This window comes from Alexandromys fortis, unplaced genomic scaffold (genome assembly GCF_014885135.2).
Source record: "Alexandromys fortis isolate MF-2015 unplaced genomic scaffold, M_Fortis_MF-2015_v1.1 scaffold_3, whole genome shotgun sequence".
NCBI classification, from domain to species: Eukaryota; Metazoa; Chordata; class Mammalia; order Rodentia; family Cricetidae; genus Alexandromys; species Alexandromys fortis.
In genome coordinates, this window is record NW_026067909.1 from 14,564,255 (window position 1) to 14,631,895 (window position 67,641).

General features: G+C 50.2%; 2 protein-coding genes across 3 annotated transcripts; both read right to left on the minus strand.

The window, feature by feature from the left end:
* Positions 1-4,410: 4,410 nt before the first annotated feature.
* On the minus strand, positions 4,411-16,124 carry Rhod (ras homolog family member D). 2 transcript variants are annotated; one of them, XM_050136966.1, is made up of 5 exons: positions 15,638-16,096; positions 8,107-8,194; positions 7,407-7,516; positions 5,389-5,523; positions 4,411-5,000 (listed from the first exon to the last, which is right to left on the minus strand). In XM_050136966.1, the coding sequence occupies exons 1-5, from the start codon at positions 16,043-16,045 to the stop codon at positions 4,833-4,835; spliced, it is 909 nt and encodes a 302-aa protein (XP_049992923.1). In that variant the 5' UTR covers positions 16,046-16,096; the 3' UTR covers positions 4,411-4,832. The 2 variants fall into 2 exon arrangements, with proteins under 2 accessions (XP_049992923.1, XP_049992924.1); XM_050136967.1 differs by lacking the exon at positions 5,389-5,523 and having other exon boundaries at positions 15,638-16,124.
* A 6,622-nt stretch (positions 16,125-22,746) lies between these two features.
* On the minus strand, positions 22,747-54,865 carry Syt12 (synaptotagmin 12). The gene is made up of 8 exons (XM_050136965.1): positions 54,172-54,865; positions 44,101-44,157; positions 36,007-36,200; positions 33,018-33,410; positions 30,102-30,317; positions 28,807-28,927; positions 26,729-26,862; positions 22,747-24,550 (listed from the first exon to the last, which is right to left on the minus strand). The coding sequence occupies exons 2-8, from the start codon at positions 44,132-44,134 to the stop codon at positions 24,377-24,379; spliced, it is 1,266 nt and encodes a 421-aa protein (XP_049992922.1). The 5' UTR covers positions 44,135-44,157; positions 54,172-54,865; the 3' UTR covers positions 22,747-24,376.
* Between the last annotated feature and the right edge of the window lie 12,776 nt (positions 54,866-67,641).

Below are 67,641 nucleotides of genomic sequence, written 5' to 3' on the forward strand. Positions count from 1 at the left end.
CTCTCCCAGAAAGCTCTCCTCTGCTTAAGCAATTTTCCAGGCACCTCCAGCGGGGGACAAATTCAAACAGCTGAGCAGTATTTGGGCCACTGATCTTGCTGCCACCCCCCTGCTCCCGAGCCTCTTGAGAACTCTGGGTAGAAAAAGGTTCCGGCTTTGTGAGCTGCATGGGGCATATTTTTATGTTTTATTTTTTTCCGAGACAGGGTTTCTCCATAGCTTTTGGTTCCTGTCCTGGAACTAGCTCTTGTAGACCAGGCTGGCCTCGAACTCACAGAGATCCGCCTGCCTCTGCCTCCCGAGAGCTGGGATTAAAGGCGTGCGCCACCACCGCCCGGCTAGACCAGGCTGTCTTTGAACTCACAGAGATTTGCTTGCCTTTGTCTCCCCAGTGGCGTGCTGAAATTAAAGGTTTGTGCCACCATGGCCTGGCTTGAGAGTTGAATTTAGAACTCAGGCATGCTATTTTCTAGGTTCCTATTTTCTGTTTTGCTCCTGTCCCAGACTTTCCAAACTGGCTAGATCTGGACCCAATCACCTGCTCTTTCCAACAGCCTTCAGAGCTGCAGTGGTGATGTCGGCGAGCGGCAGGAGGGAGGAGGCCTGACGAAGGGCTGCTCGGGGATTTTTCTCCTCTAGACACAGTAGTATAGACAGAGCTCAGGGCTGGGGTTCAGGGCCCAGGGATGGAGCTGGCAGGGCTGATGCAAATATACTAGACAATCCTGAGCTTAATCCTGGCCCAGCTCTGTCCCTCATCTGTGAGCTGGGTACAGTGTGGATTCTCTCTTATCTACCCAGGAACTTTATATGGGGTATATTGTAGAAGATGACTGTATGTGTCTGGCACATGCTAAGGCCTTAAGTAAATATGAATTCAATTTTGTTTTTTACAACTGATTCTGCAAGAAAATGCTCTCCAAACAGCACTGAGGTGCCTGCAAGGGCTGACGGGGACCTGGGGTCCAGCTGGTATGAGGTTTGAGCCCCTTACTGTCCACTTCTCTGACCCGTTGACGTGTTTGGTTTGAATGAGTGATTCTCATGCTTGAAGTCCTTCTCTGAACCAACGGTGAAACAGAAGCCAGAGCAACACCGGTCTGTTTTCTGTCCAGGTGCTCTGGCTGAAATCCGAGTTTCTTCTGTTGTAATTTGAATAAAGTCAAAGCTTTCAGTAAGCCCCATCAACTAAATCCAAGCACGTATTTCTTAACCTTGCTGAGCCCCGACAGACCCGGAACATCACATTATGTCATGAACCTGAATCTTGGGTTGATGCATGTGATACTCAGTAAGAACAAGCCACCCCCGTCCAGTTCAGCAGCTCCACTCAAAAGACCCCAGCTCGGGTGACAGGGCTGAGCCACAGCGGGTGAGTAGTTTTGGGTTCATGTGGAAAAGTCCACTGGGCTCCACTTTGGGTTTTGTTTTCTTGTTTGTTTGTTTTGAGACAGGCTTTCTCTGTGTAACAGCCCTGACTGTCCTGGAACTAGTTCTGTAGACCAGGCTGGCTTTGAACTCATAGAGGATCGCCTGCCTCTGCCTCCCGAATGCTGGAATTAAAGGCGTGCACCACTGCCCGGCTCCACTTTGGGTTTTCAGCTCAGTCTTCAGGGCTGAGACTGTAGCTCAATGATAGAGCTATGCCTCACATGTGTGATGACAAAAGTCCAGTTCTGAGCACCACACACAGAATCCTCCTCCAAAGCCCAGCGTGGGCTACGGACACAGCTCCTCCTTTCATGGCATTTCAGCCTCCCAAGTCACTGTGACCACGAGCATACGCCATCACGCCTGATGAGTTTAGCTGTAATAGAAGGGCTCTAGCTTTCCAGTGCGATGACCCGACACCGCTCTCCAGAATACACATAAAAGCAAGAGAGAATCATTTCCACCAAACTGACCTCTGACCTCCACACTTCTGCCATGGCAATATGTGTGCCCAAATACACAATACTTCCACACAATGCTAACAGTTATCTCAATTAGCATATACAGAATAAAAAATAAAAACAAAAAAAAAAAGACAGGGGATTGGAGAGATGGCTCCAGGTTAAGAGCACTGGCTTCTCCCCGAGGACCGCGGTTTGCTTCCCAGCTCCCACTGGGGTGCAGCTTGTCACCTCTGGAACTTCAGCTCTGCAGTCTGCTGCCTTCTGTGGGCATCAGGCATGCACATGGCACACAAACATACCATACAGGCAAAACACTCACACATATAGTAAAATAATTAAAATTCAAAGCCGGGCAGTCTACAAAGTGGATTCCAGAACAGTCAGAGCTACACAGAGAAACCCTGTCCCTCTGACCTGCTAAGAGCCTGCTGGGAGCTGAGCCCCTGAGCAGCAAAAAACAAACAAATTTTAATTTAAAAAGAAAATTAAAATAAAACCCAATTATCTTAGAAAGAAAGAATAGATGTGATCATATTTAAATTGGTAGACTTTGGGAGCCAGTGAGACGGCTCAGCAGAAGGCACCTGCTACCGAGCCTGACAACCTGAGTTGATCTCAGGGACCCACGTCATGAGAGAACCGACCCCCGAGGGTTACCTTTTCTCTTCCACAGGTGTGGCATGGTGCACTCCCCAGCCCCCGCAAATAAATACATGAGAAAATAAGTATAAATTGGTAGTCTTTGAATAAAGCAGGTGGCACTCAGGATGTGTGGGCTTTGTGGTTTCCTGACAAATTCTGCCTTGAGTCAGCAATCCAGAAACCCTGCCTCAGCTTCCAGCCCACAGCCCTGCAAATCCAGACTCTGGATGTCAACCCTGACTCATTTGCCTGGCAAGCATCAGCCTTGCCAGCCCAGACCCCACAGTCACACCAGCATGAGCAGGCTTCCTAAAGTATACTATGTGTGTGTAAGTGCATATGTGCACACATGCTCTACAGTACACATGTAACAGTTTTTGGGAGGCAGTCTCCTTTGTTTCTGGGCTTCCCTATATACCCCTGCTAGTGAGCTTTGAAGTTCCGAGGGATTCGGGACTTTCCTGTGTATGCCTCCCACCTTGACATAAGAGTGCTGGCATGCACACTCACATATGCAACTTACATTTTTTATTATTTATATTATTTTTATGGATTTAGGGTTTCCCTGTGTAGCCCTGGCTGTCATGTAACTCGCTTTGTACACCAGGCTAGTCTTGAACTCAGAGATCTACCTGCCTCTGCCTCCCAAGTGCTGGGATTAAAGGGGTGAGCCACCACTACCCAGCTTGATTTTATATTTTATGTTTGTTTATATTTTGCCTACTCATTTGTGCCTGGTGCCTACAGAAGCCAGAAGACAGCATTGAGTTCCCTGGAACTGGAATTACAGGTGGTTGTGATGCTGGAAACCAAACCTAGGTCCTTTGGAAGAGAAGCCAGTACTTTTTGCTTGCTTGCTCATTTATTCGTTTGTTTCTTATTTATTTTGAAGCCAGTGCTCTTGAGCCATCTCTCCAGCTTCTAGCCTTTTTTGAAGCAGGGTTTCTCTGTGTAACAGCCCTAGGTGTCCTAGAACTAGCTCTGTAGAACAGGCTGTTCTTGAACTCGCAGAGATCCTCCTGCCTCTGCCTCCTAAATGCTGGGATTGAAGGCGTGCGCCACCATCACCCAGTTCTAAAGTTTTACAGAACGTTTCAATTTTACTGTGTGTGTTTGGGTGGGCTTATACCAAGCCTTGTGCGTGGCAGTCGGAGGACAGCTTGCAGGAGTCAGTTCTCCCCTTCTATCACAGGGTCCCAAGGAGCTCGGGTCAGTCTTGGTGGCAAGTACCTTTATCTGCTGAGCCATTTCACCAGCCCCGAATGTGGCTTTTTTATACGGGTTCTGCATATTGGATTTAGACTTACATGGTTGGTACCTGTAAAACACCACGGTGTTTCTCCACACCACAGTGAGCAAACCCCAACAGGGTTTCCCTGTGTAGCGCTGGCTGTCCTGGAGCTCACTCTGTAGACCAGGCTGGTTTCAAACTCAGAGATCCTTCTGCCTCAGCCTCCCAGGGAGTAAAAATGTGTGCCATCACTGCCCAGCTGTGAGCAAATTCTTTAAAGGAAGTGTGTGTCTTTGTTTTTCTGGAAAAGCCTAATATACTAGCTAATAAGATTGTGCATCTTCAGAGCCAGTTAGCTGCTAAGCTCTCTGCATGTGTTAGTCCTCGAGATTCTCTCTCTCTCTCTCTCTCTCTCTTTTTCCGAGGCAGGGATTAAAGGCCTGCGCCACCATCGCCCTGCTGCTTGAGGCAATTTCTGATTGGTCATTTTACAGATGAGGTTTTGGCCTAGAATTTTCCCAAGGTGTGATAAAGTCAGGCTGGGATTCCTAGCAGTCCCACCCTAGGATCTAGGTGGGTGGGCTTTTCCCTACCTAGTATAGTATAGGTAAAGATACTCTGAAGCAAGAATCAGGACACAAATAACAAGTGATATCATTTTAATTGTTACACTTATCAATGGGATGAATAAAATGACCAGGGAAGGGCAGGGTAGGGTGTTGGCCCTGGCCGGATGGTCCCAAGAACCCCTAGGTCCTGTAGGTACAGCTCAGAATAGCCACAAGGTGGCGCCAGACCAGACTCCACAGACCCTACTCAGCATGCAAACCCAGGATTGGCCTTAGGGAGTCTATTAATGGTTCCAGAGCTAAGGGTCTGGGAACCTTCTTTCTCAGTTCAGGATTCTTAGGTCCAGGAGCCAGGCCTCTGTGGAGCCCATCTGTGGAGGTATGGTTCTACCGGCTCAGCCTGGGGACTAGGTCCAGCCCAGTCAACGGAGCAGGTCAGCTCCCGGGTCTTTCTCCAGCTGAGGGACATGGGAGGTAAGGTGGGTTCCAAACTAGTCAGGAGATGAGGCAAAATCTCTGGGTAATCCGCCGCCAGAAGTTACGACTCGGACTGCTGAGCGCCACATTAACTGCTTCCTGGAAGACGGCTTCCACGTTGTCATGGAGCCGAGCTGAACACTCAAGGTAGGTCACTGCTCCCACAGACCTTGCCATATCGTGGCCCTGCCAGAGAAAAATAGGAGCTACTATGAGTTGCGGGTACAGGGTGGAACTCACATTTGGTGTCCTTGCAGCCCTTCTGGCCATCCGGGAGTCTGGAGGACAACAGTGGGAAGTGGGGCTTTTCTAGGACACCCACAGTGGACAATAACCTGTGTGTTGCAGGGAAGGTTAATAACATGGACCCCAGGGGCCCCATTTGTGCTATATATATATTCTATTCATCCTTTTCCTGACAGAAGCTTCTAGAAAGTGTCCTGCTTTCTGCTTCCAAGTGCCAGCAGTTCCTGACACCCCCCAAGACCATCGAGAGTGCTACACACCTGGCACAGTGGAGCAGTATCTTGAGTTCCCTCCCCCAAGTCCTCTGGCCCAAGGGCTAGCTTCCTACCCTGTGGTAGGTCACGGGCTCCAACCCATTCTTCCGCAGCTTGTTCACCAGCACCTTGTCCTTGCGCAGATCTGTCTTGCAGCCCACGACGATGATGGGCACTCCCTTACAGAAGTGTGTCACCTCTGGGTACCACTGCGGGGGGAGAGTTACAAGTGAGCCACTCTCCATCCACCACCCTGTCCTAGGGAAGGGGCTACCGGAGGCCTCAACGACACCAGTATCAGCTCCTTTAGAGCGGTCTACACTAGACCCAGGACCTGCCCTTCTGCCCTCCTTCTGTCCCCTAGCTGCTCTGGCTCCCTGGGTGACCTCCTCAGGTCCTTTGGATGCACCCTACCTAACTGGCCAGCTCCATACTCCCCGCAGGGGACCCACAGATTCCAGTTACCATAGGCCTGTGACTCCTCCCTATCCCAGGCTGCTCCTCATCCTGGGGAAGTAGGGACTCAGTTTTCCGCTTGCTCTGGTCCAGCGTCTCTCCACCCATCAGCAAACCCTGGAGTCTACCCACTGTGGCACCGTACCATAGGCACCACTGTTCTTCCCTGTCCTCATGCCTGGAACAAAGTCGGTCCAGAGATGTGCTCAGCCCTTGACTTGTCACTTTAATAGAAAGTGATTCAATCCAGGAATGACAGTATCTTGACTCTGTATGGTTGCCATGAAGGTAAATTAACAGTGCCCATTACATGGCCAGTCTCTCTCTCTCTCAATCTCTCTCTCTCTCTTTCTGAGACAGGGTTTCTCTGTAAAACAGTCCTGGCTGTCTGAAACCAGGCTGGCCTTGAACTCACAGAGATCCACTTGCCTGTGCCTCCCAAGTGCTGGGATTAAAGGCATGCAAGTTCTTAATAAATGTTGTTGCTGCCTTTGCTAATGCTGTCACTGCCCAATGTATTGCTTCTGTGGAGGTCTTGGCAAGCAGTGGCTGAGGCGCTGTGCCATGGCTGGGCAGAGGAAAACAAAATACTGCCTCTTTGACCCTTGAGGGGAGCTGTGAGAACCCCTCTTGATCCTGGGCATCATGAGAGGCTGCTGACTATCAGCAGAGGACATGGAGTGGAGTGCCGACAGCTGCTAGAACTGGACTTTATAGTTCACGTGACCTCCAGCAGGCCCAGGCTAGGGAGGCAGCCTGAGTCGCCCAGCATTGTCAGCAGAATCAGAAGGAAAAGACCCAGTGTCTAGGCTGCACTGAGGGCAGGCAAGGAGCCACTGGAGTGAGCCAGAGGACTGGCCCTGCTACCACATTTCTATGTAACCCCAGGCAAGATGCTGCCCCGTTCTGGACCTCACATTATCTATGGATGTATCAAACCCAGCAGACTCATCAAGGGCCTGCCAAGCCTTTTTGTTTATTTTTGTTTTTAGACAGGGTTTTATTATGAACTACAAGAACTCACTATGTAGATGAAGCTAGCCTCAAACTCCTAGAGATTTGCCTGCCTCTGTTCCTGGGTGCTGAGATTAAGGACATGAGCCACCATGCCTGGCACTTGAAAATTTCTTGTTCTTTATGTGTGTGTGGATGCTTTGTCTGTATAACACATGTATGCTGTGCCTGGGGAGGCCAGAAGAGGGTATTAGATCCTCTGGAACAGGGTTTCTCTGTGTAGCTCTGGCTGTTCTAGAACTCACTCTGTAGACCAGGCTGGCCTGGAACTCACAGAGATCCACCGGCCTCTGCCTCTTGAATGCTGGGATTAAAGGCATGCGCCACCACTGCCCAGCTTTTTGTTTGTTTGTTTTTGAGACAGACTCTCACTGTGTTCCCAAATGGTCTGGAACTCACTATGTAGACCAGGCTGGCCTTACACTCAGAGATCTGCTGGCCTCTGCCTCCCTACTGCTGGGATTAATGGCATGCACCACCACTGCCCAGCTCAGTATGCCCTCTTCACCACTGAGCCATCTGTCTAGCCCCAGGCCTGCCAAACTTTGACAGCTGACAGAGCAAAGGGTGATGGGCAGTGGCCTGGGTGTTGAAGTGACACATCCCTCACTCCATCACCTACCCTGTTGGAGACATTGTCAAAGCTGTTTGGACTGGTCACATCGAAGCAGAGGAGCAAGACATTGGCATCGGGGTAGAACAAGGGTCGGAGGCGGTCATAGTCATCTTGTCCTAGGCAAAGGAGAGGAGTCACTCTCTAGTCCTCCTGCCTGCTCTCAGCACCTCCCCAACATCAGGGAGGGAATTTAGCAGACCAGGGATTTTAGGGGGTGGAGTCAAGTTTTGTGCATCATGTGGGTGGCTCTTACTTGGCTTGCCTGTGAGATGTGGCAGCCTTGGCCTGGAGAAGCCATCCCTGGAAGACCCTGTTCAAGGAGTGAGCCTGAGGCAGAGGCCAGGCTTAGGAATCCACTTTGTCCTTGCTTGTGCAGTGAGAGTGGGGACAGATGTGACCCCAACAGAGAGGTCTTAGCAGGTGGACTATCAGGGGCTGCTGGGTCTCCTTGACTTTAGTTAACCAACCCATGTATGGGCAAGGCCAGGAGTAGGAGGGCACAGACCAAGATTAGGGGGTCTGAGAGAAGCTAAATTCAGGGTACAAAGCTTGGGAACCAGGACCAGCCTATCTCTTGAAGCTGCCTTGGGTTGGAGAAGTGGGCACATACAGGTGGAGGGTTCAGGTTCCGGGGGCCCCTCCTAATGCCAGTGCCTATTCACCAGGGCTCCCCTTCTCTTTCCTGCCCCCAGAGCCCCCCACCTACCTGCTGTGTCCCAGATTTGAAGGTGCACAGGTTTACCCTGCATTTGCAGAGTGACATTATAGCGCTCAAACACTGTGGGGCTGTAGCTCTGAAGAAGAAAGACGACAGTTAGGAAGCTTTTGAGGGATTTGGAGCAAAGCAGACCCCTGGGAATGTGTAACCCCTCATTGTGCTTGTTTCTGAGAAGGTTCCCAGTGTCACAGTGACCAGCCTTCGGGGAAGGTTTAGAGCCGGTGCCAGGAAGGTCCCCATCTTCCCTGGCCTTGTTTTCCTTGATTATAAACGGGAAGATGATGCCCCTGTGGTAGGGGTAGACTATTGCCACAAGGAGTCAGTGAAATGTCCAGACAGAGTGCTCGGCTCAGTCTGCTGCAAAACCAGACCCCACACATGCTGGCTACTGGCATTACCTTTGTCCCGTGCCCACTTCTGAGCTTTTGCGTGTGCGTGCACCTCTTTCTGGGAAGATATTAACCTATACCTGCTTCTTCCCTTGTGCACCCATACGTTCATCCAGCAAACATCAGCACTTTGTCCAAGCCTAGTTCTGGGCACCAAGGAGCCTAGACTAACTAAAGAAGACTCGGTCTGGCTTGCGGAGCTCAGTCTCTCAGTTATTTGGGGTCTACTTTGATAGGCTCTCATAAAACCCAGGCTGGTTTTGAACTTCTGATTCTTCTGCTCACAGCCCCTGTTTCAGGATCAAAGGTATGCAACATCCTGCCACCCCTTGACTTGGGGTCTTCTTAGCTTAGACTGCCCCAAACTCATGGCAATCCTCTTGCCTCAGCCTCTTGAGTACTGGGATTACAAGCAAGCACCCCCAGGTTTGCTCTCTCTTCCTGCTGCCTGCGGGTCCTGATGTAGAACTCTCAGCTACTTCTCCAGCATGGTGCCTGTGCTGCCATGTTCCCTGCCATGCGGATAATGCACTAAACCTCTGCAAGCCCTAAACTAACTAAACTGCAAGCAAGCCCCCAGTTAAATGCTTTCTTTGGTAAGAGTTGCCTCGGCCATGGTGTCTCTTCACAGCAAAAGAACAGTGGCTAGGGAGGCTCCTTTTACAATTTCTATTCATTCATTCATTCATTCATTTTGAGACGGTCTCTCTACATATCCCTGGAACTCACTATGCAAATCCACCTGCCTCTGCCTCTCAAGTGCTGGAATTAACATAACCGGTTCCTTCTTTATTTTAAAAAGGGTTTTATGTGTGTGAGTGTTTTGCCTACATGAATGAATGTGCACATGTGTGCCACATGCCCATGAGGTCAGAAGAAAGCAGAAGGTCCCCTGGGACTAGAGTTACTGACAGATGTGAGCCACCATGTGGTTTGGAGTCTCAGCAAGAGCATCAGGTCCTGAGTCATCTCTCTAGCCCCCTTTTTGAGCTTTCCAGACATGGTCCCATTGTGTGACCCTAACTATAGGCCTGGAACTTGCCTATAGTTAGGGTAGATCAGGTTGGCCTTGAACTCACAGGGATTAAAGGTGAGTACCATGACGCCTGCCTCCCCCCCCCCCCCCCCCCTCTGGTTGGTTCTTTTTGAGATGGGGTCTTGCTGTGTAGCCCAGTTTCACTTAGAACCTAATGAGCCTCTGGTTTTCCTCCTGAATGCCAGAGTTGGAGACATATATCACCATGTGAGCCTCTTCTCAATTCTCAGAATCCTAACAGAGTCCTCTCACACACTCCCTGTCTCAGTTTGCCTTTCCTGACCCCCCCCTGACGTGTCCTCTCTTGAATGGGTTACCCAGGGCACAGTGTCTGTGCTGGCTAGTCTTATGTCACTTGACATACAAACTAGAGTTATCTGAGAAGAGGGAGCCTCAGTTGAGAAGATCCTCCATAAGATCCAGCCGTCAGGCATTCATTTCCTTTCCTTTCTCTCTCCTCCCGCCCCCCCCCCCCCAGGGTCTCACTGTGTAGCCTTGGCTATCCTTGAACTCATTTGATAGACCAGGCTGGCTTTGAACTCAGAGTTTGCCTGCCTCTGCCTCCCAAGTGCTGGGATCAAGGAGGTACTCCACCACTGTCCTGCAAGAGCAACATGGACTCTTAACCCCTGAGCCATCTCTAGTCCTGTTATTATTTTTCTAGGACAGAGTCTAACTTTGTATTTGAGGCTAGCCCGATGGGATTACAGGTGTACACTGCTGTGCTCAGCATAACTCTTGGGGTGTGTATGTAGGGAGGATTGGGGTTTTGTGGGGGTTTTGTTTTTTGAGGTAGGGTCTTCTATAGTCTTTAGGGTACCCTAGGCTCACTGTGTACCTGAGATGACCTTGAACTCTCCCCATGTCTACTTCCCAACTGATAGTGTTGCAGGTATGCAGTACCATACCCGGCTGTTTTGCAGCTTTGTTTCTTCTGTCTTTTTGACAATGTGTGTACACATGTCCTGGAATAGACGTCAGAGGACGATCCACAAAGGTTGATCCTGTCCTCTCACCATGTGGAAGACCTAGGGATTAATCTTGGGTCATCAGGCTCGATGGTTGGAACCTGTACCCTCTGAGCCATATCTCCAGCCCCGTGCTTTCGGAGACAAGGTCTCACTCTAGTTTAGGCTAGTCTCAAACTCAGTGTGATCCTCCTGTCTCCAGGTGGTGGCGCACACGCCTTTAATTCCAGCTCTCAGAGAGAGAGAGAGAGAGAGAGAGAGAGAGAGAGAGAGAGAGAGAGAGAGAGAGAGAGAGAGAGGCAAGCAGATCTCTGTGAGTTCGAGGTCAGCCTGGTCTCTACAGCCAGGGCTACATAGAGAAATCTTGTCTGGAAAAAACAAGGGAAGTGGGGGGGTGCTGCTTACTGACTTGCTTCCCATGGCTTGTGTGCACCACTATGCCTGGCTCCCCATGGCTCCTGCCTCCCCATGGCTTCTGCCTCCGGGTTCCTGCCCTGATTAAGTTTCTATCCTGACTTCCTTTAATGATGAGCAGTGATATGGAAGTGTAAGCTAAACCCTTTCCTCCTCGACTTGTTTTTTGGCCATGGTGTTTTGTTGCAGCCATAGAAACCCTGACTAAGACAGCCCCCTACCCCAACCCAGGCCTGTCCCTGGGCACTGGGGCTCCCCTCTCTTTCCTGCCCCTCCCAAAGCCCCAGATTTGGAGTGCACCCTCTCTACAATGGCTGAAAAGTGGACCTGACAGGTCTGATAGCTAGATGCAAAGCTAGAGGCCTGAGCCACAGGCAATGGAGTATGCCAAGCCGCTACATCTGGAGCCTTTGGCTATGAGTAGCCCTGGACCTCCTGGTCTTGTTACTGTTTTATTATTTGAACCAGGGTCTCACATAGCCTAGGAACACCTTGAACTTATAATCCTCTTGTTTTTACCTCCTGAATGCGGCAAACATAGACAGGCAGGCACCACACCTGGTTTATGTGATGGTGGGGATTGAATCCAGGACTTCATGTATGCCAGGTGGGCACACTACCAACTGAGCTCTTTGCTTGATTTTAATTACATTTATTTATTTTGGGAGGGGCACACATGCCAGAGTAGCCATGAGAAGTCGTGGGGGCTGGAGAGATGGCTCAGCTGTTAAAGGCTAGGCTCACAACCAAAAATATAAGAGAGGTCAGGGAGCAGGAATCTGTGATCTCCTGTTATGTGGGTGCTGGGGATGGAACTCAGGTTGTCAGGGTTGGTGAGCCATCTCCCCCTCCCTCCCCTCAGACAGATTCTCACTGTGTAGCCCAGGATGGCCTGGAACTTACTGCAGTTTTTCTACCTCGGCCTCTGAGTGCTAGGGTGACAGGCATGAGCCACCATTCCAGGTTTAACTTCCTATAAGGACCCCTTAAGCTTCTATCACTTGGCCAGGGCTGACTGGTAGGGTCACAGTGTGGAGATCCCTAGTCTCTTCCTTTCCCGTGTCGGGCAGGGTCTTTACCTGCCTATGACTCAGCAGGACTTCATGCCTGTCTTTCTTATGGCCAGATTGCCTGCCAGTCCTCTGAGTCAGGCCCTGGTCAGCTGGGAGGGGCAGTCACAGTGATGGGTCAGTATGTTCTCTAGGGCACCCGGGAGGCCATGCAGTAGAGGGCAATCGGCGAAGTCAGCATGGACAGTCTGCCACTTCCTATAGCAATAGAAGTGGACAGGGACAGACAAGGGCCCAAGCTGCCTTCCCATCCCCGTTTGCAGGCTTAGGGCCCTCTTCCCTTCAGCATTTTTCCTGTAGGAGGGAAAGAGAGCGAGGACAGCACTGACTTTGAGATCAGATGAGCTTGGTTTAGGACCCAGCTCTGACAACCACCAGCTGTGTGGCCTTGGGTCTGCACCATCACTGGTTAGGAGAAACAGTGTCACCTTGGGATGCAAAGGGAAGGCCTGGTCCAGCATGGATGGTCACTACTCACCTGGTTGGCAGTATCTATACCAGCCCTATCGATCCCTCTTGCTGTACCCTTTCCTGTCCCCAACTGCAGCCTCTGGCCTCTGCCCTAGAGCAAGAACCTGTCACTATGGCACCACTGACCTCTGCATCTGAGACCGCAATGTGGTCACTCACATACCAGCTGAGGGCTCTCCTGATCTGAGCGTCAGGATGGCCCCACAGGCCAGTGCTTCACAAAGTGTGAAGAAGGCCCCAGCCCACTACTCCCTAAGGCTCTTTTCTGAGACTCGGACAGACAACCTCCGTAGTCCTCAAGAGGTTCTGAGGAAAGTGACTTGCCTAGGGTCATGCACTAGGTGGGCTAGGCAGAAGCAGAGCAGGGGCTGTTGGTCTTCATGGACTACACCAGTCAGCCACCTTCCTCTTCTGAGGTCACCAGTTCTTGCTCCTGACGTCAGACAGACCAGACAAGGGCTGAAAAGGGCTCTGTCGTCTCCGTCACTGAGAAGTGTCACCGCCCCACCCCTTACTTGGGAATGTTACTTTATCTATACCTTTAGTGGTGTTCTTTGACCCCCTCCAGGCAGAAGTGCTTAATCTTATCTGTTCAGTTTTGCTCAGCCAGAGACCCAAGGCCTGGCCTAGGCTGACCCAGGGCAGAGGTGACTCAGCCCCGGGCTTGTCCTCCTGGGGTTCACAGACAGGTGACTATCACAGAAGGAGAACAGGGTTCCCCAGGTGGACCCCTATGGAGACTGGAGCAGAGTGAGAAGGACTTCCAACTTGGCTAGTTCTGCACAACGGGGTGTTTTCTCCCCACCTCCTGGCTACTAGGAATGTTTGCTTTCTCGGTGCCAACTGAGGCTTTCTGGAGATTGATGCCTCTCCCTGCCCCATAAGCTCTATTGTGCCCCTTCTGCCTTGAACTTGGGCTCCAGCCAGTGAGGGTCACAGAGGCCGCTCCACGTTTCCAGCGTGTTCTCTTCTCTGCCCTTTGCTGCAAGCGGAAAGCCTGAGAGGTGGACCCTAAGCCTCCAGGCTGCTGGCGCCCTGGCTTTTAGGGCTGCCTGAGGCAGGAGCGGCTGAAGCTGGGCCAAGAGACAGCAGTGATGGCTTCAGAGGTCACGGAGTGCCCTGGGGTGCTCAGGGCAGGGGACCTGAGCTCCATATCAGAGCCATGGTCCCCTCGAAAGGCACTACCCATAATCACAGCACTTGGGAGGTGGAGGCAAGATTAGGAGGAATAGCCTGGACTACTTGAGACCTCATCTCAAGAAACAAGCCAGCACTCAGGAGGCAGAGGCAGGTGAATCTCTGAGTTCGAGGCCAGCCTGGTCTACAGATAGAGTTCCAGGATGGCCGGGGTTACATACACAGAGAAACCCTGTCTCAGAAAAACAAAACAAAATAAAAAACAATATATAATGCTGGGATTCCACGTAAGTGGTGTTACACACCTGTAATCCCAGCACTATGACAGCAGAGGCAGGAGAATCATTGATTTGAGTTGAACCTGGGCTACACGTGGAGACTGTCTCAAAAACTAAACAAAACTAACTTGATAACTTACTAAAACTAACTAAAGGAGCCCTCTCTCAGGTCAGGGACCTCCCAGATGGAGGGAGAATAAGGACAAATGGTACACACACACACACACATACACACACACACACACACACACATACACACACACACACATACACACACACATATACACACACACACATACATGCCTACTCTGTTCTTTTGTCACTCCAAATGTGTCCTGTAAAACATACATAGTTCATGGGCTTTTAGGTGTTTCCATATGAAATTAGCATGACCCCTGCAGTCAGCGTCCATCTGGAGTGTCTGAGCCCTCTCTCTTTAGGTGCCTTCCTCTGATCCCCCGGCTGTCACAACGGCCAGGTTTCCATGGGCGGCACCTAGAGACCTGGAAACTATCTCCTCAGCTTAAAAAAAAAAAAAAAAAACTTGTGTAATTGGTCAAAGGAGGTGATGTCAGCTTTGCAATCCACAAAACCAAAGGCTCTGAGCTGGGTATAGTGGCACATACAAGTAATCCCAGCAACCCTCAGGGCAAGAGACAGGAGGCCTCAAGGCCTACACAGTGGCATCCTGTCTCAAGAATAAAACAGAAACCACTAAGGGCCCAAAACATAAAAACCAACAGCTCACTGGTGTAGAGTGCCAAGCAAGCCCTGCTGGCACCTTTGCCAGGGCAGCTTCTCAGACTCCGGCATTAGACTGCCCAGCTCTGCAGTCCCAGAGGCTGGAAGGACACAGGGACAGGAAGGGAAACGGACATGCTGCTGGAGGCAGACTCATGGAGGCACAGAACGTGGGTTCAGCCACTGTCCTGGTCACTGGACAGCCAGTGAGCTTGTCCTGCAGGAGTCACAGTGGCAAGCCCAGAGAGCCAAGCCTTACCCCGGTACCGCTGAGCTGTCCATCAGCCTTCTGCCTCACCTTCCCAACTCCCTTCCCTCCCATGACGCTGCTCTGAGAAACTGAGGCTTAGAGTCAAAGCAAGTCAGCGGGCGAACAGGGCTCTTCAGAGAAAGGTCTAGGTTTCCTATCTTCCTCTCTACCGGGAAAAGCAGGATCTGAACCACAGTGGCCGGGGTTGGAGAAGAGCTGTGTCTCCCAAGGGACATCATTTATCAACTTTCCTGAGTCCTTGCATGCAGACTGGGAGCTGAGCTCCTCACCTCTATCCACTCACTCGTCTGAACTCAGGTAGGGACTGCCAGTCCTATCGTGCAGTTAAGGAAACAGGCACAGAGAGGGTAAGGAACTTGCCTAAAGGCACACAGCTGTAAGAGGCAAAGGCTTGGTTTGACTGCAGCCAGTCTGGCTCCAAAGTCCTCACTCTCTCTTAGCCAAGTTGTGACACTGCTCTCCTAGGATTTGCTGTTTCCCCAGGTGGCCTAATTCAGTCCCTGGGACACCCCTCCCCTGGGGCACCCTTCCCCCTAAGAGCCATTAGTCTCACTTCGCCCCTACAGGCTAAATCTGAAACACTCTGCCTTCGACCCCAGGCTCTCTTGGGACATCTCCCTCTTTCTCCTCCTCACCCCACACACACTCAGGAGACTGGAGCTGGGTACTTTGAGGCAGCTCTTGGCAGACCCGCACATTGTCCCAGCGCGGGGACAGAGCAAGGCCAAGGATGAGGGCACTCACCTCTGGGAAGTTCCCGGCGGCGAAGACCATCATCAGCGACGTCTTCCCGCAGCCCCCGTCGCCCACCAGGACCACTTTGACCGAGCGCCCGCTTAGCGGCGCCTCCTCCCCCGCGGCCTGGGCCGCCTTCATCCCGAGCGGGCGGGCGGGCAGCCGTGCGCGGAGCAGCCGGTGGTGCGCGGCGGGCTGGCTGCGGCGGGCGCGGGGCTGGCCCGGCGGGACAGGAATGTGGAAGGGGCGGGGCGGCGGGAGGAAGTGGGAGCGGGGCGGCCCGGGCAGGAGGCGGCCCGGGGGGCGGGGGACACCCAGCTCAGGTGAGAGGCTCTGACCAGGATGGGGGCGCGGTAGCTGGCCAGGCGTGGAGCGCTCCCGGGGTACGGTCTCCTGACGTCCTAGCTGGCCATTCATGAAACACTTTTGGAGCACCTACTGTGGGGCGCAGTCACTGATGCCACAGGGGTGGGCGGAGACCTAAGCCTCCAGAGGGCACCCGGGGCTCCTGGGAGAAAAAAAATAAGTAGACAGGCAGTTGGAGAGGGGTTGGGGACAGGGAGGGAAGACGCACCTGGCCTGGCCCATCTGCCTGGGAGGGAGGTAGTCTTTTATGAGTGAATGAAATGAACGAATCTGAGTTTCTGTGCTTGGGGGCCTAACAATCCAGACCACCTTCAGGTGCAGGACAGATGAGAAGGGAATGGCCCGGACATGCCCTTGTGGGTTCCTGCAGGACCTCTTTGGCCAACACCAGAAATCTTCAATGAAGGCGAATCACTACCTGTCTCCCCCAGACAGGCAGGGATCTAGGGAAACTACGGAACCGTCCATCTGTAGCTCTCATAGCAGGCTCTGGCATATGGCTGACGCCATGAGTGGTTCTTAGTATAATACTTACGTTAAAATTTTATTTTTGTGTGAATGGGTTTTTATCTGAGTGTATGTCTGCATCACGGACATGCTTGGTGACCGCTGCCCTCCGAAGTCTTGGAACTCGAGTGACAGACAAATAGGAGCCACTATGTGGGGGAACATGAGTTCTCTGGCATAGCAGCCAATGCTCTTAACCTCTGGGCTATCTCTCCAGCTCCTTGGTAGAATATTTAATCAACACAAATGGTCCTTCGTTTCCAAGAATCTGGGGCCCCTGCGCTGTTCAAGTCACAACATCTACTGTGAGAAGCCTAGACTGGGAGCTGGGCAGACCACCATCAATGTAAGATCTGCCTGAGGCAGAGAGGCCAGAGAGAGAAAAGGGGACTCCTTACCTGGGGTAAACACGGAGACATTTTCACGGGAGAGGCAGTCTTGAAGAAAAAGTAACAGGTGTTTCAAAGACAACACAAAGAGGCTGGCGTAAGGTGGCCCCGCCCCTTCCCAGCTACGGGCTAGAGGGCGGGGCTTGACTGAGGCGTTGGAGGAGGCGCATTCGGGATTTCAGGAATAAATCCAATATGGAACTGAAAACTTACTGTCCTCTAAATCTCGCGTTCTTCTTTGTGGTTATATATATTTTTAATTTTTAGTGGACATAAGTAGGCTGGGAATGTAGCTTTTCTGCTAGAATGTTCAGCTAGCATGCATGAAAGCCCGAGTTCCACCCCACTATCACATAAACTGAACTTGGAGGTGCATGCTTGTGATTCCAGTACTAGTGAAGTGAAGGCAGGAGGATGGGAAATTCAGTCAGTGTCAGCTTGGCTATACAGAAAGTTTAAGACCACCCTGGGCTAGATGTTCTGTCTAAAAGAAGGGGGAGGGGGGTCTCTGTCTTCCCAGACCTTGGACTGGGTGTTTACGTGGAAGTTAAGTGGACCAAAGTCGGAAGTCTTTGGGTGTTACCTCCCACCCCACACTGGTTATGACGTCATCCCTATGGTATTCAAAGTCAGGTGAAAAGAACTGTCAGACCTATATGATCCTCATTGTGTCCCAAGAAGGCAGTTTCCAGTTCCCCTCAGGGCGGCGCCTGCCAGCTCAGCTGCACAGAGGGAACCTCCCCAGGACAGCTCTGCCCCTTCCCTGAAACTGCCACAGGGCTGGGTAGGACTTGGCATGAGGCTGGGTATGTAGCTGAGCAGGACGCCCAATCCAAGGAGTGGTAAGGAGGGGCCCTGTGTCCGTCCCTGTCCCGTGGTGCCTCTCCCTCACACCACCGTCCTGTCCCATCCCGTCCCATCCCCACTCCAGTCAGCCTAGTCATCCCTGCTTGCTGTCACCAGTCCGGGGAGGCAGGTGGAGCCAGAGCAAGGGTGGAGGAGGTTGAGACTCAGGCCGGGGAGGTTGACCTTGGTTGCTATAGGGATAATCACTGTAATGACACCCTTGACAGTCACACTTTACAGTTTCTCTACCATCAGTGGGAGCTGCTGTGCAGGGACTGTCCACCAGGAGGCAGGAATTGCTAGCTCCATTTTACAGAGGAGAAAACTGAGGCTTAGAGAAGGTAACTTCTTGTTTAAGCTCCAATGATAGTTAAGAGGCCAGTGGCACATGGACCCGGGAAGACCCTACAGCTGCTCCCAAATCTTACCTCTTGTCCTTTATTACTCTCAGCTCTCACACTATGAGGCAGGCTCTGGGGATGGTCCTACTTCTTGTTTGCAGACTTGAGGACTGAACCTCAGGGGGAGGACGCTGCTTAGATTAGGCCATTAAGACCCAGAGCCGGGACTTGTTCTTTCCCATGTCCAGCCCAGCCTCATCAACAGTCTCTGCTCAGGTTCCTGCGAGAGGCATGTCAGTCAGTCACTGACCCATGGCCATCTGCCCTGGTGATCGGGAGCTTTCCCAAATCTGACATTACTGGACTCTGGACTTCACTGTTTTCCTGAAGTTTATTTTTGGAGTGGGGAGGTGGCCCAGGCCACATAGTCGGCCTCATCAGGGTGCTGTTTGCTGTTTTTCTGTTTACTGTAGCTGCTGCTGACTTCCGGCCTGTGGGTGACTCAACCCCTCCAGGCCCCATCAATCCCAAGCCCAGAATTCTTTATGAACCCTGTGTAGCATGTGACTGCCCTGCAGACCTCAGCACCGAGGAGGGGGTGGGGCCAGCATCCGTCTGGAATGTTGTTCTTAGTGATGCAGGTCTCCAGCAGAGCCAGGGCCACCTCAAGAGCTACCCGGGGCTGACCGCAGCTGACCCATTTCTGTACCCCAGACTATCTCAGACAGGCGCCAGCTGCGGTTCCGGATATTATGTCTAATTGACAGCCTGGCTGGACAAACACGGGAAGAGAAAGAAGAGAACAGAATGAAGTAAATAGGAAAGGACAGGGAAGAAGGGAAGGGAAGAAAGAGGGCATTGAAAGAACCAAACTGACCAAACGGCTGAGCGTGGTACCACGGTGGTACACGCCTGGAACCCCAGCACTCAGCAGGAGGGCGGTTCTTTGTGAGTTCAAGGCCAGACTGGGCTACAGAGCAAGTTCCAAGCTAGACAGAGTTAAACAGTGAAACCTCAAAATAAATAAACAAGGAAATACATAAATAAATAAAGAAGAGCTGAAGCTAAATACATATAATGCGTGACCATAGGTGGGGCCATGTTCTGCAGCTTCTACTTGCTCCAAGGATAGACCCCCTAACTTTTGGCCCCACTTTTTGGTCCACCTCTGCCCTCCCTTGCAGCTGGGCATCTCAGGCTGCTCTGACTCTTTGCTGCCACCGTGTGACCACTCTGCTCTCTGCAGGTCATTCCCAGGGCTTTCCCTTGGGGCTCCTGGCATGGGGTGCTGGGTGTCTATGTAGACACGGCCTCGCCTTTGAGGGGCCTTGGCAGGGTGACCTAGGGTACAGTTCTCCAAGCCTTTGTATGTGCTCTGCATGCCCTCCCTCTTTAGTCCCAACCACCAGATTCCAGAAGTCCTTGGATTCAACCTGGACTGTGCCATTCAAAACTTTGCCCTCACATAAATCGAGCACCTACTGTGTGCCATGCACTTGGCAATGCCGTTTCATCCTGCCCTTGGAAGTACATACGATTCCTATGCATCTGTGAAATGAAGAAGCAGAGGCCCAAAGAGGAGAGAGAACTTAGACAAGGCCCAGCTGGCAGTTAAAACCTGGACACTGAGTTCCAGAGTTTGTCCATACAGAATCCTCAGAAATTAAGCCAAGTTGGTGGCCATGCCTGTAATCACAGCACTTGGGAGATAGAGTCAGTAGAAATAGGAGTTCAGTGTTATCTTTATCTACATAATGGGTTTGAGGCCAGCCCAGGATCTGTGAGGCCCAGCCCCTAAACAAAAGGCAGGCCCTACTATCACACTGATGATTTTCTCAAATATCACCATAGAATCTTTGTCTGGCGACAGATGGAGATAGAGTCAGAGACCCTCATCAGAGCAACAGACTGAGCTCCCAAGGTCCAGCTGAAGAGCAGAAGGAGGGAGAAGATGAGCAAGGCAGTCAGGACCACGAGGGGTTGGTCCACCCACTGAGGCAGTGTGCCTGTTCTAATGGGAGCTCATCAAATCCAGCTGGACCAGGACTGAATGAGCATGCCATCAAACTGGACTCTCTGAATGTGGCTGACTGAGAAGCCATTGATAAAGGCACTGGGACTTGTTTCTACTGCACGTACTGGCTTTTTGAGACCCTAGTCTATTTGGATGCAAAGCTTCCTAGGCCTGGACGTAGTGGGGAGGGCCTTGGACTTCCCACAGGGCAGGGTTACCTGCCCTCTCTTAAGGAGGGAGGAGGAGGGAGGAGGGTGAGTGGGGGAGCAGGAAGGGAATGGGAGGAGGGGAGGAAGTGTAAATTTTTTAATGGAAATAACAAACCAAAAGGCAGGGGGCAACTGGAGAGCTGACTCAGTGGTTAAGCACACTTGTTGCTCTGACAGGGGACCTGAGTTCGGGTCTCAGCACCAGATGGTGGGTCACAGCCAGTAAGTCCAGTTTCAAAGTATTCGATCCCTCTCTGACCTCTGTGGACCCTGAGCACACATACGGTACACATGCATTCGTGTAAAACACTGACTCTACATATAAAATAAACAATTTTAAATAAAAAAAATGAAGTCAGAGGTGTGAGGAGCATTTTATGGGCCAACTTGTCCAACACTCTTCATTTTTCAGTTGGAGAAACAGAGGCCCTGAGAGTAGAAGTAACTTTTCATACAGCAGAGAAGCAAGCAGACCCAGGCCTATGCACAGCAGAACCCAGAAGATGCCCCCTCCCAATCATCCTTCTATGGGAAGTCCAGCTCCCTCAACTGCATGAACCTCCTGGTTAGAATCTTGCTACTGTTGGGATTTCCCCGCTAGGAAGGGTGAGCCAGCAATTGGGTGAACTGAAGAGGGAGGGAGCTCAACGGCCCCATCTCAGGGGTCATTTAGCCCCCTAATTAACTTTCCCTGGGTATCTACAGACACAGATGGATGGGCTCAGGCAGGGGAAAGGAGGAAGAGGTAAGAGCTGCTGTCATCAGTGGGTACCAAAGAACTCATCCCCCCCCTTGCTATAGGCAGGCCAGCCTCCAGCAGGGCAACACTTTCCTCTTGGGTAAGTCCTCAGAGAGAGAGGGGCCCAGGACGCTGAAGGCAGGCCCATAGACTGGGTGCGAGGAAAAGGGGACCAGAAAGAGTGGGAAAGGATGGGTGCCCAGGGAAGGTGTCAAAGGGGGTGGAGACAGGTGAAGAGAGGCATGAAAGAAGATGGGAGCAGGACACGCCTCTGCCAGCCGCAGCCACCCTGCTTCTCTCCAGTAGCGCCTCTGAGTTTTATCTGTTTGTATTTTCGTGTGTATTAGTGTCTTGCCTGTGTGTGCATGTAAGTGAAGCACATGCATGACCTAGAGAACAAAGGGCTCTAGATCCTCTGGAAGTGGAGGAGTTGCAGACTGTTGTGAGCCTGCTCTGTGGGTACTTGAAACTGAACCTGGGTCCTCTGTTAGAGCAGCAAGTACTCTCAACCTCTGAGCCATTTCTCCAGTCATTTTGAGAACTCTTTAATGAACCCCAAACCTAGAGATAACTGAGCCACCTGCCTGCCCTGCCTGTGCCTCTCTGCCTAGAACTACGCTGCTTCCCTTCCCTTCTGGGTCCTCAACCCCAACCTGGGCCTGCTGTTGCTCAGAGCCTTTTCCAGGCTCCCTCCCGCCAGCAGAACAAGGACCTTCTACCTCACTGGGGTTGCTGGGAGGCTCCTCAGCCCATCTCCCTCAGTCTCTCAAGTCTCTGCCACGCTGTGGTTCTCCAGACAAGGGTCCCCAGTTGTGCCCTGTGGTCTACTGGGGGTGGATGCTAGGAATTTAAAATGTTCTTTATTCTTAAATTGGATGGTGATGGCAGTGATGGTAGCTTATTGCCTTTAATCCCGGTACTTGGGAGGCAGAGGCAGGCGGATCACTGAGTCTGAGGCCAGCCTGGTCTACAGAATAAGTTCAGGACAGCCAGAGCTACACAGAGAAACCCTGGGATGGGGGAAGCCACCAAAGATGTCTTTGTTCTTGAGAATGCCATACAATGTACACAAAGCATATGAGCAGGCCTGCCCCACCTACCCCTTGCTAAGACACTGGATTATTATCTAGCTCCGGAACTCCCAGGAAAAAGGAAGGAGAGGACTATGTTGGGATCCAGAAAGTTCTCAGCTGCTCTTCAGTGACTTCTGAGGAATTGGAAAAAGGGCAGTGTGTCCTCAGGTTCAAGAGCATGGGTTCTTGAACCATAATGCCCCAACTTGAATCATAACTTGGTGACTTTCTGCTGTGTGATCTTAGACCAGTTACTTAACTTCTCTGGGCTCTAGTTTCTACATCTCTACAGATGGAATGCCACAGTTGCTGCCTTTGAGGGCTGCTCGACTGCAGACTGAGAATCAGTTCTCGATGACCTTGTAAGGAAGGCCCTTTATCCCTCTATGGCCTATGCTCTGTCTCTCTGATCTTTGGTTCCCTCCCCTGAGCTAGCAAGTCAGGGGAACTCTGCCCATTGTGTCTCTACTCGAAATGCTTTTCCTGCCTTATATACTTTATGCTCAACTATGTGCCACCACTGGGAAGCCTTCCGTGATTTCCCCATGCCCACCTTTCCCTACTGGGACTGGGACTGGGGATCTCACAGTGCCCCTGTGGGGCCCAAGGTTCCCAGTGAAGACAGGGAGATGACTCTAGGCTGAGCAGGGTTCCCTGTAAGCCCCTTTCTGCTCCAGCTTTATTTTGGTTCGAGAATCATTCCAGTCAGCATTCTTGGTCAGCACCACACCCACCCAGGCACACGGTCAACGTCTCATGCAGTATAGAAGGAAGGAACAAGGAAATGGAGGTTGGGAGATGTGTTCTGCCCTGCAAAGCCACTGGCTTAGAGAAAGTCCGGGGCTTCCAGATGACAATGCCTGGCCCAGCCACCAGTATCCCTGGTCCAGTATTCACCTCTTGATACTGGCCGCAGGCTGAGAAGCCTGGCTTCAGTCAGGTCCGGTTACGGCAGGTGTCTGGCCTCCAGGCCTGTTGACGTGTGTTCCTGTTCTAGCCACCCCTCCCATTGTCATACGTGGTAACTGATTAGAGCTGGGTCTCCATGGTTCCTGTTTGGATCTGGGTATCCATGATTCCTTAGGGCCAAGGACCAGAGGCAGCCATCTGAGTCCTCATCTTATCACTTCCCATGCCCACTATCCTTTTAAATCTGCAGGTACCAGAGAGAAGCCAAAAGCCACCCCTTCTCTGGGACTGCCATTATCAAATGACATTTATGAAATCTGGGGGGGCGGTGATACCCCCGGTAACTCTGGCCAGGTGGGAGCCAATGAATGATTTTGATAGTGGTTGTACAACCTGGCCCTTGCCTTCTGAACACCATTTCCCCAGAGTTCCTACTGGCTCCAGCCTACGCTAACTATCCCTGAAGTCTGTGTTGGGAACTTGACCCAAGATGTCCACTATTCCTAGGGTTGGGTTTAGGCCTACCTGAGAGCTTTCCTTCGAGAGAGGCCTGGCCTGGAGGGACACCAGCTAGCACTGGTGGATCTGGGCCCCTGGAGACGTCTGGTTCTCTCAGGGGTGGAGGGTCATGTGGCCTACAGGCTTCTGCTGGGCCTGGTCTCCTGGCCTTTTCTTGTCCCCACTGCAGTAGGCAGAGTCTGTGTTTAGAATGGGCTAGCTTGTGTCCCGTCCCTTCTACTTTGACTGTTCACTACAGCCCACTACACCCCTTCTAAATGTGGATGCTATTTACTCCCAAACCCTCAAAGTGCAGCTTCTTTCTTGTCTGAGAGATCCTCCCTGTTCCCCCAGACCCGAGGGCTCCTTCCCAAGTCCATCTGGCTGGGCAGTCACTTGACCAGAACTGAGCTATCCACCAGGATGGGAAAGGGGCCCTCTTGACTTGGTTAACATTAGTCCTGTCAATACAGGGACTAGCCCCCCAAGACTTCTTAACAGCTTAAGAGAATCACAGAAGGGGCGTTGACCGGCTCTGAAACCCACGTGCCTCTGCAGGCTAAGGGACATACTTCATTAGGCTCCCTAGTACATACTTGGTCAGTCTGCTGGGTCCCCAGCCAGCTCCAGGTAGTCCTTAGAGGGGAAATTACCCTAGGTCCCCAGGTGAAGAGCCACACCTATTCCTCCATGACAGTCTGGACAGAGGATCCAAGATGACTGATGAGGACCCCCTAGGAGGTGAGGTGGCCCCAGTGTCTACAGCTCCAGCTGACTATAGAGAGGGCATCGCTGGGTAGAACTGAGATGGTGCCAGGCTCTGACAGCTCTGCTGCCCATTTGGCCTGCTTTGGCTGCTAGTTTCGCCGGACTGGGTGCCACATGGACACAGGCCTGCGCAGCGTGGCCAGCATCTGGTTCCAGTGTGTGGTGCCCATGCCACTGGCCGCTGGACCAATGATGACATGTCCCACGTTGTCCCCACGGCCATCACTGCTGCTCTCAGCCACGGTCACTCGGAGAGACAGGTCCTGGGGAGGAGACATGAGAGACTGGGACCAGGAGCAGCTGAAGGGCTCTCCCTGGCTCCAAGGTCCCGACTTGTGAACACCAGGCCCTGAGAGGTACAGACGGCTCTCTGCGTCTTCCCATGAGTGGTCCTAGTTACTTACAGACGGATAGTCAGCTGTGCTGTGACCTCACGAAGTGCTAAATGTGACAGCTGCAGCAGGATTTAAGAGCTATCCCTCACTTCTTTGTCCCTCAACATTTTTTTCTTTAAGATTTATTTTAAGCCAGGTGGTGGTGGTGCAGACCTTTAATCCCAGCATTTAGGAGGCAGAGGCAGAGGCAGAGACAGGCAGATCCCCTGGAATTTGGAGCTACAGGTGGTTGTTAGTCACCACGAGGGTACTGGGAGCTGAGTCTAGGTCCTCTGGAAGAGCAGCAAGTGTTTTTAAGTGCTCAGCCATCTCTCCAGCCCCTTGCTTTGTTTTCTGTTTGTTTGTTTGTTTCTGAGACAGGGTTTTCTCTGTGTAAGTGTAACAGCCTTGGCTGTCCTGGCTTTACTTTGTAGACCAGGTCTATCTCTGCCTCCCAAGTACTGGGACTAAAGGAATGTACCACCACAGCAAGCTCCCTTGCTTTTTTCTTTCTTTTTTTTTTTTTTTTAAAGACAGTCTCACTATGTAGCCTTGATCGTCTGCAGTTCACCATGCAGACCAGGCTGGCCTCAAACTTGGTCTTCCCAGTGCTAGAACTAAAGACCATTACCACCTTATTATTTATATTTATCTATAGTTCAGGCAGGCCTCAAAATCCTTTCAGAGTGGGACATGACCCTGAACTTCTGCTCCCCCACCCCCGCTTCCACCTCCTGAGTGAGTGCACCACCATGCCTGGTTTATGAGGTGTGGTGTGTGTGTGTGTGTGTGCACAAGAGTGTGTGCTTGAGTGAGTGTGTGTGTGCATGTGTGTGTGTGTGTGTGTTGGAAACCCAGGATCCTGTGTGTGCTCTAGCTTCCCGGCTTTTGGACTTGAGCCTTTGCTACCTGTTTCTTTGTCTTTAAAATATGACAACATTTCCTAACCCATAGGGCTGCTGTTGGAAGAATATTAAACATGTAGGTGGGGAGAAAACCCACAAACAGAAAAATGTGTGATCCGGTACTGGCCCATCAACAGAGCACTTACAGGCGCCTCTCCCGGCTACTGGCATAATCATGTGTGATCACAGCCGAGAGTCAGGGTTAAGTAAGAACAGGTTTGAGATGTTAGCCCAGATGTTCTTACCTAGTCTCCAGCAGCTCCGGTTTTGGAGGTTTGAGGGAAGGGGCATTGTGACAAACAGGGCAAAAGCAGGGGTCAAATGGGTAAACTATCCAATAAGGGACAAGGTTATGATCCTAGGACCAGCCAGATTCCTAGATTTGGGACACCCAGAGTGAGGCTGACATTCAGCTTTCAAATCTGCAGGGGCTGGTAGGGTAGCTCAGTGGTAAAGTGGTTGCTTAGCACACACAAAGCCTCCGGTTCATCTTCAGCACTGGAAAACAAAGAAATTCCCAAGAACATCCCTAGGAGGGGACTAGGTGAGCCCTGCAGAGTCCCCGGGCTGCAGGGCAGACTTTAGTACAAGGATGATTATTAGACATAGCTAAGGATAGAAAGAGACAATGAGAAGAGAAAGGAGAGGAAAGGAGGGAGCGAAATCCCCACTCTCTGACTGATAAGGCTTAAGCTATATTCTCTGTGGTTCATCCTACCACCCCCAGCCCGTAGTCTGTGATAGACCAGAGCACATAGCTGTTTGGAAACCTAGGATGAGAAGATCCTAGTGGGGTCTTTGCAGCAGGACCTCTGAAGGCTTAGGTTCCCGTCCCTGGGCCCTGGGGTCACCTTGAGCTCTTCAGGCCAGTGTGGTTTCTCAGAGCTCAGCTGAGCTGTCACCTCCTGCAGAAAGTCCCCCCTGAGTACTAACACTGGGGAAGCTTCCAAGGGGGTTTACAAAGTCTAGGGACTTCCCTACCCGTCCTTCGTAGGCATAAAGAAAGCAGTGTCTGGGTCCCCAATCCTCACCACCGGCTGGCACGTAGTGGTGGGTTCAATTAGTGATAGACTAAAAGGAGGTTGGCTTGAGGTCCCTCCCATGAGGCAACACCGAAGGGATGCAGTGGCCCAGAGTCCTGTGAGGCTCCGGCGCACCTCACCTGGAGCACAATGGCTGGTACTGAGAAGATCATGGCTTCGTTGAACACCGGGTTAGGGTCATCCCTCTTCACGGCCGTCTTCTTCTTGCTCATCTTCCTCCCATCCTGCAGCAGGTATACTTTGACGAAGGGGTCTACAGGCAGGTATGTGGGCAGGGTCAGTAACACGCTTGCTTGCTTGCATGGCATGGCCCTGTCTACTCTGGCTCCACCCACTGCCTCCAATTCCCTGGTTTTTGGCTATAGCCATTATCTCCAGAGGTCACCGTTTGGTATTTATATATTTATATTAAGACATGGAGCTGGGCAGGATGGTGGTGGCACACGCTAATCCCAGCACTTGGGAGGCAGAGGTAGGTGGATCTCTGAGTTCAAGATCAACCTGGTCTACAGAGTGAGTTCCGGCACAGTCAGAAACACACAGAGAAACTTGTCTCGAAAAGCAAAATTAAAGCAAAATAAAACAACAACAAACAAATAGGATCTCATTATGTGTTCCAGCTGGTTCTAAACTCCTGAGCTTAGGGATCCTCCTACCTCAGAGTCCTGAGCTGCGGAGATGAAAACTGCCAACTACAATACCTGGCTTAACAAATCACACTTTGTTGTTTACTTGTTTATTTCGGGGTTTTTCAAGATATGGTTTCATGCCACCACCACCCAGCTTATTTGTAAGATTTACTTTTATTTTGACTTATGTATTTAAATTACATACACAGAAAGTGTCTCTGTATGGGTGTGCACATGTGAGTGCAGTGCCTGCAGAGCCTAGAAAAGGGTGGCAGAGAGCTGGAGTTACAGGCAGCTGTAAATTGCCCAGTGTGGATGCTGGGAACTAAATTCCAGTCCTCCCCAAGAGCAGCAAGTGCTCTTAACCTTGGAGCAATTTCTCCAGCTCTGTTTGTTTATTTTTGAGACTGTCTTGCTAGGTAACACAGGTTGGCCTTGAATCTGTAATCCTAGTAGTCACCCCATTGCATACACCTGCTTTGCTATTGGGCATTGATTGATTGACAGATATTGAGAGACAAGATCGCATTAGGTGTTTCAGGCTGGCTCTGAATTCTTGGGCTTAGGCCTCTTCCTGCCTCAGTCTCCAAAGTAGATGGGCCTATAAGTGCATTCCACTGTACGTAGCTTGATGTTATTTTAAGGATGACCTTGAGTTTCTGATTCTCCTGCCTACACCTCCTGAGTGTAAAGATTATATATATATTTTTTTTTCCCGAGACAGGGTTTCACTGTAGCCCTGACTGTCCTGGAACTCACTGTGTAGACCAGGTTGACCTTAAACTTGCAGAGATCTGCCTACCTCAGCCTCCCGAGTGCCGGGATTAAAGGCATACCACTACAACCAGGCCCATGCTGTGTTTTCTGCAGCGTGATTACTGAACCCAAGGCTTCATGCATGCTAGACGAGCACTCCTTCAACTGACCTATACCCCAGATCCCCAGACCCTTGATATTATTTAAAATCCACTTCCCAGTTGAAAAACCCAAGGCTCTCATGGCCAATCAAGAGAGGGCAGCCGACTGCAAATTTCTCTCCCACATACTCCCTGGAAGGAGGCAGATCAGATGCTTCTCTTCCTGTTAGTGCCTGAGTGCAGACCGCAGACCTGAGTGACTGAATGCCAACACAGTGGGGCCTGACAGTGTGCAGCTCTGAGATAGCAAGTCTTCCTACTGCCTGGGGCCCTTGGCAGACAAGTCCCAGTAAGTCCTCGCAGACCCAGAGTGTGAGAGCACACAGGACACCGGCCCCAATGGTTGGGGAACGGCTCCTCCCCATTTAAAGTCCGGGTCTCTGAGCTCAAGTTCTGACAGATGGAGGCTGACTCCCCATTTCTTGTCTGGCCACAGCACAAGTGTTGGCTCCTGCCCTCAGATTCAGTCACTTTCCCTCTACACTCCACACCGTGGGTGCTTGTCACCCTCCGGGGTTCGCATGTTTCCCCAGCATGTCTGGCTCCGAGCTTAGCCGAAACCACAGGGGCTCTGGCCTTGTGCCTAGTACATGCTTATAGCGCACAGCTCCCCCTGATCCATGTGGAGGAGCCGAGGACATAGGCCCTCACCTGCTGTCGTCTTGTCGTTGGTCCAGATAAGATTCTTGGCTTTCACCACAACCACAGTCAGACGCTCGGCTGTGGGCAGGTAACTGAGGGACAGCAGGATCTCTCCCACAGCATCAGCAGCCTGTGAAAACAGGTATGGTTCAGGAGTCTTCTGCCTTCCAGGGTCAAGGGGTCCAGGGAAAGGTGGATACTTCCTTCTCCATTGGAAAGCCACTGCTTTGGGACTAACTCTTAACCAGGCTGGCAGGATTGAGAAAAGGACAACCAACCCACTCCCTGCCACACCAGGGAGGATGCACAGACCCCCCCCCCCTTGCTCCGGGTGTGGACCATGCCTTGGAAGGAGGCCCAGAGGTTGCCTGTCAAGTGCATCACTCAGATGTAGTTTTGTTCCTCATTCGGGGCCAAGGAAAACATTCCCTGATTAGTGTAAAGAGATCCAAGTTAAGCATTTGCTTAAGCAACAGCATTCCCTGATATTGTTATCATGATAAGAGTAAGCTTCAGCTTGGCCCCTGTCTGAGATAACCCTCTTTCGGGTCAGACCCACGCATCCCTAAAGTAGCTTATAGGAATAGAACCTCTGATGATGTGGTCAATACAGAGATGATGGGCTGAGATGACTCAGCAGCTCAGAGCACTGGGTTCCTTCCCAGAAGGCCCAGGCCAGTCTCCAGCACCCATCATGTAGCTCACGACCCTATGTAACTCCAGTTACTGGGGATAGGGTATCCTCTTCTGACCTCCGTGAGCATGGTACGTGGGCATGACACACAAATATATATTCAGGTAAACCAGGAGAAACACTCATAAGAATAAATAAATAAAACATAAAATAAAAATAAATATATACCAAAAAATAAAAAAGAAGAACTGAGAAGCGGGCGAGAGAGATGGCTCGATGGGTAAAAGGACTTGCTACTAACCCAAATGCCCTGAGTTCCATTACCCACAACCCACGTGGTGAGGAAGAGACCCAACTTGGAGAAGACAAGGGGTCTTCTGACTTCCACATGCCTTCTCTGTGTGTGTATGCATGCCCATACACTCATACACACAGAAAACACAATAAATACAATGTTAAAAAAATCAAAGCAGATTTGTTGTAAAAATCAAAGTTGTAAACAGTGGCATCTAGAGGGCGTATTTGCCACCACATGCAGTGAGCGGTTCCCTAGAGTGTGGCTCTCCTAATGTTGTCAGGGTCCAGGTCAAGAACAGGAGAGTGGCATCCCGCCTAGGAAGTCTGTGTGTGTTCTCGCCTCAGGTGAACAGGGAGCCGAAGCGGGTGATACCTTATTCTGGTCCTGTAAGTACAGCCAGCCGCTGAAGGGCTGCAGCGGGAGGTCCAGCACAGACAGCTTCAGCTCCACCACCCCAGTGCTCACGTTCCGCTCATCCTCATCGATGCCGAACACAGAGAATCGGAGGCTCTTCTCCTCCAAGGCTGCGGGATCCAGGGGGACAGAGAACTTCTCATCGAAGAAGATGGAGTAGGCATTCCTCTGGATCTACAGAGAGAAGGGGCCGTGGAGGCGCTTTCTGGGACCCAGTCTAGATTCTGGGCCTCCTTTTGTGGTTCAGCCTTCAAAATTTGTTTCCTTAATTTTGTTGTTTTGAGACCGGAACCCACATAGCTCAGGATGGACTCTTGAGCTTCCTGCCATTAATTCCAAAATGCTAGGATTACAAATATGATCCTTCAGGGTTTTTTTTAATATTTATTTATTATGTTTACAATGTTCTGTCTGTGTATATGCCTGCAGGCCAGAAGAGGGCACCAGACCTCATTACAGATGGTTATGAGCCACCATGTGGTTGCTGGGAATTGAACTCAGGACCTTTGGAAGAGCAGGTGATGCTCTTAACCGCTGAGCCATCTCTCCAGCTCCTTCAGGTTTTTAATTTTTTTTTTTTTTGTCAGAGACAGGATCTCACTATGTAGACCAGGCTAGCCTCAAACTCACAGTGATCTCCCCCTTCTTCATCAGGGTCTTGCTATGCAGCTCTGGCTGGTCTGGAACTTGCTATATTGCCCAGACTAGCCTTGAATTTACAGCCATGTTCCTGCCTTTGCCTTTGGCGCACTCAGATTACAGTGCCAGATTACAGACCTGGTAGACCTGAAGGGTTTTGGTTGTTGGTAGTGTTTGATTGGCTTTTGGTTGTTTTGAGATAGGCCTCTAATTCATTATGTAGCCGAGGACAACCTTGAATTCCCGATCTTTCTGCCTCTGTCTCCCAAATGTTGAGATTACCACGAAGGTTTAAAAGCCCCAATGTCTCCTTCTTGGTTATGGTTAATCCATTGGTCTGACATTAGAAGCTTCCATAACTGAATCCCAGTAATCTTCATCCTCACAAGATGCTGTGGCTACACTGGTCTCTATCTCTCCTGTCTGCTCAACTTAGCACAGCCATGGGACAGGCTTGCAGGGGGAGCTGGATAACTGTAAACAGCCCACCGACACCACAGCCTCCTGTAAAGCCTGGCGAAGACTTTCTGATTGTCCTAAGACAGATGGATGAGTGGACAGATCGACAGATGGTGGGGGGACTAGGCAGGGCTGGGCACGTTTCTCTCCTCAGCTCACTTCTGCTTTCGGATGCCATTGGCCTCCTCCCAGGAAGCTGTGGGCAGTCCTCAGGGAGGTGCAGTGAGGCTCTGCTTGCCCTTCTGTGGGGGGCGTCTGAGTCACTGAGCAGTGGTATTTAGAGAGCAGCTCTCATCCCTGGCACCTTCTCTGATGCTGAGGGGGTTGTTCGACCTGGAGGCCCCCCCCCCCCCCCGTGAGACTGCTAGGCTGTGATGTCACCAAGCCTCTCTTCCTAGGAACAAACCCTACTAGCCTCTAGCTACTTTGATCTCACCTTCTGTCTCTGCCCGGCTCTGGAGGGTTCTTCCTGCAGCCACTTTACTCCACTACACAAACCTGGAGCCATGTTGTCACACAGTCCTCTGCCTTAGACTCTTCCAAGCTTCTTTCCCCCAGTGTCCCTCCTCAAGGAACACGTCCTAAGTCAACCAAAGTCTTTCATGTGTCCCAGGCCAAAAGCAACATAATGTGTATCAGCTCAATAGCAGCTCTTCACGGTCCTGAGAACTGCCCCTGACGCCTACAAGGACTGAGTTAAGCACTCTGCGTGATAAACCCAGGCCTTCTTCATAACTGTGATGCTTATTTGACAGGCTGGGAACAACAGTGACCCAATTCCTAACCGCCCACTGGCGCTACACTGCCAATAGAAAATTAGACTTTCAGCAGCACATGAATAGAGGGCTGGTGGTTAGTTCTAGAGTCTTCTAGAGTTATGGGGTACTCTGGGGGTGGGGTGGAACATCCACCACTGAGAGCCAGCCACCCAGTGTCCAGTGTGAATCATACAGATGAGGCTCCAAGAACACAGGCGACCCTTGGTCCTGCGGAGTCCATCTCAGAGGGCTCGGGATCTGGACTCCTCTTAGCCTGCTGCTGGGCAGTGGGTGTAAGCTGTCAAGGTGCAGCACCTTGGAGGTGTCCTGTATTCTCCCTGTTGGATCTAACCCCTTTCCTCTTGGTTGCTGACAGTCAGGGGTTGTGTCAGCATGTCCCCTTGGTCTCTGGATTCCAGCAGGGTGAGCCACGGGGGTCACCAGAAGAAAACAGAGATCAGAGAGGGTTCGAGTGTTTACCTTCCAAATCCTATCTTCAGTTTCCCCGGGGGCCGACCATACACTCTCACGAGAGAATACAGCTCCTACAAAGGTGACCCTTTCATTTGGGACCCAGAATTCACTTTCCTCTCATGTTTTTTTTTCAGTCCCTGGGGTGGGCCTCCCTTCTCATTCACAAACTCATGGAACCATGCCCCCACCGAGGCCACCTCTCCCCGGCCCATTCCAAAGCAAATGAGCCTGCCATTGAACTCTCTCCCAGATCAGCCAAATGAGCGGGCCATCTTTCTTCTTGCCAAGACTCCATGCTGACAGATGTGGAGATGGACAGTTACTCACTGCCCTTGCGTGATAGAAAGATTGAAACCTGTACACAGCGGTAACAGAAAGCTGGTTCTATCCCTGGCCATTCTCCTCTAGAGTCACATTCTGATCTGCTCTCCAGCGCCCCCTGTCATCCTGTCTGGTACTGCAGCTCTGCCCACCAGCCCAGATGTCAGCTTCCCTGACCGGTTTCAGGGAACCCAGGGCACCTCACTGGCCCAGCCCCACTTACCCTGGAGATGCCAACGATCTGTTCATCTGGCAGCAGACTGACGCGCATGAAGCAGGACTCGAAGGTGGCCTCCTCGCGCTCCAGGAGGTCCTTGCCTTGCAGCACTGCCACGTGGAGGGTGTGGGAGGCTGCGTCGTAGTCCATGCTCACCTCCACCTGGCCCAGTGTGAAATCCTGCCCAAAGGTGTTGCTCACAGAGGAAATGGAGTTCAGAGAGTCAGCCGATTGTGACTTGCGGAGAGTACCATAGGGGGCCATGTCCAGTTCCCGACCCATCAGCTCCAGGGGTCCCAGTTCACTGATGCTCTCAAAGGTGTCCTCAATACTGAGGCTGCCTTTGCGGCTGGATGGTCCCCGAGTGTTGGTCCGTTGGGCATTCCACTGAGGGACCCTCTGTGGGTGAACAAAAGGGGACAGGGAAGCATTACATGGGTCACGGGCACCATCTCTAAGGGACAGCAGAGATGTCCTTTGCCTGTTTGTTCAAGAAACCCTAGTCCCTTCTTTCACAACACCAGCCCAGGGGACTATTACTTTGTTTCTTTTTCTCTCAACACAGGAACTTGCTACATATCCCCGGCTGGCCTGGAACTCCTGGCCCGCCTGCATTAACCCCTGAGTGCTGGAGTTATAGTCATGTACTAACCACATCTAGACTTTTCTCTCTTTAACCAGAATGGAAGAAAGCATTTTCTTAAATACTTTTTTGTTGTTGGTTTTGGGTTTGGTTTTTGGTTTTTTGAAACAGGGTTTCTGTGTAGCTTTGGAGCCTTTCCTGGAACCAGCTCTTGTAGACCAGGTTGGCCTTAAACTCACAGAGATCCTCCTGCTTCTGCCTCCCAAGTGCTGGGATAAAGGTGTGTGCCACCACCACCTAGCTTTAAATTACTTATTTGTTGTGACAAAATTTCATACATAAGGGTCTGGAGAGATGGCTCAGAGGTTAAGAGCATTGCCTCCTCTTCCAAAGGTCCTGAGTTCAATTCCCAGCAACCACATGGTGGCTCACAACCATCTGTAATGGGGTCTGGTGCCCTCTTCTGGCCTGCGGGCATACACACAGACAGAATATTGTATACATAATAAATAAATATTTTAAAAAATTTTCATACATAAAAATTTCAGCTGCAATGGCATTTATAAAAAGGAAAAGCTGGACCCCAGTGGTGGTCGTGCACGCCTTTAACTCCAGCACTCGGGAGGCAGAGGCAGAGGCAGGCGGATCTCCGTGAGGCCAGTCTGGTCTATGAAGCTAGTTCCAGGACAGTCAGGGCTGTTACACAGAGAAACCCTGTCTCGAAAACCAAAAGAAAAAAAAAAAAAAAGGAAAAGCTGGGCTGGAGAGATGACTCAGAGTGGCTCAGAGGTTAGAGCTCTGGCTGAGCTCAATTCCAGCAACCACATGGTGGCTCCCAACCATCTACAGTGAGATCTGGTGCCCTCTTCTGGCCTGCAGGCAGAACACTGCATACATAATAAATAATGAAAAAGGAGGAGGAGGGGGGGAGGGGGAGGAGGAGGGAAAGCTGCTGGATGTGGAGGAGCACATTTTCCCCAAAATCTGGGAGGTGGAAACAGAAGGGTAAGGAGTTCAAGCTCAGGTTCCTGAAAGCCAGTCTCAAGACCATCAAACAATATTAACTAAATGTTCAAACGAAAAGGACTAGGTTAAGGATCATGGATTATGTCACTCCACAGTTGGTTGAGTAGCCTCAAAGGAAGATCACAAAAACCTAAGCCAAGGGCCAGAAAGATGACTCGGCAGGTACCAGCGACGGACACCAAGCCTGAGCTGGATCATGATGGGAAGTGTCTCCTACAAACTGTCCTCTGACCTCCACACGCGCACCTATGCGGCCTGAGACAGGGTTTCTCTATGATGAAACAGCCCTGGCTGTCCTGGAACTCACTCTGTGGACCAGGCTGGCCTCGAACTCACAGAGATCCGCCTGCCTCTGTCTCCCGAGTGCTGGGGTTAAAGGTGTGTGCCGCCACTACCTATGACTCTGTCTCTTGAATAGGAAGAATAACAGGCGATGCCACCACACCCAGCCTCAACTGCTTTCTTTCCTTTTGTTTTTGGGACAGGGTCTAAGTACCCCCGGCTAGCCTGGAACTCACTCATAAAGATCTGCTTGTCTTTACTTCAGAGTTCTGGATTTAAAGGCGTGCTCTACCACGAGCAGCCCCCAAATAGCTTTAGTAAGATCCTAACTCTGAGGACAGTCCTTTTGTCAGTTTTCAACATGTGTTGCCAAAATGCTTCTTGGAAAAGTTGTCCCAGTTTGCACTCCCCAAGAGAGTAGCAGGGGCCCACCAATGAGTGAACATCTGATCTGATAACAGAGTCATGCTGTGCTCTCTGGAACTGTATGCGATCCTGAAACACCCTCTGCCAAGTATGGATGATCTCAGCTTCAGCAGTATGTATGAGAACCTTAAAGTAAGTCTTAGGGCGGGAGACACCGCTCGGTGACCGAGAGCACTAACTGCTCTCCAGGAAGACGCAAAGGTTCAACCCCCCCTTGGACACATGGACACATGGAAGCTCATGACCACTTGTACCTTCAGCTCCAGGGGACCTGATGCCCTCTTTGGTCTCCTCAGGCACCAAACACGCATGGGGTGCACAGATATACATGCAGGCAAAACCTTCATCTTGGTTTTTTTGGTTGTTGTTGTTGTTTTTTTTTTCAAGACAGGGTTTCTCTGTGTTGCCCTGGCTGTCCTGGACCTAGATCGGGCTGACCTTGAATTTACAGAGATCCTCCTGCCTCTGCCTCCAGAGTGTTGGGATTGAAGGTGTGCACCACCATACCCTGCTTCGGCTGTGATTGTTTTTTAAAACTGTGATCAATCCCTTACTCGATATCAAACATTTATTCAACAAGCCCTGGGTTAGGAGTTGTCGATCTGCAGGGGTGTAAGAGAGGTCTGACCCTCAGAATGGAGGGTGGGACGTGGATTTATGCAGGAGTGGAAGCCTTACCTTCAGCTTAGCCTCCACGTAGGCCTCTCCATACTTCTGCTGCAGGTACCTGTAATCATAATTAGGGAACGGGGAGGGGCTGGGGAAGCTCCCCGATGTCCAGAGCTTCCACAGACTCACAGCCGCGATTCCAAGCAGTGCCAGGGCCCCAGCAGCGTAGACACCCACCTCCCAGCCAGGGGGGCTCTTGATGACTGCAAGGCAAGGACAGCCTGTCATTAGTGGGGTACAGCGATCGCCATGGGTGCTTACACACTTACATGCTTTGTGTGCTTGGCTTTTTTATTATGTGAGCATGCATGTGTGCATACATATGCCCGAATGGGTGAGCATGCATGTGTGCATACATACGCCCGAATGGGTGAGCATGCACATCTGTGTGAATGCACGGGAAGGCCAAAGGTCATCCTAAGTGATGTTCTTCAGAAGCTGTCCACCTTTTTTGGATACAAGTTCTGCTAGCTGGCCAGCAAGCCCCAAGGTTCGGAATTACAAACACATGTCATCCTGACTTCACGTAGAGGATGGGGACCAAACTCAGGTCCTCAGACCTGCATGGTGACCATTTCATTGACTGAGACACCTCCTCCCAAGGCCCTGTTTTCTGGTTTATTTGTTTGTTAAGATAGGGGTTCATTTCCGGGACAGGCACCAAAGCTACAGAGAAAACCCTGTCTCGAAAAAAACAAACAAATAAACAAACAAAAAAACAAAGAGAGAGGGGGGGGTTCATGCTGCCCAGGCAGGCCTCAAACTTGCTATGAGCTGAGATGACTTTAGCTCCAATCCTCCTTCCACCTTCTCAGGGCATCACCCTACCCAGTGATACTATGTACTACACAATGTTTATTGAGAAGAAGAAAGCAAGATGGCTCATTGAGTAAGGTACTTGCCACCAACTGATGACCCGAGTTTGACCCCTGAGCACCATATGGTGGAAGAGCACAACCAACTCCCATAAATCGTCCTGTGTCCTCCACCCGAGTGCCATGGCATGCCCACACACACATATAAGCCACAATTAAATGAGTAAACACATACATATGTAGTAAATACAAATTTAAAAAAGAAAATCAAAATTTTTATTTAAAAAATTTATACTGTGTTATTAGACTTGGTATGAGAGCCTACAAATTCAGTGCTAAATACTCTGATTGCTTTCTTGCTTTCATTTTTGAGGCAGTCTTACTATGTTGCCCAGGCTGGTCTCAAATTCTAGGCAATTCTTTATTTCCTTTTTTTTTAATTTATTTATTTTTAAGTGCACTAGCTTGCATGTCTGTGTGAAGCTATTGGATCCTCTGGAATTAGAGTTACAGACAGTTATGAGCTGCCATGTGGGTACTAGGAATTGAACCTGGTCCTCTAGAAAGGCAGCCAGTGTCTTAACCACTGAGCCATCTCTTCAGCCCCACAATTCTCTAGTTCAGCCTTCCAAGTGTTGGGATTATATATGTTCACCACCACATCCAGTTTAAACACACTCTTGAGATCTCTGCTGCCTCCTCTTCCACAAAACCATACATTTCCACTGGGAGCCACTTGGCCAGAGCAGAAGAAAAGCCTCACACGGTGGTTAGCTATCCCTCGGGCTTCAGAAGAACAGAACTGCTCTTGCTTCTGTGGGTTCCCTGGCCTCAAAGTCCTCAGAGGGCCTCTCGCTTCAAAGAATCAAAATGGCCTTTCCCTCCTGGGGAAAAGGATGAAGATTCTGAGGAGAAAAAGAAGTGACTGCCTGTGCTTTAGGCCCTACTTAGAATAACCCAACGCCCATCAGTGGGTGAATGGTTAAGCCAAATAGTGACACTCATGTATGGGACACGGCACAGTCACTCTAAGAATGTTACCTGGAAACAACAAGGTCAATGCTAAGAGAACAGAAAGCAGATGAACCTTGAGAACATCCTGGTGGTTGCGAGAAGCTGGTCACAGGGACCACACGTTGTATAATTCTGTTACGGTCAGCCTCTGTCTGTGGGTTCCATCCCCTGCTCCCTGTAGCTGGTCACAGGGACCACATGTTGTGTAATTCTGTTACAGTCAGCCTCTGTCTGTGGGTTCCACCCCCCCTCCCCTCATCCCGAATAACGGATTGTGCAATCAGGCTGTAACCATCCTGATTTCAGACTTCTGTTTCCCTTGTCTTTACTCCCTCAATAGAGTGGGGCAATGAATATCTACTAGGGCTGACATTATATTAAGTATTAGGAGTCACCTAGAGATGGCTGAAGGCACACGGGAGGGTGCCTAGAAACTGTGCGAACACTACGTCATTAACATGGCCATCTGTGGACTTCAGTATTTAGTGGGGGTTCAGGAAGGAAGCCCCTGAAGGTACTGAGGGACAACTACATAAGAATTCTTCAAGTCACGCGCGGTGGTGGCACACGCCTTTAATCCCAGCACTCGGGAGGCAGAGGCCTCTCTGTGAGTTCAAGGCCAGCTTGGTCTGCAAGAGCTGGTTCCACGACAGGCTCCAAAGCTACAGAGAAATCCTGGGGGGGGGGGGGGAAGAAGAACTGTTCAAGAGGCTGGAGAGAAGGCTTGAACGTAAACTGCCTGTTGTACAAGCATGAAGGCCTGAGTTTAGATCTCCAGCGCTCTGACATAAAAGCCAGATGTGGTGGCTCATGTTGTAACCCTAGTGCTGTAGACAGAGACAGGTGGTTCTCCGGAGCTTGCTGAGCGGACAGTCTAGCCAACTGGCAAGGCTGAGGAGAGACTCTGTCTCAAAACTAAGGTAGAGCGCAAGGATGGAGGAAGACACTCACTAACTCATACACTTCACACACACACGCATACACTCACTAACTCATACACTTCACACACACACATACACTCACTAACTCATACACTTCACACACACACACACACACTAACTCATACACTTCACACATACACATACACTCACTAACTCATACACTTCACACAACACATACACTAACTCATATACACTTCACACACACTCACTAACTCATACACTCCACACACACACATACACTAACTCATACACTTCACACACACACATACACTCACCAACTCATACACTTCACACATACACATAAAAATAATAAAAAAGCTACCAGGCTAAGAGATGGCTCAGTGGTTGGGAGCACTGACTACCCTTCCAGAGGACCCAGGTTCAATTCCCAGCACCCGCATGACAGCTCACAACTGTCTGTAACTCCAGTTTCAGGGGACCCTACTTCCTCACACAGACATCCATGGAGGCAAAACATCAATGCACATAAAATTAAAATAAATTTAAAAAATAATAAAAACTGTTGAGATATGGTAAATGGGGATAGTTGAAGGGATAGAGTTTCTTTTTGGGATGATGAAAATATTCTAAAACTCCATTGGATGTTCATTATCCTAAAAACCACTGCTGTGCATGTTTTAAAGTGGCGAAGTCCATAGTTGATGCTTTTGTTTTTTGAGACAAATTCCCATGCATCCCTCCCAGCTTGGCCTAGAGCTTGTCACATAGCTGGAATTGAACTTCCATTCACCCCGTGTACACTTCCCAAATGCTAGGATTAGAAGCCTTTCCCGCCATGCCCAGTTAACTGGACAGTAGTTGAATTTATTTTGTTTTGAGATAGAGTCTCACTGTGCAGCTCAGGCTGACTTCAAATTTGTGATCCTCCTGCCTCAGCCTCCCGTGTGTTGTGATTACAGGTATGAGCTCCAATCCCCAGCTTATACAAGTGGATTTCACTTCTTAGTAAATCTCTAACCTCAAATCAACACACCAGGTCCACTTAAGCATGAGGTGGCCACAGGCTGTGCTTGGCCTCAAGAGAAACCAAAGGCTCTGTTCCTCTGCTGAACAGGGCATGGCTGTCACCACTGGAATCTCTGTTCCCACACGTAGCAATTTAATCCCTCAACCATTTCCCTGTGAATCCTCACCTTGTACAGTGCATGGGCCATGACAGGACCACACATGCTCAAGGACGTGGTCTCACCCTGCTCAGGAACCTGTCTCTGATGTCCTGAGGAAACCACCAAGATGTTTCATGTGGCAAGCAACAGTGGAGCCAGATAGGACTCTAAGCCATTTCTAGTACTATTGTGTACTCAACTCAAATGGGGAAGCTGAGGCTTGGGGAACTTAAACAACTTTCCCAAGGCCACAGAACTGAAAGTGAGTAGAGCTAGGCTGTGACTCCAGCACCAGACTCCAGGGTAAGAATCAGAGCCACACCTGGCTCAGCTCCCTCGGAGTGGCAAGGTGGAGCTCTGCGGAGGGATGAGGGATGGAGGGTCTTTCTGAGTGGAAACAGAGATCTAATGAATACAGAAATAACAGACGGTGGAGACTGATTGCTGAACGTTGGATGTACATACATGCCAGCACCTTGTGAATAGGGGAACCAACACTGAGTGAGGGAGCCTGGGTCCAGCTCCTGAGATCAGAGTGGGGTGGGCAGGCAAACAGATACATCAAACAGGATGCTGGAGACTGTGCTGGGAGTGCAGGAAGGCTGAGATGCGTGGAGGAGCAGGAAGTATGGCAGCGCTGGCTAGGTGGCTCAGCAGTTAAGGGTCTCGGCTGCTCTCCCAGAGGTCCCCGGTTTGAATCTCAGCACTCACATGGTAGCTCACAACTGGCTATAACCTAGCTTCAGGTACCCTCTTCTGGCCCTTGTGAGCACCATGTTCATACAAGTAGTACAGACATCCATGCAGGTACAACAGCCATACACACAAGATAAAATAAAATAAAGAAGGACGGCAGGCTGTGCAACAGGGGTTAGGAGTTGTGGGCCAGCAGGAAGGAGGTGTTGACAAAGGACCCAAGCCCAGTGGAAGGGAGAGAACAAGGCACCATGAGCCAGAGGGGCTCCTTGTCTCTGCTCCCCAAAGCCCAAGAAGCCAAAGGACAGGGCTGGACCTTCAGCCAGACATTCCTCCAGCAATGAGCACCCTCTGGGCTTAGGTACCTTGGCTCCAAAGTACATCCCCATGTCACCAGCCTCTCTGGGCGTCAGTGTCCTCCCTGGGAGACTGGAGGTGACAAACGTCCCCCATTCAGTGGTTCCACCCAGAGGATGTATTATTTGAAGGGGAAAAAATCCCAACATATGTTATGTCTCATGTGAGTCAGTGGCTTATTTATAACAGAGGAGCTCTGAGAGCATCCTGAAGGTCCCACGGAGGGAGCTGCTGGGGGTTGGCTGTTCTGTCACGGGCAGGAATATCATTGGCTTTTGAGAATGACAACTTAGGTCATTAGGATGGAGGTGATAGGAACATTGCCAGCACTAAGAAAAAGAAATAAAATCATTCCCCAACATGATAGATTTCAATGTAAAAAGATCACACAACATAGGGACAAGGGCTTGCAGACCAGGCTGGTGTTTCAGTCAGATGTGGTATCAGGTGCGAGGAATCCCAGCACTTGGGAAATGGAGACACAGGATCAGGAGTTCAAGTCATCTTCCGTTTATTCTAGACTTTTCCTGTGATATAACAGGAGCCAACTGAAATCACAACCAAAGTATCTAGAGGATCCCAGGTCCAGACATGACAAGATTCTGGAATGTCCTCGGAGTCTGCAAACTGGGGGTGGGATGGGAAAGTAACTGGCCTGCTGGGCCACATCAGGCCAGGCAGGAGGGGGTCTGTCTAGAATTCCAGAAGAAAGTAGAATTCCAGAAGAAAGGTCCACAGTTCCAAGCATATCTAGGGGCACAGCAGAGTCAGGCACCCTTGCATGAGAGGGTCTAGGGGACTAAATTTTCAGTGCTGGTTGGCAGAACTGGGGAGAGTTGGGGTCAGCAAAGTTAGGGTCAGGGAAAGAAAAACTCAGGCAGGTGGCAGGGAATGGTAATGGATACCCATTAAATTGACAGATTCTATGGAATACCAGGAGGGACAGCGGGTACGTCAACGGAAGTGAAGCCTACACTAAGACTGAGAGGGACTCTTAACAGTTTTTTGGGGGGAGGCAGGGTTACTTTATAGATCTAGCTGTGCTGGAACTCATAATGTACACAAGGCTTGCCTAGAACACACATTGGCCCACCTGCCTCCGTCTCTGGAGTATGTGAATTAAAGGCATACACCATTACACACAGCCTAAACTTTAATCCCAGCACTCAGGAGGCAGAGGAAGGTGGATCTCTGTGAGTTCGAAGTCAGCCTGGTGTACAGAGTGAGTTACAGGACAGCCAGGGCTGTTATACAAAGAAACCCTGTCTCAAAAACAACAACAACAACAAAATCCAAAACAAAAGACATACACCTGGTAATAGCTTTCTTACTGCGTGCTAACCCTTCTTGCCAGGATTAGCTTAAGCTCTTCCCATTGGCCCCTTGAGTCCTGAGAGCCATGCTGCTCCATTTCAGATGAGGAAGCCGAGGACAGAGGAGAATCCTATGATTGTCTGGCTCTGGATCTGCACTCTGCAGGTTTCCACCTGAGACACAGGTCTCAGCCAGGCAGACAGTCAGATCCAAGCTGGGAGAGCCGTGACACTGTCAAAGGCCACACCGTGTTCTCAGTGGGACTGCAGATGAAAACTGAGGCTCTCTGGTTGGGGCCTGAGAAAGGCTGTTGCTGCCCCACCCTGAAGTCCAGCCCCGGGCCCCTGGGGCCTGCACTGGTGTGACAGGGAGTGCTGGACTAGGAGGTTAGGAAATCTGGGGTCACATCCTGACCTGTTACTGTCCCTTTGCTCACTAAGGCTCACTCCTATTGTTGTGAATAGGGAGGCAGACATCTGGAAGAAAGATGGCAGCCTGTATCAGCCATGACAGCACCCACCACTTGGGAGCAGGACTGTGGGAGTATGATGGAGTATCTAGGCCATCTCCCAGAACTGAAGAAGGGCAAGGGTGAGTCCCAGACTCGTCGTCCTTGACCTGAGTAAGTGCAGCATCATCTAACATGGACGATATTCCAGGAGGGCCCCAGACGAGTGGATTCTCTGTCACAGGCTTATCCCCAGGGATTGGTACAATAAAGGTCTCACGGGGAACCCCCGCCTCAGACAAAGGGAATCTTTTTGTTTGTTTGTTTGTTTTTTTTTTGTTTGTTTGTTTTGTTTTTTCGAGACAGGGTTTCTCTGTGGCTTTGGAGCCTGTCCTGGAACTAGCTCTGTAGACCAGGCTGGTCTCGAACTCACAGAGATCTGCCTGCAAAGGGAATCTTTTTAACAGACTTGTTTCTAGGTGTGGTGGCACGTGTCTGTAATCCCAAGATTTAGTGAGTAGAAGCAGGCGGATCATGAGTTCAAGTTCATCCTTGGCTACACAGAGAATTCAGGGGGCCAGGACTGGGAAGAGGGCTCAGTGCTCAAAGTGCTTGTGCAAGGGTGAGGCTGAGAGTTTGGAGCCCCGGAGTCCATAGAAATGCTGGGGTGGTGGGCGTGACAAACGCTTGTCATTCCAGCCTTGGAAATCAGAGCTGGGGATTCTCCAAAGCAAGCCGGCTACTGAGACTAGCCAAATAAGCAAGCTCTAGATTTCACTGAAAGACTGCCTGCCTCAAGGAATAAGGTGGAATACTACTGAAGGATGATTGTGGCCTTAGTGGTGCGAGTGGTGGCTACCACATGCACACACATGTGCACAGACATACCTTCTATGTATGCCCACACATATTCATACACACACACACACATACACAAAATGCAAAACAATTGTTTTTAGGGCCGGGCGATGGTGGCGCACGCCTTTAATCCCAGCACTCGGGAGGCAGAGGCAGGCGGATCTCTGGGAGTTCGAGACCAGCCTGGTCTACAGAGCTAGTGCCAGGACAGGCTCCAAAGCCACAGAGAAACCCTGTCTCGAAAAAACAAACAAAAAAAATTGTTTTTGAAGCCATCTTGGGCTACATGAGATCATGTCTAAGAAACAAACAAAACACCAATAACAAAAACACACAAACCAAACCAAAGAAATGGAAAGAACCCACTGTAGTGAAAAGACGAGGAGACCACAAATGGGTCTCAGGATGCTGTCCCTAGGGCTGTGTGGCCTAAGGAAGAAGGCTGCCCTTCTCATCCCACTGACACTTCCCATCCCAGGCTTGGTGCAGTTCCTGAGGCTGCGGTCATCGGAGGTCTTGTCTGGGGGACTCACCGCTCAGATGATACTCTGTCACATCCACGGCCATGCTGTTCCCCGAGGTGACAGGGACTGAAATGGAAAAGAATCAGCCATGAGCAGGGTTCAGAGCTTCGCATCCTAACTCAGTGGCTTCAGTGCACCTGTCGCTTGAGCTGCTCAGGAGAACTCGGCCCAAACAACTGCTACTCTGTTTCCCCGTCCTGTGTCCCTCCTCCTCCTCCTCTTCTTTTTCTTTTTTCTTTTTGGTTTTTCAAAACAGGGTTTCTCTGTAGCTTTGGTTCCTGTCCTGGAACTAGCTCTTGTAGACCAGGCTGGCCTCAAACTCACAGAGATCCTCCTGCCTCTGCCTCCCAAGTGCTGGGATTAAAGGCGTGCACCACCGCCACCCAACTTCTCCTCTTCTTCTTAAGATTTATTTATTATTGATCCAGAGGTAGTAGTTTATGACTTTAATCCCAGCACTCTGGAGGCAGAGGAAGGAGAATTTCTGTATGTTCAAGGCCAACTTGGTTCACAAAGAAAGTTCCAGGCCAGCCAGTGAGTCATTCTCTATCTAAAAAAAAAAAAAAACCCTAATTTTATGTGGCTGGGTATTTTTCCTGCATGTATGTCTGTGCACCATGTACAGGAAGTCAGATGAGGTCAGGTCCTCTGGAACTAGAGTCACAGAGAGTTGCTAGCTGTCATGTGGGTGCTGCAGGAACAAACCAAAGTCTTAACCTAGGAGCCATCTCTCCAGGCTCCCCATCTCCTCCCACCTCCCTTTTTTTTTTTTTTTTTTTTTTGTTTTTTTTTTTTTGAGACAAAGACAGCCACCCTAGCTGTCCTGGAACAGGCTGGCCTGCAATTCACAGAAATCCACCTGCCTCTGCCTCCCAAGTGTTGGTATTAAAGATGTGCACCACCATGCCTGGCCTCTCCTTCCATTCCTTTTCACCTCTCTCTCCTCCACCTCTCCCTTCTCCTTCTTCTTGAGACACGGTCCCACTGTGTACCCCAGGCTAGCACGGACTCTCCATCTTCTTGCTGTGGCTGCCTAAGTGTGGGGATTACAATCACTACCACATGAGCAGGGTGTTACTGTTCACATTTTCAGAAGCAGTGGGTAAAGGCTGGCCTGGTTGTAAAACTTGTAATCTCAGGACACAGGAGGTAGGAAAATTATTATGTTGAGGACAGTCTGGGCTACATAATGGAAACCTGTCTTAAGCAAAATGCTATTTTAACCTTTTGGGGGAAAGGGCTGAAACAGGTTCTCAGGTAATTCAAGATGGCCTTGAGTTTGCTATGTAGCCAAGACTGGCTTTGAACTCCAGATCTTCCTGCACTTACCTCTCAAATGCTGGGCTTCCATATGTGCTCCATTATGTCTGGATGTGTGTACATGTGAAAACTAGCCTTTGGTGTCAGAACAGACATCAGGACAGAACAGCCCTGGGATCTGCCTGTCCGCTGTCTTGGTGTCTGTCTTCTCCCATCCCCGTGTTCCACCTCTCTCTTGACAGTTAGAAGCACACTGCCACATCTGCTGTTTTTGATTTTTGTTTTCCAAGACAGGGTATCTCTGTGTAGCCCTGGCTGGCCTCAAATCTACAGAGATCTGCTTGCTTCTGCCTCCTGAGTGCTGGGATTAAAAGTGTGTGCGACCATCACCCGGCTACATCCTGCTTTTTCTGTGAGTGCTAGGGATCTGCGACCTGGTCTTCCTGATTGCACAGTAGACATTTTGCCACCACTCCCCTCCCCTGCTCTCCCAGCCTCCCAGTGTCTCCTTTTAAACATTCTAAAACTCACTAGGAGTTGTCAGATAAAGCATAAGATGCCCTTGGGCATAAAAATTTCAGATTCACTTTTAGTACAAGGCCCAAATACACATGGGACATATTTATGTTAAAAAATGGTCCATGATTCAGTGTGCTGGGTGATGGTGGCTCAAGCCTTTAATCCCAGCACTCGGGGGACAGAGGCAGGCAGATCTCTGTGAGTTCGAGACCAGCCTGGTCTACAGAGTTCCAGGATGGGCTCCAAAGCTACACAGAGAAACCCTGTCTCAGAAAACCAAAAAGAAAAGAAAAGGAAAAAAAAAAAAGATCCAGTGTTTACCTGAAGCGCCAGTGTTAGCCTTCGCCAGCTCTCTCAGCCCTGCCTCATCGCCACCCTAAAGCAACAGCTGGGACTCGAGGCTGCTCATTAGGGCAGACCGCCTAGACCTCAACTCAGCTTCCACGTAGCTTCGAAAAAAGTAAAAAATATTGAATTCCCTCAGTATTCTGCTCTCAATCTCTCCCTGAGTAGGATGCTTTCTTCTCTGCCCACTCTTGTCTCCTGGGTTCCATGAGCCACTGAGGTCTGTATTATTGTAGATTAAGACCTGGGAGCGCATACAAGCCATTACCTGGACTCAGATGACTGCTTATTATTTTATTATTATTGTTGCTAAGGAGTTAATCTGGCTTGGGGATGTGTTCTGAGTGGGTGGAGAGAGGAGACTCTGGCATAGGAGACTAGAATGAGCTGTACTCATTTCCTTTCTTTTCCCCCCCAACGTAATATTTCTATTGATTAGTTGGAAGTTTCCCAGTCTTCCGAGGCCCACTCCTCTCCTTGCCCCCCCCCCCCCCCCCCCCGCCAGTAGAAGAAAAGAAATAAATATATACCAAGTCCAAATTTGTGTTGCCCATACACTCACTAGAGCATGGTCAAACTCACAGTGGCCAGCCCCTCAAAGAAAACAGTCCTTCCCCACCCCTGCCAGAAGCCATCAGCAGTTTAGAGCTACACTTCAGATCTCCTATCACAACTGTTTGTTTGTTTTTATTTTATTTTATTTTATTTTTCGAGACAGGGTTTCTCTGTAGCTTTGGAGCCTGTCCTGGAACTAACTCTTGTAGACCAGTCTGGTCTCGAACTCACAGAGATCCGCCTGCCTCTGCTTCCCGAGTGCTAGCTAGGATTAAAGGCGTGCGCCACCGCTGCCTGTCTCTCCATCACAGTTTTTAAGAGTTCACTTTAGTGGCTTCCTGACTAAACTTTTTTTTGGGTGGGGGGGGAACTGTCCTTATTTCACTCAAGGGTAAAGAAGGCTAAGTTACCTTGCCTCACTGCGGGTTCCCTTGCAGTTCATAAGCGCTGGACACCCCTGACATCCCCCACCTCCCTACCCTCCCCACACCCCCTCTTCCCTATCCCTTCACTTCCCCACCCAGGCAAGGTAAGCGAGGGGAGGTCAGAACCATAGAAGGCTTGCTTGGCTCTGCCTCATAACTGCTAGAATTACACCCACTCAGAATTAAAGCCTGTGCTAACTTTTTGTTGAGACAGTCTCCTGCGCCACGCTGACAGCTGACAATGACCTTAAACTTCCAGTCCCTTACCAGCAGGAATTCTAATTAGGAATGGCGGGACCTTCCATCTTGTGATGGCTTAGTTTTATGTCTACTTGACATAAGCTATCGTCATCTGAGAGAAGGGAGCCTTGATTGAGAAAGTACATCCATAAGATTGGGCTGTGAGCAAGGCCAGAGAGCATTTTCTTAATCAGTGATTGTTGTGGGAGGGCCCAGGCCATTGTGGGTGCTGCCGTCTCTGAGCTGGTGGTCCTGGTTTAGCAGACTTAAGCCAAGGCGGAGCAGACCAGTCAGCAGCATTTCTCTGTGGTCTCTGCGTCTGCTCCAGCCTCAAGATTCCTTCCCTGCAGGAGCTCCTGCCTTGGCTTCCCCCAGTGGACGGTGACTCACGCTGTGCAAGCCAAATAAACCCTTTCCTGCCCAAGTAGCTTTAGTCGCGGTCTTCATCATAACAATAGAAACTGCAGCTCTTTAAAGACAGCCAGACGGGGGCTGGAGAGGGAGAGGTGGCTCAAGGGCAAGAGCACTGGCTGCTCTTCCAGAGGACCTGGGTCTTAGCCTCAGCACTCACTTGGCAGCTTACAACCTTCTGGACTCCAGTCCCCGGGATCCAGTGCCCTCTTTTGACTTCCATGGGCACCAGGCACACATTTGGTGCACATACTCACATGCAAGCAAAACACTCATACACGTAAAAGAATAAAATAAATCTCAAAACTTTTTTTTTAAAGAAAGGCCAAAAAATATTGTTTGAAAAAAATTTAATTTTTAATCACATTTTGTTTGTTTATTTATTTATTTAGTTAGTGTGTCTGTGCATGTGTGGAGAGCAGAGGTGACTTGCTGGAGTCAGTTTTCTATTCCACAATGTGGGCTCCAGGGACTGAATTCAGGTCTTCAGGCTCCGCAGCACCGCCGCAAACACCTTTACCCATGAGCCATCTCACCAGCCTCTTGCTTTGTTTGTTTGTTTTGGTTTTGAGACAGAGTCTCACTCTGTAGTCTAGTATGGCTTCCAGCTCACTATGTAGCCAAGGAGTACCTGGACCTTCTGACCCTCCTGCCTCTGCCTCGTAACTGCTAGAATTACACCCACTCAGAATTAAAGCCTGTGCTAACTTTTTGTTGAGACAGTCTCCCGCGCCATGCCCAGCTCAAGCTCCACGCGTCGCTGACAGCTGACAATGACCTTAAACTTCCAGTCCTTCTGCCTTCTCCCCTCCCCTGAGATCTGGGGTTACAGATGTGGGCCACTATGCCCAGTTTTACTTGATGTTAGGGGACTGAAACCAGGACTTCAAGCATACAAGGCAAGCACTCTACCACCGAGCTACTGAAGGAGCAGAACGAACTCCATTTGAGAAAGGACTCCATTTTAGACAGGACCTGACTAGGGGGGTGAATGCAGCCCAGCCAAGTCATGAACATTCCCAAGAAACTGCCTGCCCTGGTCAAAGTGACCCACCAGGGTGTCCAAACAACATCTGCTTGGTTCAAACGCCCTTGTAGGTATCTGATTAACCACTGTTTTGAAATTCCCGTACATTCCAACCAACGAATTCGAAAGTTGTATACTTTTACCCAATCCCAACACGGCAAGGCTTGTGCTACCCTGCCCTGCAGTTTCCCCTTTAAAATCCCCTTACCCTGAAGCCTTGAGGTTGTTCTCCCCAACCCGCTGCGGCAGTGTATTGGATTACAGTCCAAGTTAGCTAACTTGTACTCAATAAACCCCAGTGTGTTTATATCGGATACTGGCTCTGTGGTGGTCTTGTTTGGGGGTCCTGGGACATAGGCATAACACTACATCCCTAGTACGCATTAATTTTGAGACAGGGTCTCATTATGACACACTGGTTGGCCTTGACCTGCTAGGCTTTGTGGGTGCCCTGTTTAGCCTGTGGGCAAGCTGGAACTACAAGCACACGCCCACATGCCTAGCTTGTTGACTTTTTAAAAAATTTTTAAATAAATATTATCGTGCATTGGTGTTTTGTCTGTGTAAAAATGTTGGGTCCCCTGGAACTGTAGTTACAGACAGTTGTGAGCTGCCATATAGGTGCTGGAAATTGAACCTGGGTCCTCTGGGAGAGCAGTCAGTGCTCTTAACTGACCCATCTCTCCAGCCCCTTTTGTTTTTGTTTTGTTTTGTTTTTGAGACAAAGTTTCTCTGTAGCTTTGAGCTTGTTCTAGAACTCATTCTGTAGACCAGGCTGGCCTTGAACTCACAGAAATTCACCTGTCTCTGCCTTCTGAGTGCTGGAACTAAAGGTGTGCGCCTCCACTGCCTGGTTAGCTTGTTTACTTTCAAGTGTAATCAATTCACACACACAAAGATGTCCACACAATTCAGGCACATTGGGCCTTGGCTCACCAACCTTTCCAAGCATTCTGTAGGCTTTCTCTGAGATCAGGGTTCAGTGGGAGAGTGAAGCTGAGACTTTAGGCATCTTTTTTTTTGGGGGGGGTATCTCCTGCCTTTGCTTTGGAGTCAAGAAGTTGGTCCTGCACACAAGCTGGTCCTAGGGTATGTGGCCTTGTGATGCAGGGCAGATGTGGTTTTGTAGCTGGCTTCTGGTTTCCTGATGTTGCTCCCAAGTTGATGAGATAAGAGTTGTCATGGTGATGGGAGGCAGTGCTAAGACAAAAAGACTTCACCCATCTTGGCTTGTATGAGCCCTAGGCTTGAGATAATGATAATAGCCAACCTCCCTGGGCATATCTAAGCACCAAGCACAGTTCTAAACATCTATGCATATATGACCTCATTTAACCCTCTTAGTAAGGCACTGAAAAGGGCACTAGAATCATGTCTGCTCTGTTACCAGAGTGCTGTGGAGTTAACGTGCCACATAGCTAAGATGTATTCAACCACGCTGCCTGGCTCTGAGCTCCTAATCCCTGTGTCTTATTGAACGTAGACGATTTCCCAGAAAGTTGTCTAAGAACTGTAGGTTACAGATGGCTTGCTGTACAAGTCTGGAGCTGTCCTAGCCCCAGCAGAAGTGGCTTTGGATATAACACAGTGTATGAACACACATTCCAGTCTGCCCCAGCCTGGCTGTGATCCTGATAATGCCGTAACTGCATATCTGCCACAGGCTGGCAACAAAAGGAAAGACTAAGCAGAGCATGGCACATGCTACAGCGTGTGTGGTGCCAGCAGACCCTCAGAGGGAATCAAGTCTCTGGCTCTGGCGTGTGTGGTACCAGCAGACCCTCAGAGGGTATCAAGTCTCTGGCTTTGGCGTGTGTGTGTGTGTGTGTGTGTGTGTGTGTGTGTTGGGGTACGGGTCAACCAATGCTGTCCAGCCCAGGCTCCACAATCTTAACATCTACTTCCCTTATTTTGCCACGGGAACTGTGGAACCTGGAAGGTATAAATGACTGCTCAGCGCACCCCCAGATAGAGCTTCCAGCTGCACCCTGCTACAGCGGGCTTGAAGTCAGGGCACAGCTGCCTAAGTAGAGAGAAGAAACAGGAAGATCCGCAGATCTTTCAGGGGATCAGCCTAAACCCCAGGTCAGCTCTGGATTTCACATTAGCCCCTTTACTGACTCTCTCTCTCTCTCTCTCTCTCTCTCTCTCTCTCTCTCTCTCTCTCTCCCTGAGCCTCAGTAGTACCATCTATAAAGGGGATCAAGACTGGCCTTGGAATGTAGGTCTGTTGGAAGAGTGCTTGCTTAGCATGCAAGAAGACCTGGGTTTGGCTCTCCAGCACTGAGTAAAAAACTGGGTGTGGTATTTACACCTGTAGTCCTAGCACTCAAGAGGTGGAGGCAGGAAGATCAGAGTTCAAAGTCATGACCAGCAAAGAATGAGATGGCGTGGCAAATATTAGCTGCTGTGGTTACTGGCCTGGCCAAAGTACAGAAAGAGCCCTCTAGCTCCCAGTCTGTGCAGAACAACCATGGGGCAGCACTGCCCATCTGCTCATGTGTTTGGTTTGTTTAAATTAAAGTGAAATGTATGCTGTGTGTGTGTGTGTGTGTGTGTGTGTGGTGTGGTGTTTCAGACAGGAAAAGGAGGGGTGCTAAGTGTATAGGTCAGCGGTAGAGTGCTTGTCTAGTATGTGTTAGGTTCTGGGTTCTGTCCCTGGTGCTGGAAGAGAGGGAAGGACAGGGAAGGGAAGAGGCATTTCCAGTGGGTCTGCGCTGCACCCCTGGCCCATGATTATACAGTCTCATGCTCCTGGGCTCAGACCCGGCCTCTCCCACTCCACCATTCACCTGCCAGAAGTATCCTTATTCATAAGCTAGACTTGAAACGAGCTCAGCAGAGTGGGCACCTGTGTTTAGGGCTTCTGTTTCAGCAGCCATAACCCCCAACCCAGAACCTTCTTCCCCGTATCCCCAAATACTCCAGGCAAATCTTGTTATACTCAAAGAAGGTAGTAAATGGGCCCGACACAGCCCAGCCACTGCATAGGAAGCTGCACACACCGCGGGTCTACATCTGCAGCAAATGCCCTTCTTAATGACTTTAGTTACAACCCGAGAGACCCTTGGCTCTATCTTGCCTCCAGCAACACCGGTGGGTTTCTATTGGCAGCCCAGAGGTTGCAGCTTTGGCTAGGGCTTGGATGCTGACAAGGCATTTGTAGGCCAGGGCAGCCAGTAGCCAGAGCTGGAACTTCTGATGGGCAGCAGGGGCTAGTTGGGGTTGCTCCAGGCCCTCATCTGAGCTAAGACTACGCATCTTCCTCCTTGAGCACCCCTCCCTACACAGCCTACAGTCAGTCCCAGTATCCACTGCAGGGATCAGTGTTCATTGAGAACAGCCCCCGCTTCACAGTTCTCCCCAATACTGCCTTCACAACACTGTGTGCCGAGTGCTTAACAAACCAAGTCTAGTGTATAATTGGTGCCCATCAGACCCGGTGACTGAATTAATTACTGGATCCCTGTTTAATAGATGAGGAAGATGGGGGTCACACACATCCCAGTGTAGCAGCTCTGGGCTCCATATGAAGACTGGCTCTGGACCTAAGTACTGGGCCCCCATGCTGCCTGCTGACCAGGCCTTGCAGGCCATGGGATGGTTGGGAAGCACCAAGATCCTACAATGCTGGAATCTGACCATGGCAGAGTCTCCCTCCTGAGCCTGTCAGAGAAATGGCTTTCCAGGAATTCTGTGTGTAGAATCTGGGACCCTGAGCTGAGCCCCTTTTCTCTGCACTTCACCTCCGTCTCCCTGCTCAGAGTCCTCAAAACACAACCAGCAGAGTGGTGGTTCCCTTTACCTCGACAGCAGCAGGTAATAAGAAGGAGGGGAGGGGCCTTATGGGGCGCCTCAGTCCACTGGGTTGTGAGTTTCTTGCGGGACCTTTAGGTTTGAAAACCTTTGCAAGCGCTAAGTGCATGCCTCCCCCGCAACACTTTCTGAGATAACCACATCCTGGTGCCATCCCCCAGACACCCGCAGAAACCACAGTACAGACTGGCTGGGGGTGGTGGCAGCTGACACTGGGTACCTACTGTGTGCCAGCATCTACCAAGGACTTTCTCCCCGCAGCCCTAGAAATGGCGGAGGGGTGGCCCAGCAGCTGAAGCTCCCTCCAGCTTTGCCAAGTGTGAGAAGTAACTTGCCCAGGGTCACTAACAAGCATTTAGTAGGTTGAGGCCAGGATTGGATCCGAGGCTGGGAGTGCCTACTCTTCGGGGCTGCTTGAGAAAGATTTCAGATTGCACCGTAAGGATGGGAGACAGGGGTGGGGTGGGGGCTGGGGAATGATTGTTCATGTCCTGGCCTTACTGGGTGGGCTGTGGGGTTTTTTGTTTTGTTTTTCGAGACAGGGTTTCTCTGTAGCTTTGGAGCCTGTCCTGGAACTAGCTCTTGTTAGTTCTCTGGAACTAGCAGAGACCAGTCTGCCTCTACCTCCCCAGTGCTGGGATTAAAGGCCTGCGCTTTAGGTGGGCTGTGTTAACACCTTGGTGGGTCTCCTTCCCTTGTGGAACCTCAGGTTTCCTTCCCTCCTGTCTAATCAGAGGGACCGCTGCTGCTGCTGCCCAGCACAGCGGCTTAACAGTCCAGGTGCAAGTTTCCCAGGTTCTTCCCTACTGATGAGGACTCACCGACTGTAAGGGGAGACGCAGTCACTTAGCGACACGTTGGCCACCAAAGAGAGAGGCTCAGGGCCCCTTCACCCACAGTGCCGTTTGCTGCTCCCATGTTCAGCCCCAGTCTACAGACAGCCTCGAGGAAGCTAAAGGTCCCCTTAGGCTCTTCCCACAGCCTTCCTTCCCAGGCCTCCTGGAGATGAGATGCGATGCGCCCCCTGCGTTGTTGACAGTTCCTGCAGATTCTCACACTCCTCAGCATATCTGGGGACTGGAAGTTGGGGGGCCTGACTAGGGACTCCCCCTCCCTGAGGGATGTAAGTCCAGAGCACAGGCAGTTAGGATAGCCAAGGTGCTGATTGTGAAAGTGAGGGGTGTGTATGTTGTGCGGGCTCAGGGGAGGCGTGTAAACAGCGGGGTGAACCGCGTGTGTGCACACGGGGGCCGGGCGAGCCGGCACCAGGCGATGCGCAGTGCACGGAGTGGCTGGGCCGGGGAAGGGCGCCCAGCGTGCTCTGTGTCCCGCGTTGCTGTGCCAGAGCGGCGCGGGGGTGCAGACGCACGGAGTGTGAGGGGCCCTGGATGCCGGGCGCAAGAAGAGGGACTGCGTGCGTCTGTCCGTGCCCAGGGCGCTTGTGCCTGTCGCGCTCTGGGGTAGGCCGGGGTGCGTACTCACCCCGGGTTCCTCCGTGGGGCCGCGGGTCCGACTCCCGTCTCTGCCTCTGCTTGGCTGCTTCAGTGCGGGCCTCGCGCCGTTGGCTAGCACAGGAGCTGGACTGCCAGCCGCTACGCCACCCCTGCAGTGTCGCAGGCACCCGCCTCGCGCCGGAGCCGCGCTGCACGGATCGGGGGCTCCACGGGGCCCGGCGGCCGAATGGAGCAGCGCCGCAGTCCGGGCACGCTCCCAGGAGCCCGCCGCGCGCTCCCTCGCGCTCACCCGCCTGCCCGCCCGCCCGCTCCTTCTTGAATTTAAAGTGACAACCCCGAGCGCTCTCTCTACTCCAGGGAGCGGAACGGCGCAGTGAGAATCTGAGTCGGAGATCCCCAAGCGCTAGTGGGTCCTGGGAGGTGGCCAACCCCAACCTCACAATCGTGGGCCCGTGGACGTGTGGTGGGGAGCCATGCGCCCACCAGGGGTGCCCCTGCTTCCCTTCTAGGCCTCAGTTTCTTTATCTGTAAAATGGACTCAAGGAAGCCACAAGAAAGCAGACCAGCGGGCAATGCAGCTACTAGTTGTCCCCCTTTCTCCGAATGGCTAATACTCCCTTCCATGATTGAGTTGTAATTCTAGGCTATACCAGTCCCGGTCTCTTACCGAAATCATCTCTTGTAAACTTTGTAATGACCTTATCCGTGGCCACGTTTTTTTTTTTTTAAGGCCCAGGGTGGATACCAAGGTCACAGTGCCAAATGTTAAAGTCAGAACTTGAGATCCACCTGCCTGCCTCTGCCTGCCAAGTGCTGGGATTAAAGGGGCATGCCATCACACCTGACTCAAAACCTTTATTTTTAATTTTTTTTTTTTTTTTTTTTTTTTTTGGAGACAGGGTTTCTCTGTAGCTTTAGAGCCTGTCCTGGAACTAGCTCTTGTAAATCAGGCTGACCTCGAACTCCCAGAGATCGGCCTGCCTCTGCCTCCTGAGTGCTGGGATTAAAGGCAAGTGCCACCACCACCCGGCTATTTTTAATCTCTTAAGGGTCATACTTTCTCTTCCAGAGGAATGAATGAATCATTCAGGAGATATTTATGACGCCCTCACCCAGGCTCTCGGCACACTTCCAGGCGTGGGCGATCTTCCATCTTCCGGGAACAAGGGACAGGTCCTTTCACTGCCTGCACAGTCTGGCAGGGAGATGGGTCGGGTATTAGGAGCGGCTGGGTAGTGCGCGTGGCAGGGAAGGGCGGGAGGAACAAGTGTTCCAGACATAGTAATCAGAACAGCGGGCTGGAGAGGCACTGACTAGGCCTTAGCGAGGGTCTGGGGTATAGTAGAGAAGCTGAGAATCTCGGGGAGAGCCAGTATGGGAAGGTTCGGTTGTCTGAGAGCTGTGTATGGGTACTGACTTCCCAGTAGGGGTTCGGACTGTGCGTCTTTGTGGAGAGCAGGTAGACAAACTTGGTCCACCCTCAACTTATAGGGGCCACCTTCATTTTTAGGACCTAAGCCGGGCGATGGTGGCGCATGCCTTTAATCCCAGCACTCGGGAGGCAGAGGTAGGCGGATCTCTGGGAGTTCGAGACCAGCCTGGTCTACAGAGCTAGTTCCAGGACAGGCTCTAAAAAAAAAAAAAAAAAATTAGGACCTAAAAGAAAAAGAAAGAACGTTATGGGCTGTGGATGTTTGGTGCCATTTCCCATTTAACTAATCTTCATGGCTGCTTTGGTAAGACTGAACCCATTTTCTTTTTCTTTTCAATTTTATCTATTTATTTATTTTTTTAAAGTTTTTATTATTATTATTTAATCATTTATTTATTTATTAAAGATTTCTGTCTCTTCCCCACCACCGCCTCGCATATCCCTCCCCCTCCCCCAATCAACTCCCCCTCTCTCCTCTCATCAGCCCGAAGAGCAGACCCAGACTGGGTTCCCTGCCCTGTGGGGAGTCCAAGGACCTCCCACCTCCTTCAGGTCTAGTAAGGTGAACATCCAAACAGCCTAGGCTCCCACAAAGCCAGTACATGCAGTAGGATCAAAACCCAGTGCCATTGTTCTTGAATTCTCAGCAGTCCTCATTGCAAATCAAGACAACTTTAAGATACCATCTTACACCTATCAGAATGGCTAAAATCAAAAACACCAATAGTAGCCTTTGCTGGAGAGGTTGTGGAGAAAGGGGTAAACTCATCCATTGCTGGTGGGAATGCAAACTTGTGCAACCACTATGGAAAGCAGTGTGGCGGTTTCTCAGGAAATTCGGGATCAACCTACCCATGGACCCAGCAATACCACTCTTGGGAATATACCCAAGAGAGGCCCTATCATACAACAAAAGTATATGCTCTACTATGTTCATAGCAGCATTGTTTGTAATAGCCAGAACCTGGAAACAACCTATTTATTTATTTATTTGGTTTTTTGAGATAGAGCTTCTCTGTAGCTTTGGTGCCTGTCCTGTAACTAGCTCTTGTAGACCAGGCTAGCCTCGAACTCACAGAGATCTGCCTGCCTCTGCCTCCCGAGTGCTGAGATTAAAGGCCACCACTGCCCAGCACCTTTTCAATTTTAAAAATTATTCTATGTGTATGTGTGTGGATGTATGTATGTATATGTACCACATGTAAGCAGGTGTTCAGGAGGCCAGAAAAGGTTAACAGCCCCTTGGGACTGGAGCTGCAGGTAGTTGTGAGCTATGCCAGGTGAATGCTGGGAACTGAACTCTGGTTCTCACTTGAAGGCCTGGCTGACTTTAAGAGCTTCTGTTGGAGGAGCTAAAGGTAAACTACCTGCCGGTTCCCTTCTAGGATAACTCCAAGGGGGCTGCTACATCAACCGAGACAACCTTGAAATGAACTCTCTAACTTACTAACCATAGACAAGTCACACGTGCTCCAAGAAATAAGACAAGAATGTTGACAGAAACTCCAAACTGGACCACAAAAGCTCACCAACAGCTGCGTGTGTAAAGACGCTGCATAGTGTCACACCATGACACTACTGTGTACTGTGTCACAGAGAGAAGAGATGAACAAAGCGCTCCATCGGTGAATGATGAGGGGTTGCACAAACAAAGCTTTGTAGCAGGCCAGACACCAAAGAACACACGGCTGTTAGAGTCCATTTATAGGACGTTCACAAACAGCAAAACTATTCTTTGCTTTTAGAGGCTGGGACGATAGTTCCCCAGGGACGGGTGATGTAAAGAAACTCGAGGAGGCTGTGAGGGTTTGGCTATGGCTTGAGTGTGCTTCCCCAAAGTCATGTGATGGAGCTTGGGCCTCCAGTGTGTGAATATCAGGAGGCAGCAGGACATTTAAGAGCTGTGACCTAGCACGGGGCTAGTGTGGGGAGTTCTTCTGTATATGAGTTGCTTTTATTGGTTAATAAATAAAGTTGCTTTGGTCAGTGGCTTAGCAGAATAGAGCTAACCGGGAAAACTAAACTGAATACTGGGAGAAAGAAGGTGAAGTCAGAGAGAATCCATGTAGCTGCCAGAGAAGGAAGATGCAAGCCGCCATCTGGGAACTTTTCCCATAGGTCATGACCTCATGGTGGTGCACAGGTTAATGGAGATGGGTTAGTTTAGAATATAAGAGCTAGCTAGAAATACACTTAAGCTATTGGCCAAACAGTATTGCAAATAATATGGTTTCTGTATGATTATTTCAAGTCAGGATGGTTGGGAAACGAACTAGCAGGCTCCAACAACAGGGGACTGTTAGATGACTGGGGGTGTTGGGGACTGTGGACCCCCAGACCCTGAATTTCCTGTGACTCCCTCCCTGCTGGGTCACAACTTGTTTTCCTATGCTTGCAACTGCTCTGAGCAAACAACTTGTTTTGCAGCTGCTCTGAGCACAAGACCCTCAGGAGTTACTGATAGCAGGCGAGTGGTTTCTGGTAGGTTTGCACCCAAGAGTTAGGGCATGGCCATTAGTCAAAGAGACCCTGTATAAGCTGCCCTAGACTGCAATAAAGTGAGCATTCTTGGCTGGCTCTGTGTGTATTTCAATCTCCAGACCTTTGTCTGACTAGCAAACCATACCGTAGCACATAGCCTGTACTGTAGGTGGGCTGCTACATGGGGGTACTGCCCTTAGAAGGGATTAAAGTGTTTCCCAGGAAATCCCGCTTAGTCCTCATAGTGATTTGAAAGAAAATGACCCCCATAGGCTCAGGGAGTGACACATTAGGAGGTGTGGCCTTGTTGGAGTAGATATGGTGTTGTTGGAGAAAGTGTGTCACTGTGGGGACAGGCATTGAGGTCTCATATGCTCAAGCTACACCCAGTGTGGCGTACTGTCTTTTTTTGCTGCCTGGGGATCAAGATGTAGGACTCTCAGCTCCTTCTCCAGCACCATGTCCGTCTACTTGCTGCCATGTCCATCATGATGAAAATGGACTAAGTATCTAAAACTATAAGCCAGCCCAATTAAACATTTTCCTTTATAAGAGTTGCTGTGATCATGGTCTCTTATAGCAATAGAAACCCTAACTAAGACATGTATCTTGAGAATATTATCAAATAGCAAGGAGCTCCCCTGCTTGGTCTCTTGGGCTTTCTATCTTGCCCTGTAATCTCTCTGTCCCACACCATAACAGCACTTGCTATGATGTGGTTTAGGAGGCCCTCGCCAAAGACAAAATCAATGGTGCCATCCAATTTTGATTTTTAAGTTTTTTAAAATTTTTATTTCATGTGCATTGGTGTTTTGTCTTCATGTTTGTCTGTGTGAGGGTGATAGACCCCCTGGAACTGAAGTTACAGAGAAGTGTGAGCTGCCATGTGAGTGCTGGGTATTGGACCTGGGTCCTCTGAAAGAGCAGCCAATGCTCTTAACCAGAGATTGGAGTCATCTCTCCAGCCCCCAATCTTTGAGTTTTTAAAATTATGAACAAAAGCCCCACAAAGCTACTTTTCCTCTTTCTCTTCCTTTTATCTTTTATCATTTATTTAGAGAGATAGTTCTCAACCTTCCCGATGCCGCAAACACGCACACAGTTCCTCGTGCTCATGCTGTGCTGACCCAGTCGTAAAATTATTTTCGTTGCTACTGCACAACTGTACTTTTGCTACTGTTATGAATCATAGTGTAAATATCTGATATGCAGGACATCTGTCATGCGACTCCTGGACTCCCAGAGGAGTCATGACCTGTAGATTGACAACCACTGATTTAGAGAAAGGCTCTTGCTATATCGCTGACTGGCCTGGAACTCACTATGTAGATCAGGCTGCCTTCAAACTCATGGAGATCCTTGTATCTCTGTCTCTCAATTGCCAGAACTAAAGGCATCCACCACCATGCCTGGCACACATATAACTTAAAAATAAAAACAAACATTTAAAAACAAGAAATACAAGGCCAACCTGGTCTACGAAGTAAGTTCCAGGACAGCCAGAGCTATTACACAGAGAAAACCTGTCACAAAAAAGAAAAGAGAGAGAGAGAGAGAGAGAAAGAAATGAAAACTGCATTTTATTTGCCTGTGTGTTTACGTGTACGGGTGCCACAGCTTGCGTATGAAGGTCAGAGAACAATTTACGGGAGTCAGTTCCCTCTTTCTCCTGTGGAAAGTCTGCGGTTCAGACTCAGGTCTTTGGGCTTGGCAGCAAGTACCTTTACCTGTAAATCAGCTCTCTGGCCCTCTCCTTTTTGTTAGGACAGGGTCACGCTCAGGCTGAACTTGAACTCTTGATTCTCCTGCTTTGGCCTCCTGGGATTGCAGCCATGCGACACTACTCAGAACTGACTTACATTTCTCTTATGTGTTGGTGGACTAAGACAGGATTCTAGGATGCTATTCCTAGCTTGGGTCTCAGGGCCAGTCTCCCACACGTGTTCCCGTATGAAGTCCCACGGCACCATACACTTCTCTGCGTGTGTGAGATGCTCCAACCTGGTGTAGCCGCAGGGTTGCCCTGGACACAGTCAGGCTCCTTCTGCGGTCCATAGACCCTGGTGAGTTGCTCCTGCTGGCCTTTCTCACCCATCATGGCACCATCCCTCTCACCTACCAGGTTCCCACTTCCCAAACCTTCTGTTCCTGACACCCTGCCAAGCCATTTTCTGCCTCAAGACTCTAGCATGCTGGTCACCTCTCTGCAAAGTGTTCCAGCTTACTGAGTTCTCAGTCCTGTTTTGTTTTGTTTTTAAACAGAGTCACTATATAGACCAGGCTGGCCTCAAACTCAGAGACCTGCCTGCCTTTGCAGGATTAAAGGCCACACTCGGCTCTTTTTTGTTTTTTCTTTTTTGGGTTTTTTGAGACAGGGTCTCTCTGTGTAGGTGTGGAGCCTGTCCTAGAACTTGCTCTGTAGACCTAGACCTGTTGGCCTCAAACTCACAGAGATCCACCTGCCTCTACCTCTACCTCCAGAGTGCTCCACCACTGCCTGGCTTTTTTTTTTTTTTTTTTTAGACCAGCTCTCCTTGGGGCTGTCCTTGAACTCCTGATACTGGGATTACAGGTGTGTCCTCTACTCCTAGCTAGAGTCCCTGTGCTCAGTTCTGTGCTAGGACAGACTTTGATGGTCTTCCTGGTAGAGGTTGGGACAGATCCTGCCATTTGAGACAGCACCGAGCATGGAATAGGTTCACAACGAATGTGTGTTAAATGAATGAAGTCTAGAGGAGGGAGAGGTGCAGCTTGGACCCTGGAGTGGACAATGAGAAGGAATACATAGGTCTCACTGGTGGGGACACTGGGGACCTGAGACATGCTCAGGACCAAGCTCTCACCAGGGCCTAGGAACACCTCTCCCACTGCCAGGCACAGAGTGTAATGGTCTGTCCTGTCCCTTTAAGAGACAAGCCCCGCCCACTCCCTTCCTGTCCACCACTGAGGCAGGCAGATCTTCCTTCTGTTCCAGGCCTGAGCTCTCTTCCTTTCTGTTTCTCTCTCAAAGAGGTAGCTGCTGTTGTGGCTCCTCCCCACCTTTCTCTCTTTTTTTTTTCTCTCTCTCTGATCTTCCTCTTTCTCCCTTTATGCCCTTTCCCCTTCCCTTCCATAACCCACTAGATAAAGATCCAACCTCACTCTACGTGGCATGCTTATCCAGGTCTCTGTCTCTCACCAACCGCATGGCTCCCTGCATGGGGGACCTGTGGTGTGGTCTCATGCCAGCTGCCCACTGCCGCTGCAGCATTTCTGCCTCTGTGCCCTTCGGGGAACTGCAGCATTTTATTTTTACCACAGCACAGAGGTTGCTCCCAGAGGGCACTCTGCCTTGAGGGTCCACACTCTGCTTGGTCCCTAACTGTGTGTAAGCCCCCTGCAAGCTCTTCATCAAGTGCTCAGACTACGGTGACCTTTATGAGTTTGAGGGCAGCCTGGTCTACATAGTAAGTTCCATGCCAGTATGGTGACATGGTGACACCCTGCCTTCCTTAAAAGAGAGAGAGAAGGGGGAAAATATCTAGTCTTAGTAATTATTAATTTAAACAAATTAAAAACAAACATTGGTGCGCACACCTTTAATCCCATTATTCAAGAGGCTGACACAGGCAGATCTCTGAGTTTGAAACCAGCCTGGTCTACAGAGTGAGTTCCAGGACTGCCAGGGCTAATCCTGTCTCAAAAAATTCACAAAACAACAACAAAAAGGAATTCAGGCTGTGGACCAGGCAGCAGAGCCGGATCACTGTGTTTCATCCCAAGCCCACCTTGTGGAAGAACAGAGTGAACTCCCAAAAGTTATCTTCTGACCTCCATACATTTAATTTGCATACACAGGCCTATACACATAAACACAATCACACAAGTTAAATAAATAATATGTAATACTAACAAAAAGAGTCCAGGTTGTAAGCTGGACATGTGTTGGGTCAGGCTCCTCAGACCCTGTTGCCAGTTCCAGGAAAAGCAGGGGCAACACAGGTGAAAAGGCCCAAGGGGCTCCTTGTCAGACCCACGGAGCTGTTGTGTGGGGTTGACCTACAGAGAAGAAAGACTGGCCAAACCCTTGCTACCAAGCTCTGGAGACAAGACTGGAATGTGGGCTCCAAGGTCAATGCTCTGATAAGCAGCTGGCCATTTCCCAGATCCTGCCTTAGCTCCTGGGGTCACTTGTCTTCCTTATAGCCCTTGATAACCCAGCTTTATAGTTTTCAAGTTCACTTCTCGGGTCAAGCAGGCGAACATGAACTTGATTCCATTCCAGGGAATGGGCTCCCTGCCCTGGCAATGCCTTCATCTATAGAATGCAAAGGAAGTTGTTGGACCTCTCACAGACAAGGGGTGAATTGAAAGGGCTTGGCATGTCTCAGCAGGTGGGAGACACTACTATTCCTCTTCATATTCCCTTTGAAACAATAATAATAAAATTTGGGAGTAGAGTGTTGTTGGCAGAGGCCTCTTGTTCATTTTCCCAGCGGTCCAGACTCCCGAAATAATCACACAGAAACTATATTTTGCAATATTGTTTGACCAATAACTTAAGGATATTGCTAGCTAGCTCTTACATATAAAATTAACCCATTTTCATTCATTTGTATTTTACCACAAGGTTCATGGCCTACCAGCAAGGTTCCATCTGGCAGTTCATGTCTTTCCTCTCTAGCGGCTATATGGTGTCTCGTGACTTTGCCTTTTTTTCTCTCAGCATTCAGTTAAGTTTTCCCGCCTAGCTCTACTCTGCTAAGCCACTGGCCAAAACAGAGTCTTTATTCATTAACCAATAAAAGCAACACATATACAGAAGGACTTCCCACACCAGAGTGTGGTGGTACACTTGTAATCCCAGCTACTAGAGGCATCAGGAGTTCAAGGCCAGCTTGACCTATAAGAGGTTCCATCTCAAAACAAAACAAACAACAATGAAATGTGTATAGTGTTTGCCTCGGTATAAGGTTTCCCAGCTCATTATTTCACATAATTATCAAAACACTCAGGAACGAGCTGTTTCCAGGTAAGTGTGTATGTAACTCTGACCCTGGAACTGTTGGAGCCCACAATCCTGGCTTCAGATCCTGCCCTGTTTTGTTCTCAATATGGCCTTTAATTTACAGTAAGCAACAGAAAGCAGATGAAAATGGTGACATTTAGGACATTTCCCCAAATTGTGACAGGTGTCATCTGCAGGGTGTCTGCTCAACCAGTTAGCGCTGAGCCAGAAGAAGCCTGGCGAGACAGAAGGGCATGAGCTCATGGCTGAGATCAGGAGACCCGAGGGTAACGAGATTCAGCTACTGCCCACCCCCAGCTCCCTCCTGATGCCCTGTCTGTACACTGTCCACCTCTGGGTTCCAGTCTGCCCTGCACATCAGAGCTGGAACCTGGACTTGGGTGAGGTGACCAACTCCAGAATTCATGCAGTCACCTTTCCCATGAGGAGGGACTGGAGAGTCAGCACAGGTGTTCCCACGGAGGAGGAGAGAAAGGGGGCCTGGGAGGTAGCTCAGTGGGTAGTGTGTTCGCCATGCGACTGTGTAACCTAAATTAGATTCCCAGAACTCACACAAGAAGAAGGCTAAGTGTGGTAATTAATACTAGCAATACTTGTAATGCTTGCCCCAGGGGAGTGGAGACAGGCAGATCCTAGAGGCTAGCTGGCCAGCCAGCCCGATCCAATTGGTGAACATCAGGCCAGTGAGAGACTCGCTCACCAAAGTGGGAAGCTGGAGAGCTAGCCTGGTGGTTAAGAACATGGCTGCGCCTCCAGCCTCCAGAGGACTGGAATTTGATTCCCAGCACCCACTTTGTTGGGTGACTCACAATTTCTTTAAGTCCAGCTCTGGGGGACCCATCACCTCTTCCGGCTTCCACAAGCACTTGCACTTACATGCACATTCCCACACATACATACATCTACACATAATTTAAAATAAATCTAAAAAAATAATAAAACCAAGATGATTCCTCACCTGAGGAATAACAGCTGAGGCTGGTCCCTGACCCTCCTATGCATACACACACAGGTGTACACACATGTACCTGCACACACGAGCATACACACACGTGTGCATATACAAATTTTATATACATATATACACACACACACACACACTCCTGACGGTCATTTCTAGGGCTCTGTGATTTCTCTTTCTAGCCTGGAAGATACATAGCATGGTCTCTAAGTGTCTGGGTAAGTCAAGAACGCCTGGGTAAACGGCCCTGCTACATCCCTTCTCTCCTCTCCCGTCACTCAGCTCCTCAGCGTCTCGTCCCTCAGGCCACACGTTGGAAGCTGCAGCCAGAACGCCCTAGTCACCGCTCCCTAGACACTGAACCCTCTCTGTCTCCACACTCTGCTCAGTGTAGTTCCTTTTACTTGAGATTTCCTCGGCCTGCTTTCCCCCAGGGGCTCACACTCTTCTCACTCTTCTCCACCCTTCAGCACCTCGTGTACGGCGGCGCATGCTCTAATGCCAGCAAAGGCAAGAGAGTCTCTGTAGGCCAGTCCGGTCTACAGAGTGAGTTCCAGGACAGCTGTCCTGTGAAGCTTCCGTGACTGCGGTGACAAGCAGATCCCCCCTTCTCCTGCAGAGCTGGTACCCGCCCACTAGCACAGTCACGTGCAGTCTATGCTGGAATGATTCACCCTGTGCTACTCCTACTGGATCCTGGATGTTTGAAGAGCCGACGTCATGTCTTACTCATCTCTAGGTGCCTTTGGCCATCACTAGCAGTAGCTTGGTCAGTATTTTAAAACCAGAGCCAGACGTGGGGGGCATAAACATTTAATCCCAGCACGCAGGAGGCAGAACCAGGCAGATCTCTGACTTCAAGGCCAGCCTGAATTACATAGTGAGCTCCAGGCCAGCCTGAGTCACTTAGTGAGACACTCTCTCTCTCTCTCTCACACACACACACACACACACAAACTCAAGAACCTGCACACCCACACACAAAATCCTTATGTGCCAGGCCGAGTTCTGACTCATTTAATCCTCCCAGCATCTCCATGACCAGGTTTCCTTGAACAGCCCCTATTTACACATTAGAAGCACAGAGAGCCTAGGAAGTATGGCCAAGACCAAGCACGGCAGATGGCAGTGGTGGGATTCAAACCAGTAATAACAGTATCATCAGTTACAAGCTGGAGAGCCAGCAAACCCAGAGAGGAACTAAGAGCATGAAAAAGTGCAGTGAGGGACCTTCGAGATGGCCCCCGGGGCAGGCAGTTTGCTGCCAAGCCTGATGCCCTGGCTTTGATCCCTGGAATCCACACGGTAGAGAGAACTGATTCCCAAACGTTGTCCTCCGACTTCCACGCGTACACCATGGCATATGTGCACCCACCCCAGCCACCCCCTGACTAAATAAATGTTTTCTTTAAAAATGCAGCGAGTGCAGTACTTCTTCTGGGTGGAGGAGGAAGTGCTCCCCACCTCTCACTGAGGACTGAGAAGGAAAAAGCCCTCCATCGAGACCCAGTCTTTTCATAGAGACGCAGTATTCCCTCTCCCACTCTCTTATTACCGCCTCCCACTCAGGAACTGAGAACTCTGCAAAAATAGAAAACCTGGAGGAGTTTGAAGGGAGCACTGGGCAGGGAGCCCCACCCAACTGTGACCTCTCTGAGGTTGGTGGATCTGAGGTCCCATACAACTTTATAGGGGAGGGTACGGCTTGTCTTGGGGTGGCTTCTTGGGATCATAGTGCAGTGTGTCTTGACTTCCTGCTGGGTTTCTCTCAGTCTCCTACCTACAGGACCACATCTGCCTCTTAGCAAGCCCAGGTCATGGCTGCAGCCTGTCTCTCTCTTTCTCTTTTTGGTTTTTGGAGACAGGGTTTCTTTGTGTAGCTTTGGAGCCTGTCTGGCACCTCACTCTGTAGACCAGGCTGGCCTTGAACTCACAGAGGTCCGCCTGCTGGGATTAAAGGCGTGTGCCACCACCCTGCCCAGCCACCAGTCACTTTTTATGCCACGTGGCAGTGTACCCCTATTTCTTGCTCCTCCTTTACACCCAGCTCACTAACTTCCCGGGACTCTGCTCTGGCCTGCAGGAACCTAGTCCCTGCTAATTCTGTGCAGTGAATTCAGATGAGACACAGCCTGCTGCAGAGAAGCCAGGCAGAGTTTGTCACAGGATAACACAGTGCTCTCCGGGCTGGGAGCAGGCAGTGATCAGAGGGGTTGTTGCTGTAGAGAAAAACACTCCTTTTTGTTTGTTTTTCAAGACAGGGCTTCTCTGTGTAGCCTTGGCTGTCCTGGAACTCACTCTGTAGACCAGGCTGGCCTCACAATCACAGAGGTCCACCTGCTCCTGCCTCCCAAGTGCTGGGCTTAAAGACGTGCATTACCACTGCCCAATTAATACTAAAAGTTTTGGGACAGACAGCTTTCCTGATCATATGACTGACAGGCCCATTTGAGTTAATTCAACTTTAAGGAGGAGCCAAAAGTATGTCTTTTGTTTTTGTTTGTTTGTTCTTTGTTTTGTTTTTCGAGACAGGGTTTCTCTGTAGCTTGGAGCCTGTCCTGGAACTAGCTCTTGTAGACTAGGCTGGCCTCGAACTCACAGAGATCCACCCACCCAAAATTATGTCTTTATTCTTCACCAGAAAGCCTCCTGCTATAATAATCTCACTGTCTTTTGGACAGCTAGAAAGTCACATGTCCACCCACCACTAGGGACAAGATGTAGACTTCACTCTTTTCTCCAGGAATCAAAACCCTGCGCTTTCAGGGCCTATTTAACAAGTCGCTGATTATGAGGGATTCTGTTTTTATGGTTTAATGACCTTCAAGATCTGCTAATGTCTGGCTGGCTGCTGGCAACTTCCCTACCTCCGAGAAGTCATCCCTAGCCTTGAAGGAATCCCAGAATTCCAGTTCAAGCTAACTGGACCCACAGAGTAGGTTTATCAAAACCAAAACCAAACCAAACCAAAACAAATGACAACAACAACAAAACCCAGCAGATAGTCATAAAGAACAGAGTCAGAGGTCAGAGACTATCACGAGCCTAAGTACCATACAGTTTCCCCTTTTCAGTCTGCAGCCCGCTCTTAGATGAAAATGCCCAAACAGAGCTGGAGAGCACTGACTGCTTTCCCAGAGGACCCAGGTTCGATTCTCAGCACCACATGGCAGCTCACAGTCATCTGTAACCCCAGTGCCAGGGGATGGAACACCTTCTAGGCTTTATTAGATATAAGTGCAGGGTCACAAAGAAAGAGATCATCACTCCAGCTGAAGCGCTGGCAGGGCAAACTGTACTTTTGATGGTGAGAGTCTGCTTGGGAAGAGTGAACACACAAAGACAGGAAGTTCATTTGGTTTTTGTTCTAACTCAGACAGTGGCTGTGTCCTTTCTTCATCGACTGAGGTCAGACCTCACAGTCTTAATTTAATTCAATGGTCTGAAAATAACTGGAAATGAAGGAAAGGGAAAGGGGCCATTGCTCCAACAAAATTCCTGGAATACAACCATGAACCTTTCTGCCTCTCTGTGTCTCCTTCCCTTTTGAGGGCACCAGTTCACCCTTCCTCCCTCCTTTCTTTTTCTTGGTTGTTTTTTTTTTTTTTTTTTTTTT

Bases quoted from the DNA above. Each gene is read 5' to 3' on its own strand.
- Rhod (XM_050136966.1), bottom strand. From the start codon at position 16,045: ATGAATGGCCAGCTAGGACGTCAGGAGACCGTACCCCGGGAGCGCTCC. The intron at 5,524-7,406 runs GTAGGTGATGGA...CTCCCCCCGCAG, and splicing joins TTGACAATGTCTCCAACAGG to TGGTACCCAGAGGTGACACA. The intron at 5,001-5,388 runs GTAGGAAGCTAG...TTTCTCTGGCAG, and splicing joins AGCCCGTGACCTACCACAGG to GGCCACGATATGGCAAGGTC.
- Syt12 (XM_050136965.1), bottom strand. From the start codon at position 44,134: ATGGCCGTGGATGTGACAGAGTATCATCTGAGCG. The intron at 36,201-44,100 runs GTGAGTCCCCCA...CTTGCCTTGCAG, and splicing joins GACAGAGTATCATCTGAGCG to TCATCAAGAGCCCCCCTGGC. The intron at 26,863-28,806 runs GTGAGGGCCTAT...ACCTGCCTGTAG, and splicing joins CAACGACAAGACGACAGCAG to ACCCCTTCGTCAAAGTATAC.